The 60,578-nt window shown below is 38.6% G+C and overlaps 4 protein-coding genes across 4 annotated transcripts; all 4 read left to right on the top strand.

The window, feature by feature from the left end:
• Positions 1-2,654: 2,654 nt before the first annotated feature.
• LOC139940328 (microfibril-associated glycoprotein 4-like) lies at positions 2,655-22,001 on the top strand. Its single transcript, XM_071936534.1, has 7 exons — positions 2,655-2,764; positions 4,233-4,315; positions 6,030-6,287; positions 19,613-19,761; positions 20,692-20,879; positions 21,035-21,114; positions 21,739-22,001. Exons 1-7 carry the CDS (start codon positions 2,655-2,657, stop codon positions 21,999-22,001), a joined length of 1,131 nt encoding a protein of 376 aa, XP_071792635.1.
• Positions 22,002-22,141: 140 nt separating this feature from the next.
• Positions 22,142-27,607, top strand: LOC139941247 (microfibril-associated glycoprotein 4-like). Its single transcript, XM_071937724.1, has 7 exons — positions 22,142-22,251; positions 23,551-23,630; positions 24,715-24,969; positions 25,080-25,228; positions 26,400-26,587; positions 26,740-26,819; positions 27,345-27,607. Exons 1-7 carry the CDS (start codon positions 22,142-22,144, stop codon positions 27,605-27,607), a joined length of 1,125 nt encoding a protein of 374 aa, XP_071793825.1.
• A 10,177-nt stretch (positions 27,608-37,784) lies between these two features.
• On the top strand, positions 37,785-43,402 carry LOC139940339 (microfibril-associated glycoprotein 4-like). The gene is made up of 7 exons (XM_071936553.1): positions 37,785-37,885; positions 39,022-39,101; positions 39,982-40,239; positions 40,363-40,508; positions 40,913-41,094; positions 41,621-41,700; positions 43,140-43,402. The coding sequence occupies exons 1-7, from the start codon at positions 37,785-37,787 to the stop codon at positions 43,400-43,402; spliced, it is 1,110 nt and encodes a 369-aa protein (XP_071792654.1).
• A 2,578-nt stretch (positions 43,403-45,980) lies between these two features.
• On the top strand, positions 45,981-53,770 carry LOC139940828 (fibrinogen C domain-containing protein 1-B-like). The gene is made up of 7 exons (XM_071937212.1): positions 45,981-46,022; positions 47,258-47,524; positions 50,537-50,618; positions 51,442-51,584; positions 52,179-52,366; positions 52,625-52,704; positions 53,505-53,770. Exons 1-7 carry the CDS (start codon positions 45,981-45,983, stop codon positions 53,768-53,770), a joined length of 1,068 nt encoding a protein of 355 aa, XP_071793313.1.
• Positions 53,771-60,578: the final 6,808 nt, after the last annotated feature.

Here is a 60,578-nt window from a genome sequence, read left to right as displayed (position 1 = left end):
GCTAACCTTCATAAATAATTATCGTGCGTGCTCAATTAGGCAAGCACTGAAGCAAGTCGTCATCAATTGCGCTGTTTTCTCCATTCTTTCATCCGCGTTGACTTTGCAGCGTTCAGTGTCATGTCGTGTACGCATTGCACATGATGTTCCGTTAAAATTTGATAAAACAGCTTCATTTATAAAAACCTTTGTTTCATGTTTGGTTATTTTCAAATTAATGGCATAACATTGTCATTATAGTCCGAAAATTGCTGTCGAAGAAAAAAATTTTCTTTTCAGCTTTGTACAATCTGGAGCATGTTTTTCACAACTTATTTTCCACATGTAAAAAACATGCTCCAGTTTTCTAAAAGCTATACAATTTATAATTTACAATTTATAATTTATATTGTTAGCAGCATATCGCACATTTTTTCACGTTTGAGGTTCAAGGGATAAACTACCCCCCCCCCCCCTCGTGTTTGCTTTGTTTGAGCAACAAATTATTAAACATTATTATACTTTCATTTAAGCTAGGTATGAGGACTAAGGAAAACGGGATACAAAAATCTATTCCCTTACTTAAATTATCACCACTCGAACTGGCAACCCCATATTATAAATTCTTGTTGTTTTTTTTGCCAGTTTTTCCCAAACATGAAGCAAAGGCCCACTTCGTAAATAAAAAGGTGTGCATATTTTTATTTGATGTTATGATTCATTAATAGTTTGGCGTACAAACTGTGGCATTCTTCAAAAGTGCTACGATACTTTGTTCCCCCAACAATATTTTGAGAAGAAAAACAGCATGATTTTCAAATTTTCAAGAAAAGTTGCTATTTATTACCAAAACAAATGTGAAACATGAATGAAATGAACCAAGCTGTTACAAGCACATCAATAATGAAATCATACGCTTTGTAAATCTTTACTAAAGAACCCGACGGCTCCCGTTCACATGGCAACCGAAGCATCAACAGCTAAAACTCAGACACCGGAGAGACTGCATTCAACCACAGGTAGGCATTGGGTTATATTCACGAGCGATTACACTGTTGCGTTAAGGCTGTGACTGCATAGTAAAATCATATAGTGTATTAGACCAGATCCCCCCCCCCCACAAAAAAAAAAAAAAAAACACTTCGACCGGCATGTTTTAAAAATTTGCCGACGGACGCGACTGATTTTTGGAGCCGTCTGCGGTCGCTAGCGATTTCGTCAGCGACATTTGACGTCAAATTTTGATTGGCGGCAAATTCAAAAATAACAACTCCCAGCTTAACGTAGCTTGCCGTCTCCCCTATTCGTCATAGTGTGAGCCTTTTAGTTTATATGGTGGATACTTTGCAGTAACATATAATGATAATCTCTAAATGAGTTTGGGTGGTTCTGGGGGGAAAACACGTTTGGTTTCAATCAGAAGTTCAAACCAATAACTCTTTTCAGAACCACCCCAACTCACTTAAAGATTATTATAGGTTTTCTCGGTCAATTTCGGAAAATGAGCAGCCAATTTAACCACTAGCCTATTCTTTTTCGCACGAAATCGAATGCTACTACGAAAGGGTCATTCGATTTCATTTTAAGACTAGTCAAATCTACTCTTACGTCATTCGATTTAACAAAATAATCATTCAATTTAACAATTCATCGAAGCTGCATTCAAATTCGAAGGAGTATTTTTGAGGCGTGTGTTTAGTCATTAAATTTCATTTTGAGGCAGTCAATTCTGATATTTGTGCAGTCTTAAAAATGCTTGTTAACTTGTTGTTTCCTTATACGAATAATAAAGGCATGCGGTTAATGTTTTGGCACTCTTGAACATAATATGCCAAGATGTCTGGCACGCCAACAGGTGGTTGGTGAATATTTAAAAAAAAAAAAAAATGGAAAAACATTTTTTTTAAACTTAAAAAAAACATTCAAACACATACAAATGTCAGGTCTTGGTCAGTTAACCATTGAAGGTCTCCCGAAAAAAAATTAAGAAGAAAATAAAGAAGAAAATAACCCGTATGAGCCCAGTCTACTGGAAACATAAAATAAAGAAAATAAATTTTCATTTTTTGAAAGATTGATTGTAGTGTTTAACTCGATTTCGCCTTTTTGAAGGGAGCATTCCATCTTGAACCTGTGAAGGTACGAAACGGTTTGCCTTATACAGTTTATCTGTTTATTCGTATTTCTTTATAGTCGTACTTATTTGAATCCTCGGTGAGCGAAATTGATTGCCTCTTTACGAAATTGAAAATGATTAAATCAGCAAAATCTCTAGTCGAACCAGCTTTGCTAAATTGAATGATGATTGTGTGTCATGAAAAAGAATGAGTGTGCTAGGAACTTGAATGCCTCAAAACGAAATTGAATGACCGAATTCTGAATTTGAAACGCAGTAAAAACCGGAGAGGCAAAATAGCTTTAATTCGAGCGCCTGAAAATTAAATTGGCTGCTCATTTGCCGAATTTGACAGAGAAAACCTATATTACATGGTTGTAAGATAATAATATTGTATATTGTTCATCTTCCCTTTCCCTTTCCTGTCGCATCACTTGCACACAAACCGACTTAAATGAAAAATACTATCCATGCCAACAGTTTAATGATCGTATTTAAAACAATGTTGTCATTATCTAAGCTGATCCAAGACCCAAGGATTGCTGGGACCATTTCCAGAATGGGCAAATATCAAACGGTATCTACACCATCTATGTCAAAGGCAGGTCGGCGGGACTTGATGTTTACTGTCATATGGACAGTCAATCTATTATTGGCGGCGGATGGACGGTACGTGTCACAAAATAAATCACATTAATTCACCAAGTTACGTACACGATAAGTCATAAGGTACGTACACGATAAGTTTGGATTTATCGTGTACGTACACGATAAGTTTGGATTTATCGTGTACGTACACGATGAGTTATTGTGTACGTACACGAAAAGATATACAACAAAAAATTATTCATATTAAAACGGCAATACGCTTCCGTACCAATCAGTATTTTTGCCAGATAATTCTCGATTTCCCCAAATGAAATCTTGGGTATTTCTAATCGTTACTTTTATCTAGCACTTGAATAGACCAATGATTATGAATATATTTTTTATTACACTTGACGAACCTCGTAGTAATTTTACAAATTTATAATGAAAACAGAATTAAAAATTGGTACAATTTTGTTCCTGTATACCATCAATATTTTGGTGAAGATTTAAAGTCTGATTTCTTTAATGTTTGAACCCGAGCTGTGTTTTGAAACTTTTTTTAAACCTTGATTTTCTATTTTCTATTTTCTGTCGTTTTTGACATCACCTGTGGATTTCAAAATTTGATCTTTTCAATTGTTCTTCTGGACAAACATGGAAAATAAATGAGAAAAAAAGTGTAAAAAAAACACAATATACTTTCACGCGCATAATGTTTTTGTTCAAACTTGCAGAAAATCCAGAACCGAGATAGCGGCAACGTTGGGTTTTATCGTGACTGGACCGAGTACAAAACTGGATTTGGAAATCTGAACGGGGAGTTTTGGTTGGGATTGGACAATATTCATCTTTTGACGAGCCAAGATGACTATCAGCTTCGAGTAGTGCTTGCGTTCGATAATAGTGACTGGACTTATGCTGTGTAAGACGTAGTGTTTCATTCCCCATTTTATTGTGACTAAAAGTCAAATGTCAGTATATGGGCTAAAAAGATTGAAAAATCAATCGTAGTTAGTAACAAGTTAAGTGTGATTATTGCAATAATGACAATTTGTCTTGCGATGAATTGTATAGCTTTGAGAAGTCGGCCCCTGGTTACGCGAACTGAGCAATAAAATAATGGATTGAAGGCAAGTAACTTTTTAAGGGACCATCGGCTTCAATTCGCTTGGCTAATAAGGCTACGGAACATAATCAAACAAATGTCTCCAAGGACCGGAGAAGTAAAGGAATAAAATTGCACCAACGGGCATCAAGCATTAATCTCGGGCCCTCGGTCCCTACAAAGGGCTTCTTACGTTACATTTTACGGGAATAAGTTTGTGGTTTGGAGCTTCTTATGATCTTTTTAAACTTCCTCTCAGATTATCATATAAAAAAACGTAGCTCACCTTCATTTATACTTTTGGATTACTGACATTTTCAAGTTGAAAACTGTCCCTCAAAATAAGTTTGTGGCCCCAGCTGGGTTTCTGCACCGGGAGAAGGTGTTTTTTATTTGATTCAAATTGTTTACACAATTTTATATCATTAATAATGCCCGTAGGTACGATGCGTTTCGCGTCACCAACGAGATCAACAACTACACTTTGACGATTGCTGGATTTAAAGGTACTTCAAAAGCAGTGGGTTGAAAAAAATGTTCATTTTTGTCCACGTAGGCCTTCTTCAAAGTTTCTTAGATTCAGGAAGTCGTGTTGAAGCCTTAATACTTTTTCATTTTAAAGTTGAGATAATATGTCTCTATCTAAATAAGTGAAATTAATGATAGTAGGAGAAGGGAAGGGAAGGAAGGATGGGGAGGGGGCAGCAAAGTGAAGGAGGAAGAATAAATAAACTCACATAGATTTTTCAAACACGTTCAGGACACCTAGTCGATGTACAAGCGCGCTTCCCTCATACTATTGCGGACCAACTTTCAAGGAATGTCAACTACTAAAAACCGTTCTTATCAATTTGCTGAAAAGATAAAACAGTAGACGTTCAGCATGTAGGCTAAAGACCATTAACATTGCTCACCAAGACCTTATACCCTTACGAAGATCATGCCGATCACCCGGATCTTAAAAATGTATCAAGTCGGGGTATGATCGCCGTCAAAATAAAGCAATTTGACAATTAAAGACTCCGCCCAACTTTACTGTGTTTCTGACTCGCTGCCAAATTACACCAAGAACAATGCCGACCAAGCGGTTTTCTACTTCGAAATGGTTGCCGACCACAGAGATCTCACCAAGATGCTACCATGCTGCGTGTGCGGTAATGGCGTTCCAACTACGACTTCTCCCCGCTCATTGTAGGTTACGACCAGGCTACACTTATTTGGAACATGTTCAAAATAAGCGTGGGAAGAGCATTGCAGCTTCCCAACGTGGCATGGGCGTCAATCAGGGGGGAAGGGGGGGGGCAGGGGGACATGTCCCCCACCTTTTGGAGGGTGGGGGACACAATATCAAATGTCCCCCCACCTTTTTGACCACCTTTATCATGAAGCCCAAGTTTTGCACTGTGTAAGACGAAACCCTGTGTCCCTATATGGGCATTAATCCTGTGGGTAAAGGATGACACAATATCCCCTCTCTAAATTGGCCCTAGATTGCATCACAGAGCATCTAAAGCCGTAAAGGCTTCTCACACGCATGCTCCATCGTTGACAGATTTGCACCTCCCCCTTGAAAGAGTGGAAGGGACGTGTACCCCACCCCACCCCACCCCAATTTCGAAGGGTGGGGGACACAGTATCAAATGTTCCCTGTGTCCTTTGACCACCTTTATCATGAAAATCGTGTTTTGCACTGTGGAACTGTGGAGCACTGGAACACAATATTCACACAGCTCATTGTTCTGTTTCGTTTGCCATTTAGCCGCTAAATGGCTTAAAGATTGCACCACAGAGCATCTAAAAGCACAAAATTTTCCCGGGCCCTTGAGCGGACCCGGGACCATGTCGTAAAGGTTTCACACTGACGTGCTCACTCTTTGACAGTATTTCCCTCGAAAACCTGGTTCATAGATCCGCACTTGAAGATGCTATCAACCCAAAAGGTTCTACTGCTGCTCACATTTTACAGATGTTCTGTTCCGTTCTGTATGCCTCTTATCGGCCTAAGATTGCACCACACAGCATCTAGAATGCAAAAAAAAAGATGTCGGGCCCTTCACGTGAGCTCACTCTTCGACAGATTTTCCCCCTAAAACTTGGTTCAAAAAGCTAAGGACATTCTCGTATTTGCTGTTTGAAGTCTTACAATGGAAGTCTAACACAGATTTACGCCGAGGCTATCGGATTATAAACAACAATAGTCTTACTACCCATCCTTTAAAATTATTGTCTTATTTCCAGGTGACTCGATGATAGAGCACAATGGAATGCCATGGTCAACATATGACAATGACAACGACAATGCCGAGGGCAACTGCGCAGAGATCTACCATGGAGCTTGGTGGTACAACGATTGCCAAACCTCCAACTTAAACGGGCCCTATCGGAGTTACAGATACTTGGGTATCAATGAAAAAGGGATAACTTGGGAAAGTTGGACTGGAACTGATGAGTCATTGAGAGATGTGGACATGAAAATAATACCTCTGCGTGCTGCTGGTAATTAACACAAAACATTAATTAAAGTACGGTTTACTTTTCAAGCGAACTTAAAATGTCCCTGTCTCAAAAACACAGGTAAATATCGTAGAAACAAAAATGAACCTGTAGTGTGATCACAATTCAAGTTGTATAATTTTGTACCACTTAAATGTCAATGTATAAGGGTCAATTTGTTTTGCCCAGGCTCTGCCGAAAGTAAAGTAGTTGAAAGTATTGTTGAACATATTAAACAAAAATATCTGCACCCAAAGGTTTTTTGTCTTGGTTATTTAATCCAAGGCAGTCGTGTTAATTGCACCTTTTAAACCTATCACAACATCACGCTTTAAAACACACTTTAGGTAGTTTCAAGATTGTGTTGTTTTAGTTTAAATGCTTACATTTGTGCCACCTTGCTAGAACTTTCACACTACTTGTATTTCACAGCGGCACACTTGATTTATTATCTTGCAGTGTAACATTCCATATTATAAATTCAATTAAAACACACCTCTTGCTTGTTCTGTATACTGGTTGGCTGACACGCGGTCACGTGGGATGAACTCATATAGTCTATTGATCGCACGCGCGTGTTTACGGGAATAGTGCCCGCCAGGCACTAGTCTTTGAAAATAGTGCCCGGTTACATCGCCCTCCCTTGACTAGAACCGTGAACAGCAACTACAAAACATCCTTTCTTCTCACGATTCCTGTTCTTATTTCACATTTTAAGACCGAGCTGTGGTATAAAACACATATTGACTGCGTAATTCGGTAACTAGTGTACGGCTATTACCCCTCGGGCCTGTGAGTGACCAGTAGATGGGTCAGTTTACACCAATGCCATTGACCTTTTTCCCTCGGCCTTCGGTCGCTCTTCTGGTCTCTCAAAGTCCCTCGTGGGAATAGACGTACACTAGTTACCTCATTGCCAGTCAATAATGTGTATACTAGTGTATATCCTTCAATTTCGAGATACTAAGTGATGTTGGCTAAAACACACGAATTGTACATTGCGCATTTCACTGACCTAGTATTCCATACCACCTCTTTCTGTTTAACAAAGATGTTTTTTTTTCAGTGAATCCATTGTAAATAATTGTTGTCAATTGTTGCCTTATACTAAAAAAGTAGGACTTGATCGCAACATTCTTTTAAATTGTTTAAAATGATAATAGTCTGTTCGTGCTTTCTATGGAACATTGTGTGTATATTAATTTGGTGATGCATTGCGCTATTAATTGCAGTACAATCATTCCCACCTAGCATCACTACAAAGGATGTTGTACAATTCGTCAGCCCATGATATGCCAGACCGGTGGGGGCCGAGCAAAACGTTCACATCTGAATAACAAAACCAACGGCATGGACAACACGTTATTATGTAGGCCTATAGCTCATCTGCCCTAGGTTTTGTACAGAACACTATTTTTGATAACGTCTGTTCACTCTAAAAAATAATTGATAAACATTGGGTAAAATTCTTACCCTTTTGGTATTAAAAGGCGTGCATGGTCGTTGATTTTTATGTAAAATTGTTGCACAACATCAAAAGTGTAGAAAGGTGAAAATACTACTCAACGTTGTGTAATTTTTAATACCTACATGTGTTGGGTAAGAAGTTTACCTATATGACGACGATGTACCCTTTTTACTCCAATATTGAGTAAACGTTTTCAACCTTCATTTAACCCAGGTGTTGTTGTAATTAATTATTTAATTTAATAAAACAACATGTTTTAGCTGAAACGACATGTTTTATTAATCTGTTTAAGATGTGTACTTTGCCTCATAAAGATAAATTCACATTCGAAAATTATTCCTTCTTGCCAACGGACGACAAATGTTGTGATTGACGTCAACTGAGTATTTGAAGACACCATTTTCTCAAATAAGCTTCGAACCCCCTTTAAACACCCCCTCTCCCCTGAAAAAAAAAACGTTTTCCCTGATAAAATGCAAGAAACATAACTCCTGTGCACCTGAAAATGAAACGTATGACATGGCGACGTTGCACCACAACCCCGACCCCTCATCCCACAAAATCACTAGAAACCGACCTACTTGTTTAAAGCTGCAGTATGATACCTTGCACTTGAAGCTAAGGAAGCTGAGTAGCAGTAGCAACACGATAACGCGATCCTTACTACGAACAACAAAGCGCTCGCTTCACCATTCAGCTTGTAATTGGCAGCTAGACGAAATAATCGATTATTTACTGAATGAGGACTGTTTATGTTGCTAATAGTGTCTTCAGTCAACAACTTCAGCGTTAAGAGTGAACAGACAACTTTTGTTGTTGCTCGTAGCCAATATTTCCTTCGTCATTATTATAATAATAACAATAAACGTATTTATAACGCGCCTTTCCCAAAGGATACAAAGCGCCAATTATTTCCACTGCATGGTGAGTGGGACGACGATTTTGAAACTATGAGACCTAATCCTTAGCACACCATGTAGTGGTATACATGGTGCTACGGCGCATACAGCAGCCACAGCCAGGAACTGCGGGGCGAACCCCTTCTCTTTTCGATAGGTGCACTGGGTTCTTTTACATGCGTTACACAACACATGGGACCAACGGCTTTACGTCCCATCCGAAGGACGAAGCAATGGTTAAGTGTCTTGCTTAAGGACACAAGTATGACGGCTGGGGATTCGAACCCACACTCTGCGCTGATCAGAAACACCAGAGTTTGAATTCGGTGCTCTTAACCGCTCGGCCACGACACTTTAACCGCTCGGCCACGATGTTTTCATCAAAGTCATTCTTTATTAAAGGCCGACTGCTGCTCCAAACAGCAACATTCTTATTTCTAAAAACAATTATGTATCTCCGTAAAAAAAAAAAAACCAAGACCCGTTTAAAAAAAAATCACAATACTCAAAGAGAAATAACGACCCTTCAGAACAAGTAACCAGTTTTAATTTCTGACTGGAGTATCAGAGGGTGATAGATTGGCTGTAACCAGCCGTTAACACGAAATCAGTTTATTGCGATCTTCAGTGCGTCAGTAGTTGGTTCATAACTGGTTTAGTGGGCTTCACTTACAAAACGTTGCATTTCAAGTCAGTCGTTTTTTTCGAGAAGTTTCGTGACGGAGTTGATGACGCTAAATTGTTTTGATAACTCTTTTTTGTTTTTCTAATCGACAAATTAAATATTACATGGAGTTGTTACCAAAATGAACTTCTATCAGATTTCACACTCGTTTGGAATTTGTGTTCTTGCTGTTTTTCTAAGCTTGTACTTTCTAACTCAGTCTCACGCTGAAGTACTCTCGCGTTCCTCTGGATTTTCCCAATCCGCTGGATCAAACATTGCTCTTAAAAACCATCTACTTCGGAGTGTAAAACGAGTTAAATCGCCTGCAAGATGCTTGGCCAACTGCCTCCGCGAACCGGAATGTTTGGCCGTGAATTACAAGGATCTATCGGGTATATGCGAGCTGATTGATGGTACGAAGACCGAGTACCCCGGAGATGTAAAGGAGGAGTCTGGATGGATGTACTACGAGCTGGAGACCAAGGTAAAATTAAAGGAACACGTTGCCTTGGATCGGTTGAGTTGGTCTTTGAAAAGCGTTTGTAACCGTTTGTGATTAGAAAGATTAAAGTAGAACATAATGATCCACACAAGTATCGATCCATTTTCCTCGTCGACTAACATGGTCGGTCATTTATGGAAGTCAAGTTTTTGACTCCCATAAATGGCCGACCGTGTTAGTTCGCAAAGTTAAAGAAAAACCACGCAATTTCGAGACAAATTTGTGTGGATCATTGTATTCTACTCTTAAATCATCTTTCTAACCATATGCATTTTATAACAAACGGTTATAATCGCTTTTCAAAGACCAACTCGACAGAACCAAGGGAACGTGTTCCTTTCATAATTTTATCAAAGATTGTTTTTTTTATATATATATATACTAGCCCATTTCCCCTCTCCCTCTCTGTCCCCCCCCCCTTCTGGATGTCTCTATGTGCTGTATCTGTTTTCATCAGTTGTTTACAATGTATGTGACACATTTGATTGAACCTGAACTGATATTCCATAATTAGACCGAAGACAATATAAACCATAAGGTCTACACACACACTTTGAAAAAACTTCAAGGTAAGTGTCGGTTCACATGGGACATGACCGTTTTCAAAGTCAGGATGAACCAGAATGTGATTATCAAATGTTAAGTAGATTTTAACTTTTTAACATTGATATCGACATTGGTCAGGCCCCACAATATCCAGATCTGGTTCAACATACCCGCTAGTATTACATTGGAGTCTGGGCAAAACAACTTTAGATAACGTCATCTAACGTCTGTTTTTTGTATAAAGGCTGCCCATGTGAAATGATCGCAACAACCTACTTTTAATAATATGTTAAAACAAATCATTTCTACAAGATTATAATAAAAACCTGTGTATTTGGCTTGTTTTCATTACGATATAATTACGATAATTTCCAACTCATAAATACCTCAGACAGTTTCGCTATTCCTATTGGTGGAGAGCGCGTCACGTGGGTGTGTATAAACCTTTGTTTATGACCAGTAAAAAGTGTTGATACATGGGCGTGACACACGAGTTTGCACCTGTGCTTATAAAACAGTTTCTTCATTCATTGGTCGAGAGCAACGGCTGAAGCAGTTGTGCCACATCACGCGATACGCGCGACGCGCACAGCATTCCCTTATAAGGAGTTGTTTACCCGAGGGCCTTGACTGGGCCTTACCATTTCATAGCAGGAGGGATGTTGTGTTGAAAAAAATCAATGAACAATTATAATTTTTCATTTATTTTACTTTTTGACCGTAAGTTGATGTTTTTTGACCGAAAAGGTATTTATGAATGGGAATCAAAGTGTGTTGAATCGGTTTTCAACTAGTGGTTTAAACCCGCCGAGGCCAGGTTCTTGATAACTTGCCTCGACTTCGTCTCGGTAAAATTATCAAGAACCAGGCCTCGTTGGGATTAAACCACTAGTTGAAAACCTCTTCACCACACATTGATTCCCTTATTTCACACAACAATTTGTTGTATTTTCAACTTCATACCCATTTTCCTTATACTCGTGTTTGTGCGGACACCCCTTCATGCAAAATGGTTGAATCCAAAGTCTTTCTTTCTGTCCGCAACAATCGGCGCTGTCTAGATGCATTTCAAATCCAACCCCGTTTCTCATTGTCAAGTTCATCACCGATGTCAATCAACAGTCAGTTTCATTTTATCCAATTTATACGGTCAAGGATTTAATACCATTTCATTGTCCACCTCTTACGATCAAAAAAGTGGTGAATTTTGTAATAAGAAACTGCCATTTTGGTGTCAAAAACTGAGTGTTTCGTAATCATAAAGTCAAATAATTCAGCCGTTTGGATTATAGGTACTCTTATATGCTCAGAACATGTTCAACAAAAGCCCACTTGTAGGCTTATAAATTTTAATTATGGTAAATAACTGTCAGTAGCTCCACATTAATGAGTTTATTAGAAACTAATCACCATGGTAAAAAAGTAAGAGTTTTTATAAAATAAGTTATTAGGGTCAAAGATGGAGTAAGGTTTGTTATATGGTCACAGTTTGTACCTTTATAGGCAGTGGACGCTATTGGTAATTACTCAAAATTATTATCGGCAGTAAACCTCACTTGGTAACGAGTAATGGGGAGAGGTTGATAGTATAAGACATTGTGAGAAACGGCTCCCTCTGAAGTGATAGTTTCCTAGAAAGAAGTTATTTTCCACGAATTCGATTTCGAGACCTCAAGTTTAGAATTTGAGGTCTTGAAATCAAGCATGTGTGACAAGGGTGTTTTTTCTTTCATATAGTTATCTCACAATTCCGATGACCAATCGAGCTCAAATTTTCACAGGTTTGTTATTTTATGCATATGTTGAGATACACCAAGTGAGAAGACTGGTCTTTGAAATTGCCAATAGTGTCCAGTGTATTTAAACCTGTAGCCGAGCCAGCGTGTGTATTTGCTGAGCCATATCTTCCTTTCTGAAACCTTCCCCACCTGTGTGCTTTGATAATGGCGCGCTTGATTCCTTTCAAGACGTGGTCATGCTTGAGAAATTATATAGTATGACTGGTTACGCGTGCCATAGCCGCACCCTCTTTCGATTTTGGGAAGCTCGGGACGGGATGCTGACCTGTGCATACCTCGGGGATGTGATGTTCACTGCTTCTAACTGACGGCGCTACTGGCTGGATGGGAGTTCTTTGGGCGTGGTACTGAGGGTCTTGGACTACCTTTAGCTGTAATGTGCTCCGGTGGTGAGCGCAGGACTCCCCGTTCCCGAGCACCCCTGGGTCGATTGAGCACGAAAACTGGTTCGGCCTTGCCTTGATTTATGCTGTATCTAACTTCATTTTGTCATCACTCTTTGTAAGCTTTGATTTTGTAAATAAATTACTTAAAGACACAGGACACTATTGGACACTATTGGTAGTTGTCAAAGATCAGTCTTTTCACTTGGTGTATCTCAACATACGCATAAAATAACAAACTTGTGAGAATTTGAGCTCAATCGGTCGTCGAAGTTGCGTGATAATAATGAAAGAAAAAAACACTCTTATCACACGAAGTTGTGTGCTTTCAGATGCTTGATTTCGAGACCTCAGACTCTAAATCTAAGGTCTCGAAATCAAAATCGTGGAAAATAACTTCTTTCTCGAAAACTACGTCACTTCAGAGGGAGCCGTTTCTCACAATGTTTTCAATCTTTCTTTATAACTATTCCTAAAATGTTAAGCATTATGCATGCAGGTGTAGAGGTTGAAATTGTGAATGGGAGCTGAGAAAGATTAGTACGGTTATTGTGAAATGCGCTATATTATATATGTACTATGCCAACAAGAACCAAAAGACAGCGGCCCTGAACAAGGTGGTATACATCACTTGCTCTTTATGGTTTTTTTTCTTTTTCTGACAGACAAAGGCAGCTCCTGTTCTCATGGTAACCGAGGCATCGACAACAAGAACTCAGACACAGGTCAGAACTCAGTCAGGGTGACTCAGGGACGTGGTTATCATAAGTTTAGAAAATTTAAACTTTGAAACATTGGTACAGAAAATGGTCAGGCCCAACAAAACACAGAAACGGTTCATCTTACCCAATTGTTACAGATGAGTCTAGGCAAAAAAACGATAACTTCATCTAGCGTCTATTTTTTATACAGTTTTTTATATACCTCATATATAGAATCCTGGTATTGATTGGCTGGTATTTTCCCGCTTCTTTCTGGATCCTTCCCTTAATCCCTTTCCCCTCTCTTTTTCTATAAATGGATATGTATTTGTTTGTACTTGTTTTATGCCTCTGAAGAAGGTCCGGTTTGGATCGAAAGCTAAGGCCACCTACCCTGTTCATTATATTATTTCATATATAGAATCCTCTAATATGACTGGTCAAAAACGGAGACATGGAAATAGCTGTGCCCCCTTTTTCTTCCAAGATGACGTCATATTTTATTATCACTCTACTGTGCCCGTTCTGAAAGTAAAGGTTGCAAATAATGTACGACTAGCGTTCCGTGTCACGACGCGACCTTTCTTCACTGTAGTCAGTGTTGCCGGTTAGAAGAATCTTTAATCGGTATACAAAAGAAATAGTGACTTAAAATAATCGGGGCACGGTAAAAACTATAGGCCCTCGGTGATGTCAAAACCATGACTATGCATACCCTCAGCTTTGCTTTGGGCATAGTCATGGTTTTGACATCACCTTGGGCCTATAATTTTAACTGTGCCCCTCATAGCAGTCAATAATTCCATAATAATGTCGCCCATGTGAAATGATTGCAACAACCTATTTTTAACATTTTTTCATTTCTACACAAGAAACTATAATATAATCTGTGTATTTGGCATGTTTCCATGACGATATAATTACGATAATACCAATGTCATAAAATATTATCTTATGTTTGACTCATGCTTGTGGATTTCACACAACAATTTGACGTATCTTCAACTTCGTACCCATTTTCCGTATACTCGTGTTGTTGCGGACACCTCTTAATGCAAATGGTTTTATCCAAGGTCTTTCTCTTTCAGCAACAATCGGTGATGTTCAAATGCATTTTTAATCCAATCCCGTTTCTCATTGACACATTCATAACGGGTATCAATCAAAAGTCGGTTTCATTTAATCCATTTTGCAAGGCCAGGGATTTGATACTATTTCATTGTCAACCTCTTAGAGTAAAAAAAACGCGGTGAATTGTGTAATAAGAAACTGCCATTTTGAATTTTGGTTTCAAAAACTGAGTATTTCGTAATCAAAAAGTAACATTATTCAGCCGTTTAAATAACAAAATAGGTACGTTTAAAAACATTTTAAGAACATGTTCAACGAAAGCCCACTTTTCAGGGGTTTAAATTTAATTAAGGTAATTTTTTTGAAAACGCGAAGAGGGTTTGACGTTCTTTCGAAAATACCGATACAGTTTTTAAGCTGTGGTCTCAGCAAGTAAACACTATTTCTATAGTTTTAAGCTTCATCCCTGCGAGGGTAGAGGTTGATAACGTGTATGAAACGACCTAGGAGCGCCACGGCAACTCGAGGCTGTATACTCACCAGGAAGCTGAGAAAGATTAAAGGGGTGGCCGAACGAGCAGCTAGCTAGGGCACTCCCATCAGCGCATTGATACATTTTTTTGAAATGCGCTATAAGAATTTGTTGTTGTTATCATTGTGCCGACACGAACCAATCGACGGCACTATGATAGCGGCCCATGGTACATTACTTGCTCTTTGTTTTTTTCTTCTTCTGACAGACACAAACAGCTCCTGTTCTTATGGCGACCGAAGCATCAACAACAAGAACTCAGACACAGGTCAGAACTTAGTCAGGGTGACTCAGACGTGGTTATCAATAGTACAATTTGACCCAGTTCTGGGTAGGCTGTTGACAGTATCAAGTATGGTATGAGAAAGAATTCCCAAAACATTTTAATAACGAGACCATTTCATGCATGAATCGCTTATCAAATTCATTATAAGGGTTTGGTGTCCGTTCGCGAATGCTGCAGCCGGAGATGTGGTTGGTACCCGTTGTCACCTCACTATAAACGCGAAGGGATTCGACGTTCTTTTGAAAAAACCGAGACAGACTCTGAAACGTGTACATGTATTTTTATTCTAACTATTCCTAAATCTTTAAGCATTGTGGTGAAACCAACAAATCGACTGCACTATAGACGATGTGACCTCTGACGTCACACGAAAACCATAACATGATTCGCGCGCATACCGCCGGGCAAAACCTTGTGTTTTGGCAGCCAGCTAGAAAGTGTATGCAATCTTACTATGACTGCGCAACTCAGTGCCCGGCGAAACATGACGTATATAGTGTTTTGTCAACAGAGGGCGGTTTGAATGTAAACATAGGTCACATCGTCTATACCTTTAAGGATAGCGGCCCCGAATAATGTTGTACTACACTTGCTCTGTTTCCCCTTTTTTTTCCTGGCAGACAAAGGCAGTTCCTGTTCTTACCGAAGCATCAATAACTCAGCCACAGGTAATAACTCAGGTAAGATCTATATTCATGATCGGTTGCGCCTGTATAAGAGAAACTATGTAAAACGGCAAATTATGCGTTGATCCATCTTTCGGGGGGGGGGGGCTTACCCTAAAGTATTTTAGAGCTGAGGGTGGGCGTCTGATGTGTTTTATAGTGTATAGTGGCCATGCAAACTGATGGCAACAACCTCTATGTTTAATGTGTTATATAGTTAACGTTAAAGTTTGGAACTTGCATGAACGGACAATTAAAAAAAAATGATCTTAGTATTTGCTATGTTATCAATTTCATATAACATCCAGAATTCATATGTCTAATTAATTGACCTATGTTGATGATTTCGCACAATAATTTAATTTATTTTCAATTGGCGAGCTGATTCGTACCCATTGGCCTTACACTCGTCTTCTTGCAGACACCCCTCCATGCAAATTGTTTCTTCTAAGAGCTTAACTTTCTTCCGCAACAATCGGTGCTGTTTAGATGCATTTCAAGTCCCGTTGTGGCGGTTTCAACTTTCCGCCGTGTTCAGTTTTCCGAATGGCCAAAATTAGATAACATTACGTCATGCGACGCCTGCGCACAGCAAGCGAAAGTAGTCGATTGTTAGTGCCGTACAGAGTCCCGGAAAACTGAACACGGCGGAAGACTGAAACCGCCACACTGGTTCTCATTCTCAGATTCATACCGGGTGTCAATTAAAAGTCAGTTTCATTTTATCCAATTTATAAGGCCAAGGACTATTTAATTGTCCACCTCTGTAGAGCAAACCCCCATGCATGAATCGTGTGTCAGATTCCTGAGGGCTGGTGTCCGTTCGCGAGTGCTGCGGCCGGAGAAGTGGTTGGTACCCGCTGTCTCTTTGCTAAAATAGCGAAGGGATTCGACGTTCTTTCGGAAATACCCAGACAGTTTTTAGCTGTGTTCTCAGCAAGTAGACACTGAAACTTTCACATGTGATTTTTGTTCTATCCTTCTTAATCAATATTTCAAAAACATAAAGCACTATGCCACAGTGGTTTAAGACCCAGACATCAGGTCCGATTTTTTTTTCTGAAATAACTACATATCTTTGGTGACTTGAACAAGAAGAACTAATTTGTTGATGAATTTTTATTTTTTTGAAATTTATTACCCTGGTTTTTTAAGGAATTGTAGTTTGTATATTGTGACATACGTTTATATTCAGCAAAAATCACAAACCCTTATGTTAAAAAAAATACCTGGGTAGGCATATACAAATTGTTTGAGAAAACAAATATTGTTTTTAAATTACCTGTATAAGTGACCTTTCGCACTGTAGAAAATTAAATACGGACCGAAGTTTTAATGATACGGCAAAAATGCTTTGAAATCTTCGACTAAAATGTCAAAAAATGCTACTTATAAAAAAAAATACCGCCACACATCTTTAAAATAAGCCATTAAGGGCCTGGACGAAATGCTAAAAATATGTAATAGATTAGTAAATTAACCATTCGTTGTGGCTAGAAATTCACGGTAAATTAGCGAAAATTAGTTTTTACTCCTGATAATGAGAATTTTCAAAAAAGCAATTGTTTACATCGCAAAATTAAGGAAAATAAACAAAAATCAAAACGTTAGATATTTTCCCAATCGGCCACCAACGGCCAACATATTTTTTGTATTTGTTTCCATAAAATGATAGAGTGACTACTTAGCTTTGAAAAGAAAATAGCGGCGAAATCCCGCCAGATCGCCTTCACTCCCCAAAACTAAGTTTTCAGAATGCTGTTTTTAACCAAAAACATCGTGTACATAGACCTTTTCGCAAATACTGGGGCGCGCGCGTAAAGCTTGGAATTAGGTGCATTGTGGTCCAGCTGGTATCCAAATTTGATCCATATCTATCCCACAATGCACCTCATTCAACAGTCTGCGCTTGCGCATTGGTATTTGCGATAAGGTCTATTAACGTTACACACAGAAGATATAGCGCCCTCTGTTGACTTCAAAACCACATTATAAAAATTGTCACAATAGTTCGTGAATCACGACACGGATTGATAAATTGTGGATTATTCTTATGGACAACCACGTTTTATCTACCTAAAGATGACATTGAGACATGCTTGAGATATTATAAAGGTATTTTGACCGATTATAAAGGTATTTCGACCGATAATTGTACAGAAACTTGTCGATGTCGGGGTCACATATGGTTTTAAACCACTGTGTATGCCGACACAAACCATTCTATGGCATTATACCTCTAAAGATAGCTGCCGCCAATGAGGTGGTACATCACATGCTCTGTGTTTTTTTTCTGACAGACAAAGGCAGCTCCTGTTCTCATGGTAACCGAAGCGTCAACAACTAGAACTCAGACACAGGAGACACTGCCCTCAACTACTGGTAGGTCTTCGATTATAAACACACAGTGATACTTGGCATCATACGCGAAACGGCGCCTAGGCCTTTTAAATCGTCGAAAACAATGATAACTCCGAAAGTTGGGTGTATGCTTTTAGCTTGCAATTACTACAATTAAGGAAGTGCGGGGATTTGCGATTCCGAAAACGGCCCAAATCAAACCGCTGCCGTTTTTTAAATGACGGCATATGCTCGGCCTCCGGTCTCCCAGGGAAATCTGCCACCTAAAGATTCTGCCCGTACCCCCCCCCCCCCTCATATTAGGGAGCTTTCGTATTGTGACGGTATGAGCGAGGAGACGGTAAAACATTTGAAGCGTATTTATTTTCCCAGGGAAGGTGAGACCACTCAGCATTAGGTGGTGTGTTTTACCAACTTTTTCACGTGCTCCATACACTCAGTGGGGGTGTGAACAAAGACGGAATATGGAGCTGGAATGGATACACAGAATATTATATGTACTTGTATGAAATACGCAAGTAGAGAGTATTCTTGACACACTTGGTTGGTTGCACCTATGTGAGAAAGAAGACGAACACACGCCCATTTATGCTTTGTGACCTCATCTTTCCCGGTGAAAAAAACACACGATAAGGGACTATTGATTATAATAGAGATCAGTGTTTAGTGAGCAGCAAAATCGGTCGGCGCATGCGACAAACTGAATTTCTCTCCGTCTTGCAGAGTTTGGAAACGATTTGGGGGTAAAACAAAGTTCGGTCTGTACGCACGACCGAATGGCGTCATTTGTACACGTTGTTATGATTTTTAATCACTGCACTGAACGAGTCACTATTAGACTTGATTCAAGTCCCGTTCTCGAGCAAGAAGTCCCGTATCATATCCGACATCAAAATGTTGCTATCGTGGTCACGAGAATGGCCAGGCGTAGGCACAGGTTGGGTTATGCCAGCGGCGAAAAGTGGGACTGGAAGTAAAAGGACCCTCACGGAACTTGAGTCAAGTCTATGTCACCTTCCGGTCCAAAACATACAGGGTGGGAGTGCTCGGACGTGAGCATCTGGACTAACGCGTTATGCTACCTTCCGTCTTGTGTGCTATCGTCCCGAAATCGAAAGCTCCCTTTTGGGTTTAACATGGGTTGAAGAAGAAAGATGGCGCTTTCAGAATTTTTGTTATCATAGTTTGGCGTAATGGGGGTCAAAATCTCCTGCAACATCAGCTCGTGTGCACCGCCAGCTTGAGTCGAGCCAACGAGCCCAGACTCGACCGCAAAAAAATGTAGTTGGTATAAAAAGCTGGAAAATTCAGCTTCCCTTTTTTATAGCTTAATCTTGTTTACAAATATTATATGGCTTTTATTCTTCTCCGAAACTCTTCTCCTGTCCACTTTGCCATGTTCTTAGACAATTTATGTTTAATCGTTTTGTTTGTTTGCCCCTCATCAGCCGATCCAAGACCCAATGATTGCTGGGACCATTTCCAGAATGGGCAAAGATCAAACGGTATCTACACCATCTTTCTCAAAGGCAAGACGGTGGGAGTTGATGTGTACTGTCATATGGACAGTCAATCCTTTAGTGGCGGCGGATGGACGGTACGTGTCACACAAAAAACTCATATTTTAAACAATAATATTCTTGCCAAAGGAATTCACACTTCTCTTGAAAACAAAGTCCTGTACTGGTGAGCCGAGTTTGTTGTGAAGCGAAGTGCACAACTTGAACATTTCTATCCGTTTGTTATCAATGAAACACCAACTGGTCATCTGGATTTAAAGTCACCTGGAAGTGGTATTTTGTCAAGATCAAGCTTTTGTCACTTAAATATGCGTTTTGATGAGTAGAATATGAACAAACAATTAACTAAGGTTCTAAAAATTTAGTTTCCATTGTATTAACAAATTTAAAAGTAGGCCCGACCGGAGAGGGCGCTGTTCGTGACGTCAATCGAGGCGCGATATTTGAAGCACGGCCTCTCGAAGTGTTTGCTGCACAGCGCTGGAAAAGACGTCGGACCGGACCACTTTGCAAACTGACCCCGCTGCCTCAAGCAGCAATACATCAGCAGCAATACACGTGGTCGACAGGGGTAGGCGGAGTCACCCCAAGCAACTTTATATATTTTTTTTAACATATAATTCGTTACAAACAATTACTCAAAAATATTATTTTATTGTTCATTAACATATACTCTAATGTTTTGAAAAAAAAATCTATTTCCAAGTGACTTAAAGCTCCGTGGGGAGTATACAACAGGGCCTAATTTTCATGGCTCTGTACGCTTACAGGCTAGCGCAGAAATTCGGCGCTTGTACGTAAGCGGGGAATCCTGATCGTAGCGCAGAGGTAAACAGAGCCATGAAATTGGGCCCAGGTCGGCAGGTACCGACTTTGCCCGTTAATAAAGTAAACATCTTTAGCCGAATGACACAATACAAAGCGTTCTGACAGGGATTCGAACCCGGTCATGAAACCACTCTGCACAAAGCCAGTTTTCTTACTCATATTTTGCTTCGATCTTGCAGAAAATCCAGAACCGAGATAGCGGCAACGTTGAGTTTTATCGTGACTGGACCGAGTACAAAACTGGATTTGGGAATCTGAACGGGGAGTTTTGGTTGGGATTGGAGAATATTCATCTTTTGACAAGCCAAGATGACTATCAGCTTCGAGTAGTGCTTGCGTTCGATAATAGTGACTGGACATATGCTGTGTAAGACGTAGGGTTTTTATTGACTATAGATTTTCTTCTTTTTTAAATGAACTAAAAAGTGAAGTCTTTTTTAGCAAGATTTACACTTCATCTGTAAATGAGGTATGCTGTTCAATTGAGATTTTTATGAGTATAAATCGTTTTCTCTCTTTTAGGTACGATAGTTTTCATGTATCTGACGAGAAGGACAATTACACCTTGACGATTGGTACATTTACCGGTAGAATTGCAGCAGGTATTGGTTTATTTATGTATTTCAACTGGTAAACTCTAACTTAAAGGCCAACTTGACAACAAGAACTATCGAACAAGAATTCTGTCGAATTCGGTGTCAACGCTATAAGCGCATGATTGAAAACGACCAACAGAAAAACTGACTTTATATCCTAAATTTGATACAAGCGCGAATTCTGCACGTAATACAAAGGACACGGTTTCTTCTTATTTGGCGCTTTGGGCTACATTGGCGATTTTGGTTACAAAGGCGTTTTTGGTGGAATGAATCCCACGCTTCGCATTCCACACTCGCATAACCCCCTTACTATTCGCTGATAGATAACTTTGTCGAAGTTGCGAGATAATAATGAGAGAAAGAAACACCCTGGTCACACGAAGTTGCGAGACCTCAAAGTCTAATTCTGAGGTCTCGAAATCAAATTCGTGGAAAATTACTTCTTTCTCGAAAACTACGTTACCTCCGAGGGAGCCGTTTCTCACAATGTTTTATACTATCAACCTCTCCCCAATACTCGTTACCAAGTGAGGTTTTGTGCTAAAAAAATATTTTGAGTAATAACCAATAGTGTCTACTGCATTTAAACTAACAAACCTGTCGCTGTTTATTTGTGCTTTTTTTCAGGTGACTCGATGATAGAGCACAATGGAATGCCATGGTCAACGTATGACAATGACAACGACAATGGCGAGGGCAACTGCGCAGAGATCTATCATGGAGCTTGGTGGTACAACGATTGCCAAACCTCCAACTTAAACGGGCCCTACCAGAGTTACAGATACTTGGGTAGCAATGAAAACGGGATAACTTGGGAAAGTTGGACTGGAACTGATGAGTCATTGGGAGATGTGGACATGAAAATAAGACCTCTGCGTGCTGGTAATTAACACAAAATATTCTTCCTGCCTTTAACATTATTTTCCTCTTTTTGTGCCACATTAAAAAAGATATACTTATTAGGATTTTGTGTTTGTTTGCCCCTCAACAGCTCTTCCGAAACTCAAGGATTGCTGGGACCATTTCCAGAATGGGCAAAGATCAAACGGTATCTACACCATCTTTCTCAAAGGCAAAGCGGTGGGAGTTGACGTGTACTGTCATATGGACAGCCAATCCCTTAGTGGCGGCGGATGGACGGTACGTGACACACAAAAACAGCTCATATTTTAAACAATACTATTATTGCCAAAGGAGTTCACACTTCTCTTGAAAACAAAGTCCTGCACTGCTGAGCCGAGTTTGTTGTGAACACGAAATGCACAACTTGAACAATTCTATCCGTGTATTATCAATTAATAACGTGCATTATTCATTAAATTAGGACCGGGGACTGGGCCCGAAACATCTGGCACCCCCCCCCCCCCCCACCGAAAAAAGAAGGGGCGGACAGCTTTGGACTCTGACCCCAAAGAAAGACATAAAATAAGAAAAACAAATCCTTCTTTGGTCTGATTTGATTTTGACACAAACTTTGAATAGAAGAATAGTGCAATTTTGTTTACTGTGCCACTGACAACTGCTATTGAACAAGTAGCTACAGTTCACGCCACCTTTGTTGAATTGAATTCATACAATACACGGTCACCTTTCTGATTTAATTCACTGAACATACATTTCAAAAAACCATAAAGTTCACAACGTGCTCAAAACACTACGTTTTTCAACCGATACACATACATACACAGTGACAATTTTGTTAGAAAGTAACTCGTTTTCATGGCGCATTTTTATTAACGGTATCAAATTCGCTTTACATATAAATGTCCTGGTCATAAAGCTTTTAAACTGGATTTAATCTCCGTGTGGAGTATGCAGCCCAAATGCCGCCGCGGTTCATACCCAACATCAACCTCTGCCCTAGCAGGTATCCACTTTGCCCCTGTGTAAAGAGAAGTACATTTTAGTAAAGCATCTAATTCAAGGACACAATACAAAGTGTCATGACAGGGAGTCGAACCCTCACTCCGATGACCTATCCGCCAGAACTTAAATTCGATTCTCTAAACCACCCGGCCACGAAAACACTTCTCTGCACAATACAAAGCCAGTTTTCTTGCCCATAAAAACGAGTATTTTGCTTCGATCTTGCAGAAAATCCATAACCGAGATAGCGGCAACGTTGAGTTTTATCGTGACTGGACCGAGTACAAAACTGGATTTGGGAATCTGTACGGGGAGTTTTGGATTGGATTGGAGAATATTCATCTTTTGACGAGCCAAGATGAATATCAGCTTCGAGTAGTGCTTGCGTTCGATAATAGTGACTGGACTTATGCTGTGTAAGACGTAGGGTTTTTATTCACTGTAGCTTGTCACCTTTTTTAAATGAACTAAAAAGTGGAGTCTTCTTAATAGCAAGATTTAACACTTCATCTGTAAATAAGGTATGCTGTTCAATTAAGATTGTTATGATTATATTGCTTACCCCTCTTGTAGGTACGATAGTTTTCATGTATCTGACGAGAAGGACAATTACACCTTGACGATTGATACATTTACCGGTAGAACAGCAGCAGGTATGAGTATATTTATGGATTTCAACTAATAATAATAATAATAATAATAATAATAATAATAATAATAATAATAATAATAATAATAATAATAATAATAATCATAATAATAATAATAATAATAATAATAATAATAATAATAATAATAATAATAATAATAATAATAATAATAATAATAATAATAATAATAATAATAATAATAATAATAATAATAATAATAATAATAATAATAATAATAATAATAATAATCATAATCATAATAATAATAATAATAATAATAATAATAATAATAATAATAATAATAATAATAATAATAATAATAATAATAATAATAATAATAATAATAATAATAATAATAATAATAATAATAATAATAATAATAATAATAATAATAATAATAATAATAATAATAATAATAATAATAATAATAATAATAATAATAATAATAATAATAATAATAATAATAATAATAATAATAATAATAATAATAATAATAATAATAATAATAATAATAATAATAATAATAATAATAATAATAATAATAATAATAATAATAATAATAATAATAATAATAATAATAATAATAATAATAATAATAATAATAATAATAATAATAATAATAATAATAATAATAATAATAATAATAATAATAATAATAATAATAATAATAATAATAATAATAATAATAATAATAATAATAATAATAATAATAATAATAATAATAAGACTTGTAATGCGCACATATCCACCCTGCTGGGTGTTCAAGGCGCAGTAAAAAACAAAAACAAAAAAAACACAACACAAACAAAAAACAGACACAAACAAATTAGTCATTGAAAACCTGTAACAAAAGATAATTTTTGAGAAGAGACTTGATTTTTGCAGTACAAAGACAAGATCGAAGATTAAGTGGTAGAGAGTTCCAGATGCGTGGCGCAGCTGAAGAAAAAGACCTGTCTCCCCATGAGTGTCGAGACTTGGGTTCAATGAGGAGAAGCATAGAACTTGATCGAAGATTCCTTGGAATCTGGCATACTGCAGCGGAGGGTTAAACTAACAAGTTGTTGATTACTTGTCTTATTTCCAGGTGACTCGATGATAGAGCACAATGGAATGCCATGGTCAACGTATGACAATGACAACGACAATGCCGAGGGCAACTGCGCAGAGATCTACCATGGAGCTTGGTGGTACAACGATTGCCAAACCTCTAACTTGAACGGGCCCTATCGGTATTACAGAAACCTGGGTAGCAATGAAAAAGGGATAACTTGGGAAAGTTGGACTGGAACTGATGAGTCATTGAGAGATGTGGACATGAAAATAAGACCTCTGCGTGCTGGTAATTAACACAAAACATTCTTCCTATCTTTACATTATTTTCCTCTTTTTTTTTGCCACATTAAAAAATATATATTTATTAGGATTTTTTGTTTGTTTGCCCCTCAACAGCTCTTCCGAAACCCAAGGATTGCTGGGACCATTTCCAGAATGGGCAAAGATCAAACGGTATCTACACCATCTTTCTCAAAGGCAAGACGGTGGGAGTTGATGTGTACTGTCATATGGACAGTCAATCCCTTAGTGGCGGCGGATGGACGGTACGTGCCACACAAACAGCTCATTTTTTAAACAATAATATTCCTGCCAAAGGATTTCACAAGTCTCTTGAAAACAAAGTCCTGTACTACTGAGCCGAGTTGGTTGTGAACACGAAATGCACAACTTGAACAATATTCTCTCCGTGTATTATCAATAAATAACGTACATTATTCTCAACTAATCCGGACCGGGACTGTGCTCGATGACAACGCCCCCCCCCCCCAAAAAAAAAAAAAAAAAATAATAATAATAATAAATAAATAGGGGTTTTAGGAATTTCTTTGAGTAAAGTGACATTTTTTTTTCTTTCTTCTGTTTTTTGGTGACAATTCCTTACATAAAAGTGGAAGCGTTGTTCTTGGTGTGTAATGCAATTTGGGAACAAAATGGCCACACAATATTTGACGGACATCTTTGGACGACGTACCCCCTAAAAGAAAACATAACATAAAAAAAAATCATTCTTTGATCTGATTTGATTTTGACACAAACTTTCAGTTGAAAAATAATGTAATTTTGTTTAGTTTGTCTTTGACAGCTGCTATGAAACCAAAACTATTCAGCTACACTTTGGTTGAAGCCAATGATGTCACATGCACGCCACTTGTTTTAATTAAATTCATACCTATACATGATCACCTTTCTTATTTAAGTCATTCAACAGATTTAAATAAAAGTTCATAACGTTCTTGATTGATTGCAAAAAGCACTCTCCAAATCCGCTACATTTTTCAACCTATACCCTTTTACACAGTGACATTTCTAATAATGATAATAACTTGTTCTAATGGCGCATTTTCAATAACGGTATCACCTCGCTTTATACGCCTCTCTTGATAATAATGATTACCCAAAATAAGGCTGCGGGCGCACGTCCCCCATCACTTGCAGTGGCTGCGCCCATCGCCTCGTTTTGAGTAAGCTTTGTGGCGTACTTCATGAATACATATTAAGAGAGGCGTATATAGTGCCCTGGTTATTTGGGCATTTTTTAATATTAAAATATTGGTTTAAGCTCCGTGGGGAGTATACACAGTTCCAAAGCTGTCGTGGTTCATACCCAATATCAACCTCTGCCCTCGCAGGAACCCACTTTGCCCCTGTGTAAAGAGGAGTACATTTTAATAGTAAAGCATCTAAACAAAATCATATTTTGCTTCGATCTTGCAGAAACTCCAGAACCGATATAGCGGCAACGTTGAGTTTTATCGTGACTGGACCGAGTACAAAACTGGATTTGGGAATCTGAACGGGGAGTTTTGGATTGGATTGATGAATATTCATCTTTTGACGAGCCAAGATGACTATCAGCTTCGAGTAGTGCTTGCGTTCGATAATATTGACTGGACTTATGCTGTGTAAGACATAGTGTTTTATTTATTGTAGCTTTTCATTTTTTTTTTTAAAATGAACTAAAAAGTGAAGTCTTAGCAAGATTTAACGCTTTATCTGTAAACAAGGTATGCTGTTCAACTGAGATTGTTATTGTTATTATTCCCCTCTCTTATAGATACGATAGTTTTCATGTATCTGACGAGAAGGACAATTACACCTTGACGATTGGTATATTTACCGGTAGAACAGCAGCAGGTATGGGTGAATATGGATTTCAATTGTTTAATTTTTAGGCCAACTTATAAATTATGACACAAGAACACACACTCTATCGAGTTCAGTGATAAATGGTTGAAAACGACCTGCAGAAAAACCGACTATCCTCAATTTGATACAAACATGAATTCTGCAGATTATCAAAATGATTGGGCGCTTTGGGCTACAAAGGCGTTTTTCGTGTAATTGATCCCACGCTTCCCAATGCACCCCTTATTATTCGCTAACTTTGAGCATAGAGCAAGGGTTTGAGCAAATGTATCTTGCCTGCCAGACTAGCCAAGTAATGTACAAAGTCACACTTTTTGTAAACAAGGTTCACATGGTCTGTTGAAACCATGTTTGAAGAGCTTGTGAACAGCCAAAATCCGTTTTTCACGAAGTTGTCGCTATTTCTCACTGGACGGTCGCGGACCGTTCGACCATGCGCTGTCGCATGGAATCTGGCCTATATGCAGCGCAGGGTAGAACTAACAAGTTGTTGTTTATTTGTCTTATTTCCAGGTGACTCGATGATAGAGCACAATGGAATGCCATGGTCAACGTATGACAATGACAACGACAATGCCGAGGGCAACTGCGCAGAGATCTACCATGGAGCTTGGTGGTACAACGATTGCCAAACCTCCAACTTAAACGGGCCCTACCAGAGTTACAGATACTTGGGTAGCAATGAAAAAGGGATAACTTGGGAAAGTTGGACTGGAGTTGATGAGTCATTGAGAGATGTGGACATGAAAATAAGACCTCTGCGTGCTGGTAATTAACAGCAGCATACGTTAAAGGACATTTTACTTTCAAAGCGAATTGAAAGTGTCCTATCTCAAAAAAAAAAAAAATCCACAGAGTAAACAAACGTTGACAAGTTTGGTCACAATTCAAGTTGTAGAATATTGCGTATGCTCCTGCCGAAAGTCAAGGAGTTGAAGTATTGTTAAAGAAAATATTTTACAAAACTAACTGCACTCAAAGGTTTTTCTGGAAATAAAATCCAATGCCAGCAGTAAACAAATATTTAATTAATTAAATTATTGTACTGTTTAAACATCACAACGTCGCGTTAAAGACACGTTTATAGCTAGTTTCAAGCTTCTGCAGTTTTAGTTTGAATGCCTATCAATTTGTTGTACCGCCTGACTTGTAGTTTCATGTTACTTGATGTCTTTCACACCCCATCATTTATTGTATTACCTCGCGACTGCTACAGTGTAACATTTCATATCACAAGTTCAACTGTCTGTCTTTCAATTTCGAGATACTGAGTGATGGTGGCCCCGAGTGGACATTAAAATAATATTTTAATGTTACGTATATTACGATTTGTACATTGCACATTGGACCACCCACTGGTCTAGTAATCCCCGGCCACCCCTTTCTGTTTAAAGGCAGTGGAAACTATTGGTAATTACTCAAAATAGTTATTAGCATAAAACCTTACTTTGTGAGAAACGACTCCCTCTGAGGTAACGTAGTTTGCGATAAAGAAGTAATTTTCCACGAATTTGATTTCTAGACCTCAGATTTAGAAGTTGAGGTCTCAAAATCAACCATCTAAACGCACACAACTTCGTGTGAGAAGGGTGTTTTTTCTTCTTCCATTATTATCTCGCAACTCCGACGATCAGTTGAGCTCAAATTTTCACAGGTTTATTATTTTATGCATATGTTGAGATACATTAAGTGAGAAGACTGGTCTTTGACAATTACCAATAGTGTCCACTGTCTTAAAATTGCGTAGGTGGAAATTAGCACTTCTGCTCACTGTGGGCATTCGGGGTCAAACACGACTCCCAAGTTGCGAGCACAGTAGACCGTAAAATCCTGGTCGTTGACGGTGAGATGCGGGTGAAATGAAATTAGAGTGATCAAACCGAGATCCAAGTACGATGAATAGTGTGGAGGATGCTTAAAAAAGGGGAGCTTTCAGAAGAATTTTTTACACAGTTCGCCATGTTGGACGGAATATAATTGTCACACCGGCCTCAATTTTTTTTATTTTCAAGAGGTATGATTTTGCGGGTGTAAACCATAAAAAGGTACTTCTTGACCGAATTTAGTGTATTTGCATCACATCGCTAAAAATATACAATACACATTAGGCCAAACAAAAGTATTGTGTTTTTTTTACTAACATAGAAATTATTTATTATTACTAATATAATAATATCAAAGTCTTATATAGCGCACGTATCTACCAAACAAGGTACTCAAGGCGCTGAGAATATACAAACTTTCAAAAAGATAGGTTATTGCAGTGATGAATTCTGAGACCCAATTATTTAGCACATTGTAGGGGTTTTCTACAAGGCGCTACGGCACATACAGCAGCCACAGCTACCAGGAACACCGGGGCGAACCGCTTCTCTTTTCGAAAAGTGAATTGGGTTCTTTTACATGCGTTGCACAACACATGGGACCACGCAGCTTTACGTCCCATCCGAAGCTATTACTGTGTTTAATTGACCAGTAATAAGTGGACCAAATTCTCACGCTTCGATATTTGAAGTGCCTATGGTATCAGTCTTATGAGACATTTGGTATTTTGCGGCTCTTTTTTTTTTCCAGGTTGGAAGGAATTTTTGGTGTTCTTTTTGTTTGAAAATCATTAATAGTTATTAAATTGTTATATAATCATGTAAAAAGTTGTACTTCTGGGCTTATATTTCAGAGTAAGTTCGATTAGAATAATGGATTCACGTTTAGAATCGAGCTAAATGCGACATTTTGTCACCTCCCTGTACTATATGTGTTCTATTTTCCGAAAACGCGGCTGGCTATTTTTGGCCCATTGTGTTAGACCTTTTTGTTGCTGATAAACAAACCGCCTTGGTTGGCATGGTCGGCTGAATGTTTGTAAGACACTCGATCGTATACGTTTAAATGGATTCAACAGTTTCTGCAAACTTTCAATGAAATAAATGTAACCAACTGACTTGGAGAACCCAGTCATGTGTTTACGTAGTTATTTTAATTCACCGAATTCCTTTCCTTATAAGTAACTTCAATTTATAAAGAATACCTGCAGTTCGCTGAGGCGTTAAGGGTGTGGCGCGGAGCTATCCTGCATTCGCAGCGCTTGACTAATCTTTCCTGCACAAGAAGCGACAGCGGCAAGACGTGTTTTGAGTCTTTGTTCTTCCCGTTATTTTTGGTTCACAATTTTGAGTTGAATTAGTTGTATAATCCGTCAACGAATTAATGACCCATAGCTCAACGGCACAGCCCGACGAAACCCACAAGCATAATTCCATCGAAGTTTCTTGTAAGTTGCAAATTATTATTACTATTAAATAATATGGTAATTGCTTTACTGTATATCGGGCCTATTAGACAACTTGTTGAGCGTGTAGATTTTAAGGTGTCGGTCCGTACGCGAATCAAGTCTCATTCCCTGACCATCAGACTATAGTTAAACCCGTACTCCCACCTCAACGAACCATACTACGCCATCCATAGTCTGATCCGATCTCAAAACGTCAGGGATACGGGAATCAAGTGGACAGTAAGCCATACTGCATCCCACAACTCCGTTTTCCACACACTATGGGTGCGTTCGTTTAGCTCCCCTGGGTCGACCCCGGTGTGTGGCAGGTTTTTTTTCCAGGACGAAAGTGGCTTATTATCTGCACACGTTCGTCCTGAAAAAACCCGCCACACACCGGGGTCGACCCAGGGAAGCTATAGCTAAATGAACGCACCCTTTAAGAACGTACATTGCTCACGTATATTAAATTATCGCATGTATATCACAAAACAGTGCATACAAATGATCGCATATAAAATATTAAACAATTCTCAAAGATATAAAATTAAAGAAAATTGGAAAAAAAACAAACATATTACAACTTATCACATGCATAATTGTAAATTATCGCACATAAATATTACAAATTGTTGCAGGTATTATACACGAGAAACATCGCACACACATTGTATAATATCGAATATTGCACAGTTTGACACGCAATGCAGTGCCACCCACCCACAACACCTCTCTCCACCCCAATCACTAGAAGCCGACCTACTTGTTTAAAGCTGTCATAAGACCTTGCACTTCAAGCTAAGCGCAAGTTCGAGTGCGCACATTTAGTCAACCAGTGGTCGACCACGGACTAGAAACGCACATGCGCAGTGACGTACTCACCCGGACGACCTTCCACATTTTCGCTGAAGTGTCACTGGTTCCCCTCTGCGCTTAACACATGTTAGAATGGAACATGCGGTTGGGACCAGTGAAGAAACCATGGGCTCGAGACTGGTTTCAAATGGTCGACCACAGTAGTCAACCAATGGTCGACCAGCCTGGGTTCGTGTCAAAATGGTCAACCTTTAGTTAACCATTGTGCACACTCTAACTTACTCTAAGGAAGCGGAAAAGCAATAACAACACGATAACACGATCCTTACTACGAACAACAAAGCGCTCGCTTCACCCTTGAGCTTGAAATGGGCAGTTAGACGAAATAATCGATAATTTACTGAATTAGTGTTTACGTTGTTGCTCTTTGCCAATGTTTATTGTCGTTTAGATCCTTAAAGGCTGGCTGCTGCTCCAAACAGCAACACTCTAGTATATAAAAACAGTAATCTCCGGTACAACAAAACCAAACCTTTCAAAAGAAAATTGTAACATCCAACGAGAAATAATTACCCTTCAGAACAAGTAACTAGTTTTAATTTCTGACTGGAGTATCAGAGGGTGATAGATTGGCTGTAACAAGACGTTAACACGAAATCAGTTAAATGGGATCGTCAGTGCGCTGGTAATTGGTTCATAACTGGTTCAGTGGGTTTCACCTACACAACGTTGAATTCGGATTTGTCGAGACATTTCAAGACGGGGGTTGACGCTTAATTGTTTTGTAAACTCTTCTTTTCTTAATGAATTCAAGTTATTACATGGAGTTATTACTAAAATGAATTTCTATCAGATTTCTCAATCGTTTGGGAAGATTTGTGTTCTTGCTGTTGTTCTAAGCTTGTACTTTTTTACTCAGTCTCACGCTGAAGTACTCTCGCGTTCCTTTGGGTTTTCAAAATCCCTTGGATCCGACATTGCTCTTAAAAACCATCTACTTCGGAGTCTAAAACGAGTTAGATCGCCAGCAAGATGCTTGGCCAACTGCCTCCGCGAACCGGAATGTGTTGCCGTGAATTACAAGGATCTATCGGGTATATGCGAGCTGATTGATGGTACGAAGACCGAGTACCCCGGAGATGTAAAGGAGGAGTCTGGATGGATGTACTACGAGGCCGAGACCAAGGTCAGATTAATAGTTTCGTTGTTATTTATTTATTTATTTTAAATCTTGAGACATACACAATAGTTACAAGTTGTACAGGGGCTGTCAAGGTTAAAACAAAAGTATAAAAACTGTCATCTAAAGATGTGTAAAACCAGACCCCTGCCAACGATCAAAATATATTTATACAATAAAAAAGGAGACCCAAGACTCGCTCAAAGTTAACTAATTTAGTTCCTCTCTCTCAGTTCCTTTATATGTTCCCTGTCAATGTCTTGCTTACGTTTAAGGATCTTACGGGAGCACCATTGTGGGGTATTTTACACAAAAGAAACACAAACTATCACGACAGAAAAATAGTTTTAGGTTTTTTGCGCGCAGTTACTCCTTGAGGTTGAAACCACTTTGATCGCTCAATTATTAATTTAACCGCGATTAATGGGAGTCTTTGGAACGCTAAGTGGCAGCAGACTTACCGGGTAAATTTCCATTGTTTACGTAGTTCTGAGCATGCGCGCATTACCGAGAACAATGGTTTTTACCTGGTAAGTCTGCTGCCACCAAGCGTTTTAAAAGTCCCCCATTGGTGCACATTAATTTATATGTCGTGCGCTTAAAGTGTTTTATCATTTTTGTGAGCATCATTTCACGCACTCACTACAAATTGTTTCATCCGCTCGAAAGCATTTCGCCGAATGACTTCAAGATCACAAAATGGTCGTACATGTCTGAAATAAAAAAATTCCATAACATTATATCGAGAAAGTACAAAAACTTGTTTATTTCGCCTAAAGGAATGTGGACACTTACTCGAAATAATTGTAAGCATAAAACCCTACTTGGTAACGAGTAATGGGGAGAGGTTGATAGTATAAAACACTGTGAGAACCGACTCCCTCTAGTAACCTAGTTTTCGAGAAAGAAGTAATTTTCCACGAATTTGATTTTGAGACTTTAGATTCAGAATTTGAGGTCTCAAATCAAGCATCAAGCATCAATCACCCGTTTCACTTCGTGTGACAAGGGTGTTTTTTCTTTCATAATTATTTCGCAACGTCGACACCCAATTGAGTTCAAATTTTCACAAGTTTGTTTTTTGAAGCATAATGTTGAGATACACCAAGTGGGAAGACTGGTCTTTGACATTTACCAATAGTGTCCATGTCTTTATCGATATGAATTGGCAAGCACACCAAAATGAGTGTATACCCACAATGATAATCGAGTTGGCAGTTGACAGTTGATGGTTTCATTTTAAGCATTGTTTGTTATTCACAGGACGTAACGTGACCTGCCCATAAAACGAAATACCATCCATTATCAACACAACTAGAACTAAGAAATTAGATTGTTGGCACAAGTTTCTCTCTATTCAGTCCGGTGGCGCAATATGCGCTGTGGTAATCATCCACTCCTGGTCCCAATTTCATAGAGCTGCTAAGCACGACAATTTGCTTAGCTTGAAATTTCTTCCTAGATAAAAACAGGATTACCACATAAATTTCCATTTGTTGCATATTGCTTGTTACTGGTATTCAGCTGTTGTTTGCTTATCCAGAAAATCACATAGAAGTTTGGTCGGGTAATCCTGTTTTTATCAAGGCCAAATTTCATGCTAAGCAAATTGTTGTGCTTAGCAGCTCTATGAAATTGGGCCCTGATCTTGATGCAGCTGCGTGGTGTTCCACTTCTTTATGTCCGTCAGTCGTCCGTGATGTTGCTTGGCGACCTCTTCTTCTCTTTCCCTCAACTGGCCCCAGCTTGCATGGATTATTTATTTGTAGACACCTCCACGATAAATGACGTGTCCAAAGAAACTCATCTGCGCATGGCCATCTGTTTTCTCAGCATCGACTTTGACACACGTTTAGTCTTATAACAAATACAACAGGCCCAACAAAAGGCACCATCATTTGCTACTTGGAACAATACTGTATTATGGGATTAACTTGTGCTTCCAATTATTCAATCCGGTGTGGCTCAACTCACACCGTCAATAACCGAAAAAAACACTTATTTAATAAAAACAAAATCTGTACAAATCAGGCGAAAGGAACGGCACACACATATTTTTTTTTTTTTTTTTTGCGATCATAAATAAACAGCGAAATTGAAGATCAGCGAGGTGTATTAAATCCACACAAAACATGTTTCCGTTACAAGGACTCTCTTAATGCGTATCTTACGTTCGATTTTTTATCATCATTTCCACTTTGTATCCATAATTTGAATGCATATCTTATTTTTTTATTTTTCAAAAAGTTTTAAATTTAGTTCAGTAACTAACTTGTATACGGATGGAAGTAAAACTAACTCCGAAAACCACTGAACCACTTTTATCAGATAACTCACGTGACCTTTTATTTTTTTTGAAAAATGCTCGAAAAAGGCCAAATTAATTTTTTTTTAAAATGAGCCATTCTTCTTCATTCCTGGAAGACATTTGGAGTCATATCAGTCTATTTTTGTAGCCCAAATAGCGCAAACGAAGCCAATGTGTACCCTTCAGCAAGTTCACCTTGTGTATACTTAATTCAACATGATACCCGGGCTGTTTTGAATATTGCAGAAGACGGTGGAAACTAGGAATGACTGGCACGGTTAAATTAATGAACCCCATAGGGGTACATCGCTCATCTTCCAATGAACCATGATGCGTCTTTGTAGTACACAATTCAATATATGTTTACCGCAGTATGAGGCAAATGATGTTGTCTACAAATATTGTGACGCATAACTGTTACGCTTTTTCTTAATGAGACTATAAACAATAGGAACAATATACATATATATATACATACACACTTTAAAGGGACACGCTGTCTTGGATCGGTAGAGTTGGTCCATTAAAAGCATTTGAAACCGTTTGTTATATGAAATCCATATGGTTAGAAAAATGTTCTGAAAGTAGAATAATAATAATGATCCACACAAACATGCCTCGAAATCGCGTGGTTTTCCTTTTACTTTGCGATAAGACGGTCGGCCATTTGGGCGTGCCGTGTTAGTTCACGACGTATAAGGAAACCCATGCAATTTCGAGGCATATTTGTATGGATCGTTATATTCTACTTTTAAAACATCTTTCTGACCATAATGCATTTTATAACAAACGGTTTCAAACGCTTTTCATAGCCCAACTTGACCGATCCAAGGCAACGTTCTCTCTAAAACTCGAGGGTAAGAATTTACTGGGATTCCGGGTCACAGATAGACTTGATGACAAGTCGTTAGACGCTGCCTATTTGTCTGCCTTTCATGCAACAGTCACAGTGCGATGTTACACATGCAACAGTCGTAGGTAGCGCGAGGCAGGACTGACTCACACACACATACTGGGATCGAGGGTGTGTGCATCGTCCCCGTAGCTAGGCCGCGCTGTAACTACACACCGCGCTTAACAATTACCGTCTTGACTTCAAGACTAGGTCACAGAGGGCATGACCCATTTCTGGTCTAGGCTGACCCAGAAAGTGGTTATTAAATTGTTGGTAGATTTAAACTAGGATTATGTGTCAATTTGACCTATTCTGGTTCATATTGACACATACATATATAAGGACACATTTGTTATGTATGTATCTACTTTCTAATCCCCTAACGTGCACATACTCTGTACATTTTCTTTTCTGACAGACGAAGGCGGCTCCTGTTCCCATGTCAACCGAATCATCAACAACTAGAACTCAGACCCAGGTCAGAACTCAGTCAGGGTGACTCAGACGTGGTTATCAAATTGTTAGTAGATTTTAACTAATGTGTCAACTTGACCTAGTTCTGGATCATAGTGACACATGCATGGGTCGGGAACTGACCCAAATCTGGGTGCGTAAAGTTGGGTTTTTTCAGGAAAGATGAGTCCACTTACACGGGCGCAACCAACCAATCATGAACATAGCCGGTGCGGACTCAAAATGGTCGAGTGATTGAAGACGTCAAGTACATAACGCATGCATGCACAACGCATGGACACAATACACGTGCATGTACATGTATGCAATACTCTCTTAATGCAAAAGAGTGAACAATCACTCTTTGAAGAGCCATATGAGGCCCAACTCTTTTTCGAGTGGTCTTCCATCACTCTTTGGATTGAAGTTTGCATCTTTTTGAGTGATTTGTCACTCTGCCCTGCATGGGCAGTGGAAAACACCACACTTTTAAAAAGCCATATGAGGAACAGCTCGAAATGTAAAGAATGGTGTTTTTCACGCTTTTACATTTAGAAAGTACAAGTTGGCGATACTCTAGATAACCATTGATGTTCCAATAGCTCCAATAAACTAAAGAATTTACTTATTTTGCAAATCCCCAACAAACATATCTTAAAAATTGTAGTTTAAAAGCATGCTAAAAGTGGTCAATCGTAATTTTTTTTTGACAGACAAAGGCAGTTCCTGTTCTCATGGCAACCGAAGCATCAACAACAACAACAACAACAACTCAGACACAGGTCAGAACTCAGTCGGATGACTCAGACGTGGTTATCAAATTAGTAGATTTGAACTATTTCTGTGTCATATTTTGTTGGAGGGGTCTGGGACGGCACATCGCATTGATGACAGTTTTTTAAACTTTTGCCTTACCCTGGACGGCTCCTGCCAACAAAGAATTATGTCCGAAGATTTAAAATAAATGACGTATGAGATGTTTTATATTGGCTTGTGAATGCTGCAGCCGGAAATGTGGTTGTACCACCTGGCCATAAACCCGAGGAATTCAATGTTCTTTCGAAAATATCGAATCAGTTTTTAGTGTCCTCAGCAAGAAGACACTGAAACTTTCACACGTGTTTTTTAGTCTATTTTTATTTTTATTTTACTGTTAGCGTTATGTCGACACAAACCAATTAACGGCACTATACCTTTAAAGCTAGCTGCCCTTTAATATGGTTGGACATCACTTGCTCTGTATTTTTTTTTCCTGACAGACAAAGACAGCTCCTGTTCTCATGGCAACCGAAGCACCAACAACTAGAACTCAGACACATGAGCTACTGCCCTCAATTACTGGTAGGTCTTCGGTTGTAAACACACAATGACACATGTCACCTGCACGCAAAACGGCGCATAGGCCTATATTGGCACGACGTAATTCGTCCGAACGTATTTTTTGTTGATGGTGTATGGTTTTAGTTTGCAGTTACTGTAAGGAAGTGCGAGAATTAGGATTCCATGAACCCCTCCTCCCCCCCCCCCAAATCAAACTGAGGCCGTTTTTGAAATGACGGATTATAAGCTCGACTCCGGGTGTCCCCATGGGTGCGATGTATTGGGAATAACAGGCTGAGAGTCAAAAGAGGGCGCTATCAGAAGTAAAAAAAATATCGTACACATTCGGCGTTCGGTTTTACTGCCTCAGTGCATCAGCCCCTTCATATCGCACTGACCTCTAGACCATCACAGAACCTGTCAGAAATCTGCGTTACTGTTCCAAAACTTAATTTATTCACATTCAAAGAACTAAACACAGTTGGGGGGGGGGGGGCTCTTTTTTTTGCAGCACCAATGATGTGGAATCATCTTCCTCGGAACATCAGGCAATCTACTTCATTAGAAAATTTCAAAAGCTTGCTCAAATCAAACTTTTTTCCTTTCTACTTTGTCACATTCTTAAAAAAAAAAATTATGTTTAATCGTTTTGTTTGTGTGTCGCTCAACAGCTGATCCAAGACCCAAGGATTGCTGGGACCATTTCCAGAATGGGAAAAGATCAAACGGTATCTACACCATCTATGTCAAAGGCAGGTCGGCGGGACTTGATGTGTACTGCCAAATGGACCACGGTGGCGGAGGATGGACGGTACGTGCCACACAAAACTCTCTTAAAACCATCAACGTTTTCTGCAACCAAGTCCTGAACTGATGAGCCGAGTATGCTATGTAAACGAAATGCACAATGTGTTTAATTGAATGAAAAAAAATTCAAAAGCCGCAACATTTTCCAACCGAAACTCATACATATCAACATCTAAAAACAAAATGATGTTCTTAGCAGCGCATTTTCATTAGGCGCAGTGGACACTAATGGTAACTGTCAAAGACTAGCCTTCACAGTTGGTGTATATCTCAAGATGCATAAAATAACTGAACTGTGAAAATTTGAGCTTAATCGGTCATCTAAGTTCCGAGATACTAATGAAATAAAAATTACCCTTGTCACACGAAGGTGCATGTGTGCGTTTAAATAGTTGATTTCGAGACCTCAAGTTCTAAATCCGAGGTCTCGGAGCCATTTCTCACAATGTTTTATACTACCAATCTCTCCCCATTAATCGTTACCAAGTAAGGTTTTTGCCAATATCTTTAGTAATTACCAATAGTGTCCACTGCCTTTAACGGTGCCAATTCGCTTTGTGTACATTAGTGCCCTTGTCATTCGGCCCCGTGTGGAGTATACGGCTTAAAATCTGCTGCGGTTCGTACATTTGCCCCCGTGTAAAGAGAAGTAAATTAAGTAAAGCATCTAATTCAAGGTGACAATACAAAGTGTCATGACAGGGATGGGAACCCCACTCCGATGACCAATCCGCCAGAACTTAAATTCATAAAAACCACTTCGGCACAAAGCCAATTTTCTTGATCATATAAACTAATATTTTATTTCGATCATGCAGAAACTCCAGAACCGAGAGAGCGACAACGTTGAGTTTTATCGTAACTGGACCGAATACAAAACTGGATTTGGGAATCTGAACGGGGAGTTTTGGTTGGGATTGGAGAATATTCATCTTTTGACGAGCCAAGATGACTATCAGCTTCGAGTTTGGCTCTCGTTGGATTATTATGACTGGACATATGCTATGTAAGACGTAGTGATTTAGTGACTAATTTTGTTAATGAACTTGAATTCAACCCTTATCAAGATATTACTCTGTTTCTTATAAAGTTAATAATGTTCAACTAAGGTTGCTTTATAAATGTTTCCCTCTCTTTTAGGTACGATAGTTTCCATGTATCTGACGAGAATGACAATTACACCTTGACGATTGGTACATTTACCGGTACCACAAAAACAGGTATGGGTTTATTTATGGATTTCAACTATTTAATAAAGGCCAACTTGACAACAAGAATACAAACTCTGTCGAATTTGGTGTTAAAGCTAGCACATGGTTGAAAAGAACAAGGGAAAAACTGACTTTCGTCAAAACAAATATTTTGATACAGCTACGAATTCTGCAGATAATCTAAAGTGCACGTTGCCTTCAGATTGTGCGCTTTTGGCTATAAAAGCGTTTACCATGGATTGTTCGTGCCATGGGCTTCGAAACTCACACTCGAACATTCCCTTCATTTCAATTGCTGATTGGAAAAAGAAACTTTAGAGAAGGGAACGAATTCATCGCAGCACTTTTAAAGAATTGCCAGGATTGAGGTTTTCGTGTCGATGCAGCTTTGATTTGTTTTGAGAATCAAAAAAGGAAAATTAAATGGTCAAATAGTCAAATGGAATCTACCCAGGAACTACCGGGCCTCAAAGGCACTGGACACTATTGGTAATTACTCATAGTTGTGAGCATAAAACCTCACTTGGTAACGAGCAATGGGGATACAACGTTGTGAGAAAAGGCTCCCTCTGAAGTGACGTAGTTAGGGGGAAAGAAATAATTTCTCACTGAAAGGTTTGAACCTCAGCTGATCTCAGCTGAAGTCTCGATTTCAAGGCATCTGAAAGCACACAACTTGTGCGACAAGGGTGTTTTATTGTCCATTATTCTCTTGAAACTTCGACGACCAATTGAGTCCAAATTTGTTTCCTAGGTTTGTTATGTTCTGCATATGTTGAGATACACTAAGAGGGAATAGTTGTCTTTGACAATTACCAATGGTGTCCATGTGCTTTTAATTAATCCCCTTAAACTAACAAGGTTGTTGCTTATTTTGTCTATATTTCAGGTGACTCGATGATAAGAGAGCACAATGGAATGCCATGGTCAACGTATGACAATGACAACGACAATGCCGAGGGCAACTGCGCAGAGATCTATCATGGAGCTTGGTGGTACAACGATTGCCAAACCTCCAACTTAAACGGGCCCTATCGGAGCAACGGATACGTGGGTAGTGATGAAAAAGGAATTACATGGGAAAGTTGGACCGAAAATCATGAGTCATTGATGAAAGTTAACATGAAAATAAGACCACTGAGTGCCGGTAATTAACACGCCCATTAATCAATCTTTCTTTCTTTAACATGCTTTTCCTTTCTATCTCGCCACATTCAAAACATAAAGTTGTTAAAGGCGACTTTATCAAATTTTGTTCGCCCCTCAACAGCTCTTCCGAAACCCAAGGATTGCTGGGACCATTTCCAGAATGGGCAAAGATCAAACGGTATCTACACCATCTTTCTCAAAGGCAAGACGGTGGGAGTTGACGTGTACTGTTATATGGACAGTAACGTCGCCGGTGGCGGATGGACGGTACGTGCAAAGGAACCATCATATTAAATCACTAATCAATATTCTTGCCAAAGGGATTTAAATTTTTCTGAAATGAAATGTTGAGGTTCTGTCAAGAGCTGAGTTTGTTATGAAAAGGAAAGTGGATAACTTGAAGATAACTTCTACCCGATCATCAATTATTAACGCCCAGATTCACAGTGTCAGAAACGGGGAGGCACATATTTACCGCAATATCAGTTACTTTTCTATACCACTTGGTGATGAAGAGAATTAATTATGGTGAAGCGTCTTGCTCAAGGACACAATACACAGTGTCGTGACTGGGATGCCCCAAATCACTCGACCATGCAACAACTTTTCTTTGCACAAAGCCATATTTTTTCATGTCCATAAAAAAATAATATTTTACTACCATCTTGCAGAGAATTCAGCGCCGTGAAAGCGGCAACGTTGACTTTTATCGTAACTGGACCGAGTACAAAACTGGATTTGGGAATCTGAACGGGGAGTTTTGGTTGGGATTGGAGAATATTCATCTTTTGACGAGCCAAGATGACTACCAGCTTCGAGTTTGGCTCTCGTATTATGGCTGGACTTATGCTATGTAAGACGTAGTGTTTTGTTGATTTTTTTTTTTTTTTTTTAAGTCAACAATATTAAACACCAATTCTTCTTAAAGGAACACGTTGCCTTGGATCGGTCGAGTTGGTCTTGAAAGCGTTCTGTAACCGTTTGTTATAAAATGTATATGGTTAGAAAGATATTATAAAAGTAGAATACAATGACCTACACAAATATGCCTCGAAACTGCGTGGTTTCCTTTTTACCCTGTCGACTAACACGGTCGGCCATTTATAAGAGTACAAATTTTGACTCCCATAAATGACCAACCGTGATAGTTCGCGACGTAACAGGAAAACCGTGCAATTTCGAGTGATACTTGTGTGGATCATTATATTCTACTTTTAAAACATCTTTCTAACCATGTGCATTTCATTTTTTTTTTTAAACGGTTTCAAACGCTTTTAATAGACCAACTCCGATCTAAGGCAACGTGTTCCTTTAAAATAGTGGATGTTGTTCAGTTAAGATTGAAATATGGTTATGTTTATTTCTCTTTTGTTTTGTAGGTACGATAGTTTTCATGTATCTGACGAGAATAGCAATTACACCTTGACGATTAATACATTTACCGGTGGAGCAGAAACGGGTATAGTATGCTTTTTACTAACTGTCATTTATTAATTTAGGTTTTCTCGATAAATTTCGACAAATTAGCAGCCAATTTAATTTGCATGCGTTCGATTTGAAGCTATTTGGCCCTTTCCAGTTGTTACTGCGTTTCAAATTCAGAAATCATAATTATTCAAATTTCTTTAGCACTGTGTTCAATTCAGCAAATTGTCATTCTTTTCTCGTGACACACAATCATCATTCAATTTAGCAAAGCTGGTTCGACTAGAGATTTTGCTAATTTTTTCCTTTTAATTTCGTAAAAAGACAATCAGTTTAGCTAAATGATTCAAATAAGTACGACTAAAGAATTACGAATAAACTCAGATAAACTGCAATGGGCAACTGTTTCGTACCTTCACTCTAAGTCAAGCGAACCTTATTGCGTTTAGTTAAGTTTCCAGTAGACTCTGCATGGGTCCCATGCGTTTGTTCTGTTTTCTTTTCATCTTTATTCTCGGGGGGGGGGGGTCTTTGTGTCTGAATCGGTGTTCTTTATATTTTTCATGTATTTTTGTTTTCTTGTTTCTTTCCCACCCATCAATCTGCACAAGTAAACTACCTGGAAGATCACGTGCTTTTTTAGACCCATCATTAGTTATAATTGATCACGTGACCTCCGGTAAAAAAAAAAAAGATAAAAACAAATTAATTCTGCATCCCTTTAAGACTTGTAATTTTATCCTGGTTAGCAGCCCAAAGTAGCCCAACGAAGCCGGTGTGTCGTTTTCAGATACACCAACTTGAACCCGAGAATGCCAAATCATTTGAGATTTATGGAAGTGGTTATGAGAACGACCGGTGGAAGAAACTTCCTTCTATCTTACTGTCTTAACTTACTTTCATCATAATTTCTATTCCAGCACCAATTCTGCAGAGAATTAAAAGGACCGGTTACTTTGGAATATGCGCTTTTGGGCTACAAACACATTTAATTGCGCGCCACAGGTTTCGCGATGCACATTCACCAACCCCCACACACCAGTGGATATTTGTATTTGTAAACAAAGGAAAGCAACACAAGTTGGGGTAAAGTTGGGGTAGCACCTTGTAAACCCTTACAAGGTGCTAAATAATTGGGTCTCAGAATTCATCACTGCAATATCTTTTTGAAAGTTTGTATATACTCAGCGCCTTGAGTACCTCGTTTGGTAGATACGTGCGCTATATAAGACTTCGATATTATTATTATTAATGGGCTCAAGTAAAACATCGCGGCATCTTCATAGAATCATCAGGACCGCATTTGTTGGGTCTTTACAGATTTTATTTGATTGTGAGGGGAACCAAAAGAGGAAATTAATTAAAGTAGTTCACAACAAATTGATTTTACATTTACAATATGCTAACTTTTCAAAATAGATCTATTCCGAAAATAACGGTCCCTCAACTAAAAAGCTGTTGTCATATTTCCAGGTGACTCGATGATAGAGCACAATGGAATGCCATGGTCAACGTATGACAATGACAACGACAATGCCGAGGGCAACTGCGCAGAGATCTACCATGGAGCTTGGTGGTACAACGATTGCCAAACCTCCAACTTAAACGGGCCCTATCGGCGTTACAGAAACCTGGGTAGCGATGAAAAAGGAGTAACTTGGGAAAATTGGGCTGGAAATGATAAGTCATTGATAAAAGTGGAAATGAACGTAAAACCATTGAGTGCCGGTAACTAACACCAACATAAATTAAAGGCAGGGGACACTATTGGTAATTACTCAAAATAATTATTAGCATGAAACCTTTCTTGGTAACGAGTAATAGGGAGAGTTTGATAGTATAAACAATATGAGAAACAACTCCCTCTGGAATAATGTAGTTTTCGAGAAAGAAGTAACTTTCCAAGAATTTGATTTCGAGACCTCAAGTTTAGAATTTGAGGTTTCGAAATCAAGCATCAGAAAACACACAATTTCGTGTGACGAGGGTGTTTTTCTGGCATTATTATCTCACAACTTCGACGACCGATTGGGCTCAAATTTTCACAGGTTTGTTAATTTATGCATATGTTGAGATAAACCAACTGTGAAGACTCGTTATTGGCAATCACCAAGAGTGTCCACTGTCTTTAAAGGATGGTTTACTTTCCAAGCGACTTGGAAGTGTCCCTTTCTTAAAAACACAGGTTCACAGAGGAAACAAAAATGGACAAGTTTGGTGAAAACTCAAGTTGTACACTTGTACATTATCAGTTTGTTTTGGCCAAGGCTCGTGCCAAATGAAGGCCAGAATTTGTCGAAACTAAATGTCATTGAAAAATATTTTTTGATTTAAATTAACTACACTCAAAGTCTGTTTCACTAGATTTCAAATCAAGGGTAGTTAAGTATTATAGATTTATTGAACTAATGTTATCGTTTAAACCTTTCAGAGCGTCGCGTTTTAAAACACACTTTAGCTAGTTTCAGTAATGCTTACGGTTTGAGTTTATGTATATTGTGCCATGTGACTACAACTTCTACCTTAACGTTATTTATTTATTTCATAGCACCGCTAATCTTTATTCATTGTGCCGCCCCTAAATGTAGACAGAGCTCTAAATGTCGCCCGAACCTAAATGTAGCCCCAAACCTGCACTTAAATGTCGCCCGAACCAAAATGTAGCCCCAAACCCGCACTTAAATGTCGCCCGAACCTAAATGTAGCCCCAACCCGCACTTAAATGTCGCCTGAACCTAAATGTAGCCCCAAACCCGCACTTAAATGTCGCCCGAACCTAAATGTAGCCCCAAACCCGCACTTAAATGTCGCCCGAACCTAAATGTAGCCCCAAACCTGCACTTTAATGTCGCCCGAACCTAAATGTAGCCCCAAACCTGCACTTAAATGTCGCCTGAACCTAAATGTAGCTCCAAACCTGCACTTTAATGTCGCCCGAACCTAAATGTAGCCCCAAACCTGCACTTAAATGTCGCCCGAACCTAAATGTAGCCCCAAACCTGCACTTAAATGTCGCCCGAACCTAAATGTAGCCCCAAACCCGCACTTAAATGTCGCCCGAACCTAAATGTAGCCCCAAACCCGCACTTAAATGTCGCCCGAACCTAAATGTAGCCCCAAACCTGCACTTTAATGTCGCCCGAACCTAAATGTAGCCCCAAACCCGCACTTAAATGTCGCCCGAACCTAAATGTAGCCCCAAACCTGCACTTAAATGTCGCCCGAACCTAAATGTAGCCCCAAACCTGCACTTAAATGTCGCCCGAACCTAAATGTAGCCCCAAACCCGCACTTAAATGTCGCCCGAACCTAAATGTAGCCCCAAACCCGCACTTAAATGTCGCCCGAACCTAAATGTAGCCCCAAACCCGCACTTAAATGTCGCCCGAACCTAAATGTAGCCCCAAACCTGCACTTAAATGTCGCCCGAACCTAAATGTAGCCCCAAACCTGCACTTAAATGTCGCCCGAACCTAAATGTAGCCCCAAACCTGCACTTTAATGTCGCCCGAACCTAAATGTAGCCCCAAACCCGCACTTAAATGTCGCCCGAACCTAAATGTAGCCCCAAACCTGCACTTAAATGTCGCCCGAACCTAAATGTAGCCCCAAACCCGCACTTAAATGTCGCCCGAACCTAAATGTAGCCCCAAACCTGCACTTTAATGTCGCCCGAACCTAAATGTAGCCCCAAACCCGCACTTAAATGTCGCCCGAACCAAAATGTAGCCCCAAACCTGTCCCTAAAGGCAAATGTCTCGCTCGATTTCCGCCCAGGTAGTATAGTTAAAAAGCAAGACACTTCTTATCAGAGAAGTCCCCCGAATTCTCAAAAATCTACTCCGTTGTAGTAAAATAAAAAGCAATTGAAGTTCTTAATCAAGCACAATCTACCTATCCAGAGGGTACACACATGGTGTTAGCACTAATGCTTATAAAGCTATATAACTGTTGTCATTGCTTTTTGTCTGTAGCCAGCTGCTCACCAATTATCTAACTAAATAAACATCGTGTTTCAAGCTGAAACGATATGTTTTATCAATTTTGTTCTGGAGATAGTAGTTCAGAGCAGAAAACGATCAGAGCATACTGATCGAAACGTCGAGTTAAAACCAACGGTTCTTTTCAGAACCACCCCAACTCATTAGAGATAGTCATTACATGGTGTTACCGCAAACCTTTTTATACTGGCAACAAGTTAAAGAAAGATAAAGATAGCGGACTCAAGCACCACATGAAATAGGACAGTTGCCGAGGCATTTATAGAGGCCAGGAAACACCAAAGACCAACAATCCAGGGCAGACAAGTGCAAGATGTCTACAAAATGGCTACTGCGGACCATAATCTTTTTCGAGGTACATAAAAAGAAACCATTAACCCCCGAGAATATCTTTGTGTTGGTTCATACCTGCCATAAGCGGCAATGTCCCCATGCCTTAATATTAATAAATTTCATTAGATACAAAAGAATGTGCTTCTTTGTATTATTTTTCGTGTTGTCCTTAAGAAAGAAACTGCTTTTCATGCGTATGAGCAAAGCGAAGTAGCATGAAAGTCTTCTTTTACTTAAAGGGTGATGCAAATCTGCCAACAAAAGAGCGTTCGGGCGTGAAGCCAATACGACGTGAGCCCCACTTGTGGATTGGGTCACTTGGGGCTGGCCCGAGGTGCACTGACGTCACCACGGGAAGGCTCACGTGGTGACGTGTCTGGGTTTTTCCTGGTTCGAAGACGAACGTGGAGTAATTGTGTGCCCACGTTCGTCCTGGAAAAAAATAAAATATGCGACATCGGGGTCGACCCAGGGAAGCTAAACGAACGCACCAAATATTAGGCCAAATTGAGGGGACATTTAATATTGGGGGGGGGGGTCAAGAAGCACAGATCCATTAATGACAAGATTACACGATGCAAACTTTGCTAACAACAAAGTGCCATCTTCGTCCTTGAGCGTGTACAAAATTGTCAGTAAGACGAAATAGTCAATAAAACTGAATGTGAACCATTATTTAGCTTTGGTGTTTTTTAGTCATCAACTGAACGTTTCGAGTAAAAACAAATGTGATGTTTTAATGTGATGCTGTTGGCTCATTGCCAATATTCTTGTTGATCCAATGTTATGGTTTTTTTTTGAGTAATTCCTTAATTGCTTGACTGGGGCTCAAAACAGTAACACTATTTACAAAAAAAAATTGCTGTAACCTCATTAACTGTTTCAAAAGAGAATCATTAAAACCCAACTAAAACATCGAACTTTTAAAACGAGTAACTAGTTTTTATTTCTGACGGGAATGTTAGAGAGTGTGCGGCTTGTCATGATCGGTTTAACATGAAATCAGCTTATTGCAATCTTCAGTACGTCAGTATTTGATCATAACTGGTTCAGTTGGCGTCACTTTTCACAAAACGTTGCAATTGGTTTTGCAAATTGCAATCGGTTTTGACGGGGGTTGACGCATCATTGTTTTGTCAACTTTTCTTTCGTGACGAATTCAAACAGTTTCAGGGAGTTATTACCAAAATGAACTGTTTTGAATTGCGGAAGATTTGTGTTCTTGCTGTTTTTCTCAGCTTGTACTTTTTTACCCAGTCTCACGCTCAAGTACTCTCGCGTTCATCTGGGTTTTCCCAATCCGCTGGATCCAACATAGCTCTTAAAAACCATCTACTTCGGAGTGTAAAACGAGTTAGATCGCCTGCCAGATGCTTGGCCAACTGCCTCCGCGAACCGGAATGTTTGGCCGTGAATTACAAGGATCTATCGGGTATATGCGAGCTGATTGATGGTACGAAGACCGAGTACCCCGGAGATGTAAAGGAGGAGTCTGGATGGATGTACTACGAGCTGGAGACCAGGGTGAGACTAACAGTTTCGTTGTTATTTCCATAAGTATTTATTTTTTCTAGAAATATTTTCGTTCTCTTAAAACAAGTTATATTGAGCGCCCGAAATAATCTTTCTCACAAACAAAAATAGTTGCGGCGACTCAAAATCATATAAGGTTCTTAAACTCTTTCGTGAGGTTGTAGTCACTTATGATACACTGATGTATTTGTGATAGCTCAAATAATGTATATACTAACTCTAAATATTCTGTCAACCACAATTGGTGATTTTGTAAACTTGAATTTAATTTGTGCGCTCTAAATAACCTATGAAAATATTAAACCATTTGAAGAGAAGCATTACATTATTGGTAATTACTCAAAATAATTATTAGCATAAAGCTTTACTTGGTAACGAGTAATGGAGAGCTGTTGATAGTATAAAACATTGTGAGAAACGGCTCCCTCTGAAGTAACGAATTTTCCACTATAATATTTGAATTTGAGTTCGAGCTTCGAGACCTCAGAATTATATTTTCTCTCGCAAGTTTCGACGACCAATTGAGTTTTCATAGGTTCTTTATTTTGTGCATATTATGTTGAGATACACCAAGAGAGAAAACTGGTTTTTGACAATTACCAAAAGTGTTCAGTGTCTTTAAATTTAATGTTAAACAAAAATGAATGTCTGCAAAGTGCATGTCACACATAGCTGTGTTTTAATATTCCTTCATGGGACCGAAGACAACAGGAACAACATGTCCATATACACCATTTTAACAATTCTAGGGTTAGATTTGACTCGGATTCCGGGTCACATGGGGCATGCAATCTTCCTGGTTATGGCTGACCTAGAAAATGTGATTTCACTTAAATGCACTGAAATCTATTCATAAGTGTTAGCTTAAAAAATTACTTGGTAACGAGTAATGGAGAGCTGTTGATAGTGTAAAACATCGTGAGAAACGGCTCCCTCTGAAGTAAGAAGTAGTTTCTCACTAGAATTGAAATCAATACCTTTGCTGAGCTCTCGAGTTCAAGGCAGCTGAAAGCAAACAACTTGTGCGACAAGGTTGTTTTTTCTTCATTTGTTCTCTTGTAACTTCGTCGACCAATTGAGGTTAAATTTTCACAGGTTTGTTATTTTATGCATAAGTTGAGATACACCAAGTGAGAAGACTGGTCTTTGACAATTGTTACCAAAGGTGTCCAGTGTCTTTAAACTGTGTGACCGTTTGACCAGTTCCTTGGTCATCATCATACATTATCTGGGTCATGATGATCGATAATTAGGTCTGACCCCCAATGCCCGCATCGGGGTCCACAGTAGGTTGGGTGGGGGGGGGGTGGGGGGGGGGGGTGTTGTAGATTTGGGTTATCAATTTATCATGTTTTTGCCAACACCCCTTCCATGCAAATGGATTGTTCCAAGGTCTTTATCAATTTCCCCATAAATCGGTGCTGGTTTAGCCTCATTTATTTTCCTGGCTCGTGGCTCATTCTCAAATTCATAGCGGGGGGTAACAAAAGGCGGTTTAATTTCCCCCATTTTTTTTTTCAGGCCAAAGAATAATTACATTACCCACCATTTTTTGGAGGTCAACTATTGATAGAGAACTATAGTTAGGACGTTGGTGCTTTCATGTCAAACTGAAGTTGGGTTCAATACATGTGACTTGGTGTTTCATAATAACGAAAACAAATTTAGCCGCTTATGTTAAAGGTATACTTTCACATCTTTAAAATGTGTTCCACGAAAGTCCACTTTAAGGTCAAAATTTAATTGTGTGGTAATACTTCTCTCTAACCTCGTTTCAGTGTTTTGTTTAAAGGCAGTGGACACTATTGTAAATTACTCAAAATAATTATTAGCTTAAAACCTTACTTGGTAACAAGTAATGGGGAGAGGTTGTTAGTATAAAACATTGTGAGAAACGGCTCCCTCTGAAGTGGAATACTTTTCGAGAAGTAATTTTCCACGAATTTATTTCGAGACCTCAGAATTAGATTTCGAGGTCTCGAAATCAAGCATCTGAAAGCACACAACTTCTAGTGACAAGGGTGTTTTTTCTTTCATTATTATCTCGCAACTTCGACGACCGATTGAGTTTAATGGAAAAGCCGATTCCGGTAATCGCATTGCTCTCACGTACTTTGGGCGTCAACTCTAAAATCAATTCATTAAAACGTTTGGATAACTATTCGTATGTCATAGTTAACCGGAGACTTATTTCGAACTGTCCTTTTTAGATACTAAGAGTAAGTAAATGTGAAGTCACAATTAGTATGTTGACAATTCATCTTAAAGCCATTGGACACTTTCGGTTTTACAAATAATTGACAGGGTTTACAGAAGGTAATAGTGAAAGACTTCTCTTGAAATATTATTCCATGAAATGCATTACTTTTTGAGAAAACATTAAAACAATATCAATCCTCGACAGCGAGAATTACGGATTTATTTTAAACACATGTCATGACACGGCGAAACGTGCGGATACAAGGGTGGGTTTCCCCGTTATTTTCTCCCGGCTCCGATGACCGATTGAGCCTAAATTTGCATAGGTTTGTTATTGTATATATAAGTTTTGATACACGAAGTGTGGGACTTGGACAATACTATTTACCGAAAGTGTCAAATGATGGCTTTAAAGGTCCCAATGAAACGCGTTTTTTTTTTGGTAGGCCCCTATAATGTTTTGAGCTACTTCCTCATATATCCCCTTACGTGTATGAGAACTTATTGACTTCAATATTTTGGTTTATTTCATTGTCAATTAAGTTTTAAGCACGAACCGTTTCTCAGATTCCTGTGGGTTGGTGTCCGTTCGGGAATACTGCAGCGATTACATGCGATTGGTACCCGCTGTTACCTCAACGTGATACCAGCTGAAAACTCGAAACGTTTCCTTCATTGCACCCTTATTTATAACTTTTCCTGTAATTATTATGTGCCCAAAATCAACTTATGACTCTTTACCTTTAAAGAAAGCGGCCCTGATTAAGATACGAACATCACATGCTCTTTATTGTTTTCTGACAGACAAAGGCAGCTCCTGTTCTCTTGGCAACCGAAGCATCAACAACAAGAACTCTGACACAGGAGAGACTGCCCTCAACTACTGGTAGGTCTTCGGTTATAAACACACAATGACACTACTTTAGAATTTTAGTTTGTAGTTGCTAATGTGGGTCGGAGGGGATTTATTTCAATAAATGCACAATTCATCAAACTTGACGGCAAAAGCTCTGACCCCGACCTGTTTTGAAACCCGCATCGAAAGTGCACCTTTTTACAAATAACTGATGGAGCCAAAAACCGATCCCAATCCACAGCCCGGATTGTTTCAAAAAGAACTTTAGGAAATAAGTTTTAAAAAATATAATAGAATTGTCAAGGTCGTAGGTTCAAATCCCACCCGAGTAATATGCCTGTGATTCTTTTCACAGAACTCAGGTAAGTATTAAGTACAAAGTGTTTACACACATCGGTGTATATGGGTAAAAAAATATATTTAAAAAAAAACATTCTTTATCCCCGATTTAAATTGAACATCTATTAAATCGTTTGCAGTACCCGCTGCTAAAACATGGGATTCGAACTGCCTCTAGCCACCGGCAATCTCGCTGGTCTAGTTGGTATGACACTGATCTGGAATTGCAAAGGTCGTGGATTCGAATCCCACCCGAGTAATATGCCTATGATTTTGTTCATATAACTCGGGTTATAAGCACTCAGTATACAGTGCTAACATACATCGGTGTATATGGGTAAAAACCAAAATGAATTTAAATAAAAAGTTTTTTTCACAAAAAATCAGGAAAAATCAGATGCCTTTTTTAGTTATTTTGCACCAAGAGGGAATTAATTTTTTCTGTCTTTGACACTCTTTCCCTTCAGTGTATTTGTCATCAATTATTTATAATTTATTGTTTGCCGCTCAACAGCTGATCCAAAACCCAAGGATTGCTGGGACCATTTCCAGAATGGGGAAACAATAAGTGGTATCTACACCATCTTTGTCAAAGGCAGGGCGGAGGGACTTGATGTGTACTGCCAAATGGACCAATACGGTGGCGGAGGATGGACGGTACGTGTCAAAAAAACAAAAAACAAAAAACTTAAAAAAAAATCATCACCGATACTTTGTCGAGAATTTCCAATTTTTCGGAAACCAAGTCCTGTCTTTATTTTCGTATATTATTCTTGATAGAGGGAAATGTACAGACACTTGACTCAACAGTGAACCCCAAATTCAAAATGGCCTAAAAATTGACGGCCATTTGGGTCTACGTGCCCAAATCTTTGTCTCGTAAGTGAAAAGAGAAAAAGAAAAAGGAAAGGAACACTGAAAACACGAACAAGATTCTCTGTGTTACGAGTTAAATGTTTGCCGCATACCATGTTTTTACTGTTTATAATGCAACTTGATTCAGTCTATCATTGACAGCTGCAATCTTTTTATTTATTTGTGTCGCATGTCGCTTGTTGATTTGCATTTATATTAGACATGGTGACCTTTTTATTTAAAGTAAACATTAATTTATAATTATTCATAAATTGTTGAATACGAAAGTTTAACATTCCAAAGGTTTTTCAAAGGAGAAATATCCATACACAGGTAGGTAAAACCAGTTTTCACACTCGTAGAAAAAAAAGATGATTATTTTCCTTCATTTTGCAGAAAATCCAGAAGCGAAATAGCGGCAACGTTGGGTTTTATCGTGACTGGACCGAGTACAAAACTGGATTTGGGGATCTGAACGGGGAGTTTTGGATTGGATTGGAGAATATTCATCTTTTGACGAGCCAAGATGACTATCAGCTTCGAGTATTGCTATTGTTTGATAATTATGACTGGACATATGCTATGTAAGAAGTTGTGTTTTATTTACTTATATATAAATAAATGGAGCGGCGTATTATTTGTTTAGGGGCACAAGGGGGGGAACATATTTTCTAGGGAGGGGCACTTAAAAACATGACCCCTTGTGCCCCACTCCCTTAGTTACGCCACTGATCATATGATCTTAAAATCCAAGTCAGAGTTATAGATTTGTACACTTCATCTTTAAACCAGTTATGCTGTTTAATTGAGGTTGTTTTGGTTATAACTGTTTTTCTTTCTAGGTACGATAGTTTTCATGTGTCTGACGAGAACGACAATTACACCTTGACGATTGGTACATTTACCGGTACCACAAAAACAGGTATTATAGCATTATTTATTTTATTATTTTAATATTTTTTTAACTGTTAATGGAGGGGCAGAGGTGCTCCGCCCCCAATGAACCTGCAGGTACGCGGTCCGTTTAAAGCATAAACGAGAAGTCAAGCGCCTGTGTCACGGCTTTTTAAGATACGCCAACTTGAAAACAAAGACACCAACTCATTCGACCTTGGGGTTAAAGATATAACAACATGGTTGAGAACGACTGTCTATCATATAATTTTGATACAAGCTTGAATTCTGCAGAGACCACGTTGCCTCCGACGCTTTTAGGCTACATGAATTAATTTGGTGTAAAAGATGATGTAAAAGTACATATAACGATGCACATAAAATGTGCCTCATAATTACGTGTTTTTTCTTTTACTTCGTGAATTAACACAGTCCGCCATTTTGTAAAACAAATTGTATGGCTCCCAAAAATGGCGGACGATGAAATAGGAAAAAGGGAAAAACACATCAATGTTCAACCCGTTTCACCCTAACTTTTGCATGATTTGTTGGACAGCTTTTGATTTGGTAGTAAAAGAAAGTTGGGGAGACTTCACAATCGTCCTAACCGATTTGGCTAAAATAAAACAATGCAGCATCTTCCTTCTTCATAGAATCGTCAGGACCGCGTTTTTTAATGTCGTAGAGCTTTGAGTTGTTGTGAGACAAAAAGGGGAATTTGATATGGTAACTTCAAAATACATTTATTATTTATGGATAATGACAAAATTTGTCAAAATTTATTTGCCGGGTCCTTAAACTCCTTAAACTCCTTGTATTTATTTCCAGGTGACTCGATGATAGGACAGCATAATGGAATGCCATGGTCAACGTATGACAATGACAACGACAATGCCGAGGGCAACTGCGCAGAGATCTACCATGGAGCTTGGTGGTACAACGATTGCCAAACCTCCAACTTAAACGGGCCCTATCGGCGTTACAGATACTTGGGTAGCAATGAAAAAGGGATAACTTGGGAAAGTTGGACTGGAGTTGATGAGTCTTTGAGAAATGTGGACATGAAAATAAAACCACTGAGTGCCGGTAATTAACACCGACATAAATTAAAGGACGGTTTACTTTAATTAATCGTGATTCATTGAGAGATGTGGACATGAAAATAAAACCACGGAGTGCCGGTCATGAGGATATTTACTGATTAACAACCCTGGAAACTGTTCAAGTGCATTGAAGTTTTAGATATCTCCAATGCGAAAACAAAAATTTAACAGTTCGATCACACGAATTGTGACGTCAAGTTATGTTTTGAGGGTGGACCATGCTTCACCCGTGATGGAGGATGATCGCAGAAAAAGAAAAGCAACTTAACATGTTTTATTTTTTCTGCTAAAATTTCAAAAATGTTAAGTATGAAAGACCGTCGATATACTTATATTTTTTTAATCAAAAGATGCACAAAGGAAGACAATCGTTAAAAGTTAGGCAATTTTTCTTTTTTTATGTTTGCTATTTAATTCTGCAAAATGTCAATACGCGTAGATAAGAGGAAGGGAAATGTAAAACAACTTATTTATCCATTTAAAATGCTTTAAAGCATCACTTTTTACTTGTTTTTATTTAATAGAAATTGTTTAAAATATGGTGAGAACAAATGAACTTTGAATACCCCCCCCCCAAAAAAAAAAAACTAACTAGTCAAACAATCAATCAATCAAATAATTTATTGATCGAATAATCCGTGTCACGATTTTTTTGTTTACGAAATCCGACTCACTGTTTTGTGAAATCTTTGGTCATAACGTATGCCAGGGAAGCGAACCATCCTTTCCATAGAGTGAAGCTTTACCAATAAATGAATTGAGCCCAAATGTTCACAGGTTTGTTATTTGATGCGTATGTTGGGATACACCAAGTGAGGAGACTGCAGTCGATTTCACGAAACGCTAGGATTAATCCTAACTCGAGTTAGGACGAGTAACCCGCCCTAACTTAGGATGGGTTCAATGCGTCCTACGTATTTGGATACGGAACTGCACCCGCCCTAAGTCCTAAGATTAATCCTAAGTTTAAAATAAACAATGTAATTATCCATTGTGGAACCCCCTTCTCCAAATGAACGTGTATATTTCACGCCACTGATTCAAATCGCATTGAACTGTTAACCAGGAGCAAGAAGCACCCGATCAATGGATAAATAAGTATCCAATATTTACTCCTAACAGCTAATTAGGGGCGCTCTCTTCGCCCTTGAGCTTGCGCATGCAAGAAGATAAACAAAACGATCGACTTATCGACGCGTCTAGACACTCATCTTGGTAGCTCATTTTGTTTTTCAAAATATTTGTTTAAAGCTAAAAGAGAATACAAGAATTTGCTACGTCGTTGATCATTGTCAAAATTTTCCAATTTGGTGATCATTTATGTGGCCTGGTGTACTATTATACCCAATCATTTCTCATCAACCTACCTTGGTTCCATATCTCTTAAAACAAATTTTCGAGAGTATGATACTGAGATATAAAGTATACCATTAGCCCTGTCAACGTAGATCACGAACTTGCTCTAATTTAGATCTCAGTGGACACATCTTTATTTATCAACCTCTTGCCCTCTTTTGTTGCACCTAAAAATTGCTTCAATCAACATTTGAAATGAAAGCTTACTTGCCTCATTCCAGACACTCCTTACAGGGTTTATACGTTTGGTAGTGACTCGGCGATACCTCAATGCACCCAATGTATATACAAACAAATGTACATTATTTTATGCATTTATGTAGAAAAAAAATAGAACTGTTCCAAAAACCGAAGGTATACATTCCTTGAAAGCTCGCCTGTTCCAGTAGACGTTTCGTTTTGGCGTATACCGGGCAAGGTTTAATGTTTCCAGTCGTTATATTAGATAGTTTTTATCGTAGTCGGTGATCGTCTGTTGAATGCCCCGCTACAATTTGTAACAGCTTAATAAAAAACGCAAACCAATCTCAATTCGTACAAAAACCATGTTTAAGAAAGGACACTTACTATATTATACTCATCAGGAAATGTCGCTCTGCAAAATGGCTATAAACTTTCATTGCCCAAGCGGCCGTTGAAGCAGAGGCAGATCTTTTTAAAATCGTAATTATATTCGTAATGCACGACTTGTTTCATGACTTCGTTAAAAACACTGAACACTGATGGTAATTGATGTATCTCAACATATGCATAACATAAATTTGAGCTTAATCGGTCGTCGAAGTTGCGAGATAATAATGAAGGAAAAAACACCCTTGTCATACGAAGTTGTGTGCTTTCAGATGCTTGATTTCGGTACCTCGAAGAGGTCTCGAAATCAAATTAGTGAAAAAAAAAATGACTTCTTCATTTACAAATAATATTTCAGTTTGAATTCTTAGAGACCATGACATAATTATTGCGTCACATCCTTTAAAAAGCCACAGAGCATGAGCTTTCTGCTGGAAAGATTTTTACACAGTTCAACGCAAGAAAACATCAAATCTTGTATTTCATGAATATTACATATACATATAAATGACATTTTGTACATTATGTTATTGTTTTATTTATTGAATTCATGCGGAACTTCTAAAACAAAATGTGAAAATTCTCATGATCTGTGTAATATAATATTGCCTGCTAGCAAATGCTCCGGAATATACGAGTCGTTCTGTTTGTAAACGAATGTCATGGTCGTGGTAAATTGTATAAATTTGGTGTTTTATGAGCAAAGGAATTCATCACAACTGTTTAAATAAAAAATAATAATAATAATGGCCGCCATTTTAAATGGTAGCAAATACCACTGTGTCATAATGAGACGGTAATGCTAACACCCCTCCATTGAAGTGGTTCGTTCCAAGGTCTTTCTTTCTTTCCGCTGAGCCTCGTTACTCAGTACGGGTTTTAAATCCCCGCTCATTTTTCATCCTCAAGTACAACAATACACGTACTAAGTACTCCTACATCCGAATTCTGACTTCATAACATGTACTTTGGATTTTTAATTAACAATTATTCGATCAAGAATTTCGAATATTTTATTCGTTGTTAATTACGTAATGATCGTATTGAATAGTCAAATTGTGTCCAATTTAGTCAAATCGTATAGTTTGTTGTTAGAACAGAAAAACAAATTGTTGGTAAATATTTTTGATTGCATTTCAATTTAATGGGCAATACAAAGTGCACAGGTTTTGCAAATCAGGTTGGCTCAGCTGTTTCTCCTGTGACCAATCGGAATCGTTATTTGAAGAACATAATGGAACCATGCATATGTAGATTCGGCTTTCAGTGCATTTAAAATTACATATTAAAAAGCAAAAAATAGTTAATGGCCTGACGTTTCGACCCTAGCAGAGTCTTTCTCTGGAAACTGTTTTTTAGCCTTTATACTCTCGGTCCATTTGGTTGGTAAGTTGTTTGCAACAGCTAATTATATTTTCTCTAATTAAAAAGATGGATTATTTTTGCCACATTCTGACATGCAACCATTTACACAAATAAAAGAAAAATAGTTTTTAACACCGATTTGTGAAAGCCGAACCCACGACCTTTGAACCCGTTTCTTTGGAGGGTCTATCGGTTTATTTCATAATTTTTTATCAAAAAATAATAATTATGGTAATCTAAAAAGTTATGTGCAACAATTTTATTAATCGTCATTACAAAGTTATTTGGAGATTTGATTGAATAAATACAACTAATTAAGTAGAAACCAACATTGGCGTCACAGTCATTAAAGGCAGTGGACACTATTGGTAATTACTCAAAATAATTTATGAGCATAAAACCTTTCTTGGTAACGAGAAATGGGGAGAGGTTGATGTGTAAAACATTGTGAGAAACGGCTCCCTCTGAAGTGACCTAGTTTTCAAGAAAGAAGTAATTTTCCACGAATTGATTTCGAGACCTCAAGTTTAGAATTTGAGGTCTTTAAATCAAGCATCTAAAAGCACACAACTTCGTGTGACATGGGTGTTTTTTATTTCCTAGTTATCTCGCAACTCCGACGACCAATCGAAGCTCAAACTTTCACATGTTTGTTATATGATGCATATGTTGAGATACAACAAGTGACTGGTCTTTGACAATTACCAATAGTGTCCACTGTCTCTAAGGTGTATTTAGTGTTTTGTGAAATTAATAATAATATTGAAAGTTTTTTGTGCGTCACTTTTGTCAATAATGACACTCCTGGCGCAAACAAAAACAAGACCTCTGCTAATAGCGTACACAAGACGACCAACAGTTTGAAGGCTTTGGTTTCTGAAATAGATATGTTTTGAGGTAAATTTGACTTCGGAAGAAGTATACGCTAGTATGAGTTGAAGTGGGACGCTGTTCCAAAGAGATGTCCCTGCATATGAAAAACAGCGATCCCCAAGGAGTGCCCGCAACGTGGAACGTTCAGGAGCACGGACAAATTTTATGGAGCTGCTTATAATTAAGCTTAAGCAAACAAATCATTGCTTAGTAAAATCAGACCGGTCAAGACTCCACTAAATTGACATACCAAGTAAACAATAGCTAAATACCAGTCAAGAGCAATGTATATGGCAAGAGATTTGAGTCAGTAACATGTGTAAAATAAGCAAGCTGTATTCGTGCTTAAGCAATTTTCTTTTCTTTAGCAGCTGAAGGAATTGGTCCCACGTTGTTTGAGGAGCGAAGTTGTATGGCGTTTTGTACACATGAATTAAGTCATTAGAACCTAATTTGATCAACTCACCGAAGTGAGTGAATTTAGGTCTCCATCATGTAGGGATATCAAGTCATTGGTCATTGTGTAAAGCGGTCAGACATGGCTGTTTTATGGAGGCCACTGTCTGTTAATTTTGACACACAATTCATCGTTTCGACACGTGCTGTGTATGTTGGGTTTTTTTTTTTTTTTTCCTGACAGATAAACCAAACACTGACGGCCCCCATTCCCATGGCAACCAAAGGAACAACAAACTACATGCACGAGGCACTGCATACTATTAATAGTATTACTGGTATATACAAAGAAGTTGTCCTTGTATATAAAAAGGTTTTTCTATTGTGTTTAGGTTGAGGTTGCGCTACCGGATTGAAACGGAAACAAAGAATTTTGAAAGCATCAGAAATTTCGAATTCAGGGAGAAGATTATTTAAACTTTTAGTGAACTTCAATTTAAATAGTATGGGAAAATTACAAAACGATTGTTCTACAGCGTCCGTTAGTGGCACTGTATTGGTAATTACTCAAAATAACTGTTAGCATAAAAATGATTTAGTAACAAGCATTGGAGAGTTGCTGATAGTATAAAACATTGTGAGAAACGGCTCTCTCTGAAGTTAAGTAGTTTTTGAGAAAGAAGTAATTTGCCTCTAAATTATTTGAATTTGATTTCAATAACTCAGAATTAAATTTTGAGGTTCCGAAACCAAGCATCTGAAAGCACACAAATTCGTGTGACAAGGGTGTTTTTTCTTTCGTTACTATCTCGCAACTTCGAGAACCATTCGAGTTTAAATTTTCACTGGTGTGTGCACACTGGTGTGTTATTTTGTGCATAAATTATGTTGAGATACACCAAGTGAGAAGATTGGTCTAATACCGTTACCAAAGGCCAGAGTCTTTAAAGGCATTGACACCGTTTTTGTCAAAGACCAGTGCATTCTCATTTGGTGCATCCCAACACATGCATACAAAAAAACAATCTTTGAACATTTTGACTCAGTTGGTCTTCAAAATTACAAAAGAATTATACAAGAAAAAGCAACCTGGTGGCACAAAGTATATGTGTACTTTCAGATGCCTAATAAAAGGCTTCAAGTCTGAAGTCTTGAAATATTTCCTTAAAACTACACTACTTCAGAGGGAGCCATTTCTCACAAAGTATTACGAACAATTCTCAATAGCTTGTTGCAAGTAAGTTTTTGTGCTATAATACTCGTATATCTCCATCGATAAGTGTGGGGTTTTGTTTGCACTGTACTATCCTAAGGTATTCCTTGTATTGTCCTGCCCGCCTCCCCCTTTGTTTGTTTTAATCACTGCATTTCAGGTATTTACTTTGTATTGCTTTGGAATGTCCAGCATGCCCCGGGAGCCAACGTAGTGGGCGTTGGCTGCTTAGCTGATTCTAGTAGTGAAGACTGTTGGGTCATTACTGTTCCTGTTTCCGTTGACTTGAGTTCAAGTTTTATTTTAGTTCTGCTCATGTAATTTTCTGTAGTCATCTCCCGTAATATTTATATCAGAATGCCGCAGAAAGCCCCAGAATGCCCCCAGAATGACACAGAGCAAGCCACAGAACACCACAGAACATTTCCCATGTGTACGGACGAAGTTATGAGTTTCTCCCGGCAATAATGTAAGTTTTTTATATGAGTTATTTCGATGATGTGATTTAAACCCGCCTTTGTCTTAAAGGCAGTGGACACTAATTGGTAGTTACTCAAAATAATTATTATCATAAAATCTTTCTTGATTACGAGGAACGGGGAGAGGTTGATAGTATAAAACATGTGAGCAACAGCTCCTCTGAAGTGACGTAGTTTTCGAGAAAGAAGTAATTTTCCACGAACTTGATTTCGAGACCTAAGATTTGGAATTTGAGGTCTCGAAATCAAGCATATGAAAGCACACAACTTCGTGCGACAATGGTGTTTTTTCTTTCTTTATTATCTCGCAACTTCGACGACCGATTGAGCTCAAATTTTTACAGGTTCTTTATTTTATGCATATGTTGAGATACACCAACAGTGAAGGCTAGTCTTTGACAATTACCAATAGTGTCCAGTGCTTTAAAGTGTTTAATGCTTAAGTTTCACTCCGTCAATCCTCAGTTATTGCTTTGTATATTGCTGTTTCTCGTTTAATTTTCTAAGAAAACCTCCTCTCCCGATAAACGAAGACGAGAAAACAAGA

Source organism: Asterias amurensis, chromosome 8 (assembly GCF_032118995.1).
Source record: "Asterias amurensis chromosome 8, ASM3211899v1".
Taxonomy (NCBI): domain Eukaryota; kingdom Metazoa; phylum Echinodermata; class Asteroidea; order Forcipulatida; family Asteriidae; genus Asterias; species Asterias amurensis.
This window is presented reverse-complemented; position numbering and strand designations above follow the sequence as displayed.

What these genes read in the sequence shown, in the direction of transcription:
- LOC139940328 (XM_071936534.1), top strand. Translation starts at nt 2,655, where the DNA reads ATGGGCAAATATCAAACGGTATCTACACCATCTATGTCAAAGGCAGGT. An exon ending in AATACCTCTGCGTGCTGCTG is followed by an intron (nt 6,288 to 19,612) that starts GTAATTAACACA and finishes GCCCCTCATCAG; the next exon opens with CCGATCCAAGACCCAATGAT. An exon ending in TACCGGTAGAATTGCAGCAG is followed by an intron (nt 21,115 to 21,738) that starts GTATTGGTTTAT and finishes GCTTTTTTTCAG; the next exon opens with GTGACTCGATGATAGAGCAC.
- LOC139940339 (XM_071936553.1), top strand. Translation starts at nt 37,785, where the DNA reads ATGGGAAAAGATCAAACGGTATCTACACCATCTATGTCAAAGGCAGGT. An exon ending in ACGGTGGCGGAGGATGGACG is followed by an intron (nt 37,886 to 39,021) that starts GTACGTGCCACA and finishes CCTCTCTTTTAG; the next exon opens with GTACGATAGTTTCCATGTAT. An exon ending in TACCGGTACCACAAAAACAG is followed by an intron (nt 39,102 to 39,981) that starts GTATGGGTTTAT and finishes TCTATATTTCAG; the next exon opens with GTGACTCGATGATAAGAGAG.
- LOC139941247 (XM_071937724.1), top strand. Translation starts at nt 22,142, where the DNA reads ATGGGCAAAGATCAAACGGTATCTACACCATCTTTCTCAAAGGCAAAG. An exon ending in AATAAGACCTCTGCGTGCTG is followed by an intron (nt 24,970 to 25,079) that starts GTAATTAACACA and finishes GCCCCTCAACAG; the next exon opens with CTCTTCCGAAACCCAAGGAT. An exon ending in TACCGGTAGAACAGCAGCAG is followed by an intron (nt 26,820 to 27,344) that starts GTATGGGTGAAT and finishes TCTTATTTCCAG; the next exon opens with GTGACTCGATGATAGAGCAC.
- LOC139940828 (XM_071937212.1), top strand. Translation starts at nt 45,981, where the DNA reads ATGTCTACAAAATGGCTACTGCGGACCATAATCTTTTTCGAG. An exon ending in GGACCATAATCTTTTTCGAG is followed by an intron (nt 46,023 to 47,257) that starts GTACATAAAAAG and finishes TTTTTTACCCAG; the next exon opens with TCTCACGCTCAAGTACTCTC. An exon ending in TATGACTGGACATATGCTAT is followed by an intron (nt 52,367 to 52,624) that starts GTAAGAAGTTGT and finishes TTTTCTTTCTAG; the next exon opens with GTACGATAGTTTTCATGTGT.